This window comes from Symphodus melops (genome assembly GCF_947650265.1).
Source record: "Symphodus melops genome assembly, chromosome: 3".
Lineage (NCBI taxonomy): Eukaryota > Metazoa > Chordata > Actinopteri > Labriformes > Labridae > Symphodus > Symphodus melops.
Window position 1 is genome coordinate 18,231,770 of NC_136693.1, and position 56,671 is coordinate 18,288,440.

At 37.9% G+C, this 56,671-nt stretch overlaps 1 protein-coding gene across 1 annotated transcript; it reads right to left on the minus strand.

Annotated features, from left to right (window-relative positions):
* Positions 1-25,350: 25,350 nt before the first annotated feature.
* tspan15 (tetraspanin 15) lies at positions 25,351-54,146 on the minus strand. The gene is made up of 8 exons (XM_079338990.1): positions 53,893-54,146; positions 44,072-44,257; positions 43,220-43,294; positions 40,515-40,610; positions 32,024-32,140; positions 29,294-29,344; positions 28,730-28,846; positions 25,351-27,949 (listed from the first exon to the last, which is right to left on the minus strand). Exons 1-8 carry the CDS (start codon positions 53,980-53,982, stop codon positions 27,782-27,784), a joined length of 900 nt encoding a protein of 299 aa, XP_079195116.1. The 5' UTR covers positions 53,983-54,146; the 3' UTR covers positions 25,351-27,781.
* Between the last annotated feature and the right edge of the window lie 2,525 nt (positions 54,147-56,671).

Sequence of the window (56,671 nt, forward strand, 5' to 3'; positions counted from 1 at the left end):
TTTATAATCAAATCAACAATAGGCATATTGGCTCTTACAATAATATTACACAATGGACTGTCGGGGAAAGGTACTTGACACTTAGTGGATCCGGACCCCCTGTTACAGTCAAGACGTCTCTTGCTGGCTTTCCTAACTTTATAGTGCCGAAATGCTAAGGGCACTGGCTTGCCACGAGGATATTCTCACCCTTTGAACATCCCTGGAAAGTCCCCTGATTCTTCACTTTTATAGTGCTCGAAATCATAAGAGCACTGAGTCCCCCGGAGAAAATCCAGAGCTCCTAGCTTCATAAAGTTTGAAATACTAAGAGCACCTTGAATTTCCCACTGGGAAGTCTGATTCCTTTTATATTTTTTAGTGCTCGAAATCATAAGAACACTTAGTCTCCAAGAAAAAATCCCTGATTTCTATTCTTTATAGTGCATGTAATCAGAAGAACACTCGATTTTCCCCCTGGAAAATCTCCGGATTTTCAGATTTTATTGTGCTTGAAATCATAAGAGCACTGATTTTTCCTTGGAAAGTCCCTGATTTTCTCTCTTTATAGTGCTTGAAATCATAAAAACACCCGTCTTCCCTTTCCCAGAGAGTCCATAATTATGATTTGAATAGTATCTCACCCAGTATTCTCTCGGATCAAGTCCGTTGGATCCAGGCGGCCGTAGACGCAGGAAACGAGATTCCGGCTCCCCTGTTCAAACAGGTGGACTGAGTTTTTTTTCCCTCAGGCTGGCCAAGCACCGTTCTCCCGTTCCCCTCGTGTAGCAGCTCGCTGGATCCTGCCGACAACGCCAAATTGTTGTGGAATTTTTTCCATTACCAAAGAGTGAAAATAAGGAGTGAGAAGATCTATTCAAAAAGGAACCCCAAGATCGATCTGGTCTCAATGAACATTTATTCGAAGGCAAGATAAGCGTTCGAAGACCCCTCTCTCACACGGTGAGGAGAGAAAGAGGCCCCGAGTAAAGGCAAACATGAAAACTTATACATTTCCATCACATTACACAGATCACTCCCCATCACGCCACATAGAGCCACTGCCCACCTGGCAGGGCACCATCTATCCCCTAGTGTGAGAAAAGAGACTACATGACTATTTACCATCTCCCAAGGCTGAGAAGGAGATGGAGTCCAGTGAGAAAGAGCCTGGGTGACTCTTCCCACATGTACAGAGTGTGAGAAACAGAATAAAGGGAACAAAATGATGGGAAACAAAACACCCAATATGCTGTGCATGTAGTATTCTAAGACATTTCAGATACATTTCATATGACAGATTCTGTGAGACCTTCGTACAACACATATAGTACACATGGAGTAAAATTTTCCATAACACTCACCATCTCTCTATCACTTTGTTCCATTCTCAGTCTCTCTTTTTGTTCCTGGTCTTTGATTTTTTGCTTGTCTTTATTTTTTTGCAACATTAGTTCGTAATTATAAGTAATGAAACTCTGTTCTATTTGTTTTCGGCGCTCTTTAGTATGTTTATACTCCAGGGCTTTTCGTTCCACCGTCTCTTGTCTGGCTCTCTCCTTGGTCTGTATCTTCTCCTCAGGTTCCTCTTGACACTGAGCAGCAAGAAATGTCGAGTGGAGCTCCTTGACCTCATCGTTAGCCATCATAGGTAGAATGACTGCCCGCTCCCTCACCGTCCTGTTGCGTTGCCGGGCCTGAAGCTCCGTCTCAGAAGGTGGCATGTTTTGCCTGCGGACATTGTCTATCTCAATCATTTTATGCTTCATGGCTTCTCCTACCTTGTATTCATCCTCCCTCTGCCTCTGATAGGCATTCTTCTCAGCCTCTGCATTAAACTGAGACCTTAAGGCCATCGACTGCCACTGAGATGATGACAAGACAGCCTCTTCAGGACAATTTGCCTTTACCCGTTCGTCAAGTGCATAGGGAGGAGATACTGAGTGGTAGTGGAAAGCACCATTGTTTTTTTGCTCCTGTTTATGTTTTTGCACCATTAGTTTGTATTTATCAGTATTGACACCCTGTTCTATTTGTTTTTGGCGCTCTTTAGCATGCCGAATGGCCTCCTGGACTTTTTGGTCCTTCATCTGTTCTCTGGCTATCTCGCGGTTCTCCTCCTCGATTCTTTCCTTCTTGCCTTCGTTTTTCTTGACAATAAGGTCCGAATTAGCTGCCTGATAAGACCGTCCTATCTCTATTTGCTGTGTCCGATCCTCGATTTTCTTCTGTCTCACCATCTCTCTATCACTTTGTTCCATTCTCAGTCTCTCCTTTTGTTCCTGGTCTTTGATTTTTTGCTCATCTTTATGTTTTTCCACCATTAGTTTGTATTTATCAGTATTGACACCCTGTTCTATTTGTTGTTGGCGCTCTTTAGCATGCCGAATGGCCTCCTGGACTTTTTGGTCCATCATCTGTTTTCTGGCTATCTCGTGCTTCTCCTCCTCGATTCTTTGCTTCTTGGCTTTCTTTTTCTTTTTCTTGTATTCATCCTCCCTCTGCCTCTGGTATGCAACTGCTACTACTCACACTGCCTAATAACCCTGTTAAAGTCACTTATATGTGTGAGCACTGTTCATCAATGTGTCTGTGCTATCTGGCCGAGAGTAGCTTGTTAGCCTGTAGCTCGCGAGACGCCATCGCTCGGCAACGCAGAAGCTGTGTAGCATTAGGCTATCATTATTAGCCACTTACGGGAGTCTGATTGTTTAGAGCAATCTGCTGGTTTCTGGTGAAGGCGGTGGTTTGGTTTGGTGATTCACGGTGTAATGCCGCGTCATTGTGTTTTGTTTGTGCATGTAAATCACTTGGAAGAAGCACGGGTGGCACGGGTTCTGTGACAGCGTCCATAGTAACCAGTGACGGTAGAGTCGCTGTGCGCATGCTCCTCCGGGGCTAGGCATTCTGGGTAATGTAGTTTATATTGTTTAAGCCATTTGTTTTGTCTTTGCAGGCTTCTTTGATTTCTATATTATATTATTTGAATCATATTTTTGAAAAGTATTTGATGTTATTTGTTTTTTTATTTCAGGTTTATGACCTGTGGTCATTTAATTTGAAATAAAAAATTAAGGATAAACTAGAATTATGACATTGTGCTCTTCCTGATAAGCCTTTTCGGAGGGCTAAATTAATATGTTAAGCATGTTAAAAAAATAGTCATGTTAATCTAACTGATAAAGAATATTAGCAAACTACTTAGAATACTGTTTACATATATTCTGTCGTTTTTAAGTCACCTTGTGCATGGTGGTTTTCTCAGAGAAGGAAGAGAGGACACTCAGGGTCAAACTGAACAAACCAGAAGGTTTAATGAAGCAAGGAAATACAATGCACATACCAAGGGTTATTCTCAGCTGAGCGGTCTACCTCGCATACATCCCATACAGATCAACTAAAAACCAGAGAATGGACTACAAAGGGGCCAAAGTCGACTGCATCTGCTGAGACGACTGAGGTCCTTTGGAGTGTGCAGGACATTTTATGACTCTGTGGTGGCATCTGCACTTTTCTATGCAGTGGTCTGCTGGGGAGGAGGGAGCACAGAGAGAGACAGGAGAAGACTGAACAGACTAGTCAGGAGGGCCGGTTTGGCCCTGGACTGTGCTCTGGACTCTGTAGAGGAGGATGTTAGTGAAGCTGACATCCATCATGGACAATCCCTCTAACCCCCTGCATGACACTGTGGGGTCTCTGAGCAGCTCCTTCAGCAGCAGACTGAGACATCCACCCTGCAAGACTGAGCGCTACCGCAGGTCATTCATCCCATCTGCAGTCAGACTGTTTAACAACATCACCACATCACTGTGTTATAATCATCTTTACCGTTAATGTTACACACTGTGTGTGTTTTAATTCCTGATCTGTCTTTTCACGAGCGAATGTGTACATTGTGTTTATGCCTTGTATTATTTAAGTCTATTGTATTTTTCTTTAACCCCTTTATTTAATTAATGTAAACTGGCTCATAGCTGTTCTTTTTTTCTTTTTGCTATTTGATGCTGTTTATATTCCCTGTTTTACTGTTTTTTGGAGCTATTGTAACACCCAAATTTCCCCTATTGGGGGATCAATAAAGCTTATCCTTATCCTTATCCTTAAATGTTAGAAGTCACAAGATTATATAGTTATCAGTTAGGTACCTCCTCTAGAATATTTGTATGCTGTGTCGGCAGAAGTTTTAGCAGAAATGGCGTGATGTTCAGTTTCTGGTAAAGAAGGTGTCCTTGAAGTGTTGCAATAGGAGGACATTCAGTACACAGTCAGTTCAGTGCCACAGAGTTTAGATTTAGAACATTAGAAGCGGAGGAACATTTGCCTAAGTGAATAGTTTTAGCAGTACAGTAATTTGGTAAATGGTTATATACTTTAATAAGTGAGTTATTAGTGTGAAACTGGGATAATATTTGCTTGGTATTTGACCACTGCTTTCGGAGAGTTAAACCTCTGTTGTTTTCTTTATTTGTGCGCAGCGCACTGTGTGTGTTTCTCTGTGAACTCTAGCGTTGTAACAGAGTTATAGAATTCATGATCAAAAAGACCGGTGTAAACACCGTTTAATATCAATTCGGCCACTGGCTTCTGGTGATGAAGTAAACTATTCCTGAGTTGTGCGTGAGTTCCAGACAGAGAGATCTGTGGCTTTTCAGACGCTGCAGAGACAAAGATCAGGTAGAGACAGAGTTTTACTCGGCCTCTAGACAATAGACCATGTTGGTAAACCTCCCTGCATTTGTGACTGGAGTTTTGAGACTCTAGCATCACTCTAATCCACAAATGTGTTTTTGTAAAAGGGGGTCGTCTGCAGTCAATCAGATGTCTCTCTCCTTTACAGCCAATCATGAATGCCTCCCGGCGAGGGTTTTTTTCAACTGTCGTCATACGTCACACAAACACACACAGAGAGAGAGAGAGAGAACTCAGCTCCAATGTGTATTGAATGTATACACAGTCAGTGGACTGTCCTCAGCGCGCACACAGAGAGAGAGAGAGAGAGAGATATGGTTTTTCCTCTCTCCTCGGGACTAAGACTGCTCTCATGTGCTTGGACGGATGTTGGAAGTGCTCCGATCTCATATCAGGGATATTCAACATTTATTTACATTAAATTCTGTCTTAAAAACGCAAAATGCAGCTTAACGCTTTATTTGTGCATTTTGTGATTGACGGAAAAAACACAAACTAAGGTGGATGTGTGTTACCCCCTTGTTTTAGTTTTGGTGGTCTCGCCTAACTTTATGATGGGTCTTCTACAGAGAGGTAGCACAAGAACAGTCTCAACACTGGTTCAGTTACAAAGGGAAAATGTTTATGGAGTATTGTGGGAGTCTGTGGGGACTTTGGTGGTGAGTGGTCTGGGGTTGCTGCAGGTCACCCAAAGCTCTGTCTCCCTTTGATAGGCAATCTCTTCTAAACAGCCTTTAGATTGTGCAAATGTTTGGCTGTGCACTCTTTGAGGGACAGGTTCTTAAAGGTGGACACCAGCTCAAAGAACATTTTTAATTATGTAAATCTATCTATCAAAGGATTTTGATGATGCTTTGTAACGCTTCAATTTTCTTCAGTCTTCTGGTAGTGGCTCCTCAGAGCTGGTTCTAGCCTGTCAGAGGTAGCACCAAGTATGCAGAGTTGCTACCCACTGTAGGGTGCTGAACAAAGTGAGGCACAAGTATAAAAGAGAGGGGTCGGGTGAGTAAAAAGACTTACCAGTGTTGAGGTTAACTCGCAAACCTGCTACAAAAGCCAAACCAAAAAATAGCATGACCAAATAACATACATTGTTTTTCATAAATACTCAGAACTGGATCATAGGGCTCCACAACCTTTTTGTCTATTCATTAGGTAAATGCTGCTGCTGATTCTTCTGTATTGTCGGTCAAGTCAAATGTTTAATACAATATATTTGAATGTAAAATGTAGTGGTACTTGGGTACAACATGTACTTATTGAAAATGTTCCCCCTGCTCTTGTATGATGTTTGTCTCTCTCTTTCTGAAGCAACACGGTGCCCTCAAACACAAGCTGAAACATTTCAGGTCCAGACAGTTGATATGTGCCTCAGGCAGATGATATGCATTTATCTGAATAATTCTTATGACGATGACTCACATGTTCGGAGCTGTTTGGAACTGGAAGAGGAAGACATGGTTAAAAACAACAACATGGGTTTACTTGTGTTGAGAACATGTAACACAATGTACATGTCATTATAAGGAAGTTAATAGGAACAAGAATGGTGTCCAAGTGTTTTTTTGTCAATCTTACAGCTGACACCACAAAATAAACATCGATCAGGTGACTCAGTAAACAAGGCTGTTGCTAATAAGCTGTGAAAAACTAAGACCCTCTTTGTTTCACAAAGGTCAATATGTAAAATCTGCCGATTTTGAAAGAACCAGTGCATAGGGAAGGACTTTTTCTGTTTTCTCCTGTACAACAATACTCCATTCCATCTTCTGCACTCCTTTGATTATCAGAGTGTATAGATTCTGTACAGCCCAGCTTCTCTAACCAGGTTATTATTATTATTCATTTTACTTCAATGTTTTGTAAATGTCCCATTTTAATGCTCTTAAATTTGAGAGTTACAAGTGGCTCTCATACACATGGACTAACACACAATACAAAACAACAAACACTGGTCTATGAGGTCTGAAGGGCTTTCTGCTCTGGGGTTCTTTCATACCTAATGACCTGTGTGTGTGTGTGTGTGTGTGTGTGTGTGTGTGTGTGTGTGTGTGTGTGTGTGTGTGTGTGTGTGTGTGTGTGTGTGTGTGTGTGTGTGCGTGTTACTGTCAGCACTCTGTCAAATATTTGTCGAGTTCTTGTACCACAGCGACAGCGGTGGCTCTGTGGGCTGAATACTTCACTCCTCTCATTGACCAGTGTTCTCTTCTTACTCCTCTTCAGTGTCTCTGTAAACTCGTAATTCTTTTTAGTGTCAGACAACAAGAGAGGAAGACAGAGAGAAAGAGAGAGAGAGAGAGGACTGGTTGTTTCAGCTGACACATCAGTAAGATGCTGCAGGAAATGACACACTAGCATGACCAGCATCGCCTCCACACACACACACACACACACACACACACACACACAGACATCAGGGTACATACATCTTTATGTGATAAATACTGTAGACCCACTTACACATATCTTGCACACTTGACTCTCACTAAACTCCACTAAATTATTATCTTCTCCGTGTAAGAGATGTCAAATTCAAAAGTACTATCACAACAAACATCCAACACAAATCTTTTTTGTCCTGTTAGTGCTTTCCCCTGCAGCAGTGAGTATGTTCATGAACTTTATAAAGTCAGCTTTCATAGACAGCTTGGTTTCTCTCCCCACCCCTTCACATTGTTGCAGAATTCAAGTCTATTGTCTGAGTTTATGGAACCAGTGGCAGCATCAATTTGACTCTCAGATGACAGAAACACACAACAGGATCATTTCACCATCAGGTGTATAGCATGCAAGCCTTGACTGGACTCTCCAAAAAAGCTCAGTGAGGGGGAAGTGGAGGGGAAGTGACAGTAATCAAATTTCAAAAAGGCTCACAAGACTAAAGGTTCTTGAGCAACTACATTTGCGATTGTGTCAATCTTCTTTGAGTGGTTATCAAAATGAATTATGAAACAGCATCACAAATAGAACATAGGATCTTTACATCTAGTGTCAATATTTTCTGTTTAACTCAGGCTCAAGTACTGCAGAATAAAATGGAACAGAGAGAAAACACAACAAAAAACATCCAGCTGGTGACACAGCAGCATGTACAACCCTGAGCAACAGAAACAATGAGAAATGGTCCAAAGGAACAATAAATGAGTAAACCCATTGATGAGACGGTTACATTTTCATTAATAATAAGCTCAATTCATGGCTTTGTTCATACGTTATTGTTTTGATAGATAGATAGATAGATAGATAGATAGATAGATAGATAGATAGATAGATAGATAGATAGATAGATAGATAGATAGATAGATAGATAGATAGATAGATAGATAGATAGATAGATACTTTATTGATCCCGAGGGAAATTCAAGGCATCCAGTAGCAGTATTCAGTGCTGAAATAACTAGTAGGTGTACTGAGGCACTTTGCGATGGGGGAACTGGTGTTCACCTGCCCTCACCAGCCAAGATATAGTCCAACACATAACAAATATTGGTACATCATGCAAAAACTTCATCACAGAAGAAGTGAGGCCATTGATGGTTGTGTTTGTGTCCTGTACCCCTCTGTAGGACTCTGGAGCAGCTGACCATGGCAGTGTTTGTCGTATGGAAGGAGGGGAAAGGACTACAGGAGCCACCTGCAGACATTGGCATCGTCATTGAGGGCGTGGAAGTGTTGCTTAAACTGGCTTTGGTTGTCTCAGCGTGTGCCCTGCTTCGAGGCTTGATTTATGTACTCAACCTAACTTACCCAAAACCCCTTCGCTTCACTTTTGAAGTGTAGTAAAATAGTCATGCAGCTTGATCAGCACAAGATGTCTACCAAAGTCCACAATCTGTATAGAAAACTTCAAAACTCTCAGTAACGACCCTACGATGTATTCCTCCTCTGGAACAACAAATGGCCTAAAGCCAATTTGTGCTTTTGCATATTTTTTTTTTACAGGTTTGACAAGTTTTTTTTTCTTCAGACATGTTTCCTTCCGTTTGTAGGGAAAGTTATAGCTGGTTAAAAAGGATTCTGTATACTCTTGGCATTTTTTCATAGTTGTGAAAACACTGCGTTGAGATTGTGAGACATTTTTGTTTAATGCTTTGTTGCATGATTTTGCACTTTGCTGACAAAAGAACTTTGTGGCGCTACTAACAGTTACTGCGTATGTGTTTTAAAAAAAGACAAACATGTAAGGTGAGGCCCAAAATCTGTGTTGTTGGCAATAAAGTTCATGGGTATTTACATTTATAAACTAAAGTATAAAAACAATCAGATTGAGGTTTTTTTTTTTTTTTTTTTTGACATATTTTCAGCCAATTTAAGTTATATCAAACAAACTAAACCTTCATTGTAAGGTTACTATAAAAAGTCATGTACATGAAACCATAAAATTAGCTTAGAAATGAGCAGTGTTTTACTTTTGGGTTATGCAAATTATTGTTAGAAAAACTGACAATTTTAAATTGGATTAATCCAAAATATTGATTTGAGAACAATAAAATTATTGATATATTTGACTTAATAAATTGTGTTAATTGAATTTATTAAGTTAATTTCAAAGAACTTAATTATTTAGATGTTACCAAATGAAACAATTCAATTAAGTTGGTCCAACTATTCTATTTTTTCAACTCCTACGTGTTGAAAGTGAATGAGAAGGGAGCACACTTAACATCTCACCAACTTGTGCAAAACAGCTGGAAAAAAAAACCTGCAACAACTTTCATGTCATTAATTGCATATTTACATCAAACCAAGGTCGGTCTGTTCAGTTCAATGTTTGCTGACTTCTCGACCTCAAGCTTGTGTCCTCTGGAAACGCTCCTAGCTGTTGCTGGCATTCAGTGAGGACAAGCAGCTCACCTGACTGACACTGCAGCTTATTAGCACTGCAGATATAGGAGAGTCTAACATCACTGCCAACATAAATGATCAAGATCATATAGATATGTTTATAAAGGGTCACTCAGGGCCATTGCTTGAGCACGTTTCCATGAAGCCCAAAATAAACTGAAGATCAGTTAAAGTTAAATGAAAACTTGACCTCCTTTAGGAGGAAACAGGATTTGTGTGATTTGGTTCATGTCACGCCACCAAAGATAGGTTGCCTTAGTAAATAAATGTCAGGCAGACTATCATGTCTCTCACAGCCCCTCTTAACATCTCCTGAAAAAAGGAACACATTATTAAGCTCACTGTTGGTTTGAAGGCTACCTCAGAAACTAATTGTGCAAGTAGTTACAATTCAGCAAGCAGTACATAACAATATAATCAAAAACAGGGCTTGGGATTGATTTAAGAGAGAGATTGTCCTGAACATACCTCATAGATAAAGAGCACGTTTACAAAGGAGAAAAGTCTTTCAAAGCAATTGAGCAGAGTTTATTACAAATCAACCTATGGGGACAGAGTATTACTGGCTGGCAGTGACATACATGTTGCATTGCTCAAGTCTGATGGGACCCCAGCAGAGGGCGCTCATATTACACACAAAATATCAGTCTTTGTGGGATATTCATACTGTGAGAATACACTATCAACAGTACATATTGGGGAAATTATGGCAAATGGTGCTACTCAAGCAACATCTTTAGCAGAGATAGTAAGATCAAACTGATCTAAGTTTAAATGTTCAGTCACTAAACTCAACTTCAGCCAGCAGAAGAAACATACTGCACAACCAACAGGTAACTTTTTTTTTTTTGTGTTGAAAAACAAAAAAACACTTCCAAAGTTGTGAAATGACCCCGCTTCCTTTAACCAAAGAGAATCTTTTCTGAGTACTATAAGTCTCATCACTTCAGCACGTTTTTTTATTGGAGGAACTGAGCGGGCTACAATTGTCCACTGTTACAATTGTCCCTGGTCTCCCTTAGTAACTTTACCATGTAAACCACTCACTTTTAATTTACCACCTTAAAGTCAATGGACACTCCCAATAATAAGAGAAACTGGATGGCAGATAGACAGCTTTTCTTACTTATTTGAACTGAATAAAACCTTTTTGTTGCATTACATGCTGTGAAATATTATTAGTATGCTGGCATATACAAGTCTGACCTAAGTCTTCTGTTAGAAAGACTGCAGCAATCCAGGAGTTTCTTCAACAGTCTTTAATTGTAATCCAAAATGATACAAATATCTCTTTGCAGGTTAATGTGGTTTATTAAAGGAAATAATACAAGGAAACAAATGCACCGTCAATCAAAAGCTGTTTACAATCACGTGCACTAAAACTGAAAATCACAGGCATACATATGACCAAACAATACAGAATAATGTCCAGCAGAGGTCTCCCTAGTACACAGGTATTACCAAAGATAATGATAAATTGACATTATGATAAATAACGATTTGTTAACATAAATATAACACTGTGGCAAACGCCAACAACCTGAAGGTCACACCCTACATAACTGTAGACAACAAAGGTCTGGGTAGACCTGACGATAACAGCAACAAACCACCTGTTTGGATCGCAGCACAACTCTGAACGGACAACAGAAACTATAGTCTCTGACAGATGGAGCTTTGCTGCCTACCTCTGGCCAATAAATGAATCACTGAAAAAGAGACACGAAGAATTCACAACATCGTGAAATAACACTTAAAGGTAATTTGATCAGGTCCGAAAAAACCTGCATTGCATTTCAGATGTACTTACGATAGAATAACAAATTCAGGACTGTCATTCATGTGAAAATACCTTCACACTACACCAAAAGAGACCTAAGTTCCCGCCTCCTGCCTGCCTAGGTGAAAATAAACTCCATTTGCAGTCTGCATCTGCACCAGGAGATGACAGCAGATATCAGGGTAAATTAAAAAAAAAAATCAAACTTCCAACACACAAGCATACAAGTATATGTTGAATTCACATTTGGAGACTCTTTACTGCCCATATGATGATGACTACTGAACTTTCATTCAGAAGTTTATAATAAGTGCTTTCATCATGGATAGACTTTCCTACCTTTATTCGTTTCCTATTTTGTGAACTGACACTTTCGGGGAACATGATTCATGCTTTTATATTTTTTTAGATGTTCACCTTTCTTCTTCTACAATTTACTATTCATTCCTCAAAAGAATGACTAGAAGCCTGTCAAGCTATGGTCTTCACAAACCTGACAGTTATGGCCATCCTTTTGCTTTATGATTAAATTCTTATTACAGCTCTTTAGTCTGAAATGGTAACGCTTTCTTCCATAAATACAGTGTAAAGCCTAATTTTGATATTTTACATACAAAAATGTAAAGATCAATGTATATCTAGCATATTTTTTACCTTCACAATGCTGTCTTTTTTCTTTTACACTATTTGTGCGCACTTTAGTGTTACAAATTGTTCCTGTTCAATTAATCTAAATTCTTTATGTCTGCCAGCTGTTTGAAAAATACCAGACGTACCATTCATGGTATTGTTAGTTTAGGGGTGAGGATTAAAGTCCAGTGTTTCATTATGCTCTGACATACCAGTGAGGGGCTCATGCGTACGCACACATACACTACTTGCACATACACAAACACGCTCGGGTCAGCCATCATGTAAACTTTACATGCCGTTGTGACAGATGCTTTCATTCTGAACAGACCCACACCTCTGTGTGTCGGTTCTGTTCTCTGAGTCCTGCTGAAATTAAAATACATTTACCCCCAAGGTAATATAAAGTATGGTTGTCCGGTCTGCATCCTCACCCGTTGCACGGATGCTGAATAAGATTTAAAAAAAATAGTAAAATTAAGCTTTTAATGAGTGTGTTCACAGGTCTCACTGAAGTGAATATTTGTGTGAACATCCTGTCAGTGTGTTTATGCTCTGCTGTGAGTTGGATTAACATAAACACTTGCCAAAGAGGAGACAGGGCCCTTTAGCTGACATGTGTTATAGCAGCATCATCAGCGGTGTTGGGACAGAGATACTTTTTGTCTTTTTTCAGCTGAATCAGTTAGTGTTTTAAAACTGGAGTACTTCCACTGATTGAATCAAATACATCAGATTGCTCTGCCTCTGTAAACAGCTGCCCACAAGACACTGACGTAACTTGTAAAATACAGCAATCAGGGTTTTTTTCTTTCTTTCTGCAGGGCAGTAATATAAGGTCCGTGCTTCTCAAACACTTCACAACATTACTGTTAACATGAGAGAATATTCCAGTGACATTTATAACATTTCAAGTGTTTACTCTTCCTCACCGTTTACTTGAGGGAGTGATGAGTGATTCTCTAAACGACTGGTTTATTAGAAGTCACAACTGAGCTCCCTCAATTATTTTGCGTCTGGTAGCAGCTGATCGACTACTGAAATGTGACACAGACTTAGTTTTTTTCTTTTTAGATGTTATGTACAATGTTTTATAAGGAGCTGTAATGCAGTTATATTTAAGTCACAAACAGGATCATTGCTCTATGTGTGTATCACAAATTCTCTAGAGCTTAAAAGGTGTGCCATAAAACTGTATGATTGATTTGGAAATTCAGTTAGTGTCTGGTTGCAAACATTGTGCTGTTTTTCTCTACAACAGGCAAAAGGTTTCTCAGCTAATCTGAATTTCTGAATACTTTTAATTTCTTCAAAAGCATTTACATTCTTTTGATTTGATCAATTATTAACCTGTCCAACAGTACTTTTGTAACATTTTATTTGCATATCTTGAGACATACTGTATGACTGTGCTCTGATATGGTGACTCAGCTGACAACATTAATGATAACAATAATTATGCATTTTATTTAAAGGTGCCTTTCAAAACATTCAAGGTCACCTTACAAAGCAGAGTATTCACAGTGACTTGTTAAAAAAAACAATAGAAAGATAATGGTGGTGACATGGATGTCATACAAACAATAATGATGAATTATTTGTCCCTCTCTCTCAGAATTAGCTTAATTATTGCCAATTCATCATGATGATAAGAAATAGAAGCTTCCTGTTTGTCTCATTTACAGCTCTAATTACAGCATACACTGAAGATAATCAAATCTGTTTACTTTTTTATCATTCATTAAAGGCAGAAAATATTAATGTAGAATGGATTTCCTTTGTTACTTATCTTTTGGACTGGTTGAAGCCCTAAACTTAGTACCAAAAAGATCAAATACTTCTAAATCAAAAGCTTGAACTCGGTTTGCCTCTTTGATGAAACCTGTTAAGCACTATGAATATACCTGCATGAGTTTGATGGCAGAGCTGTAAGGTCACTGCTGCTGTAACTTTTGTTAGCTATATGGTTTTTATTGCACATTATACTTTCTAACAGTGGTGACATACATTTAACTACTGTAAACTAGAGTGTTTAAAACAGAAGGCATTATGGACCCTGTCAGTACCTTTGACCCATCAGACTTAAAGCTTGTTTGTTTGCACTTTCTGAAGTTGTTTCATCCTCTCTATAGATCCTTGCTTCGGTTCAGTTGTACTTATAGCGCTGGAAAAGTGTCATAAACAAACAGTGCATACATGTTCTGCATTCTTGTATTTTGGTTGTTTATTCTGAGCTGTATGTTGAGAACAAAGAGAACAAAGTAAAGGGTGAAAAAAAGGATTTCACTCTAAAGAAATGTGATTTAGAAGTTTATAAAACTATAACACATTCTGATCCAGGTTCTCCGCTCACACATTTGGTCATTCTTTCCCTCGGTTCCCTCTATTTTGACTGGTCTCTTTGTCTCTGACTCTGCAATGTTATCCTGCTGTCAGCACAACTTTTAACAAAGGTCAAAGCTCGAGTTATAAAAAGAGAAACAAATAGAGAAAGAGAAGAGAGAAAAAGACAGCGAGGTAGGCCTAATGGTCTTAGGCAGACTCATTATCAGTAAACACGTTACAAAGCCCCCTGGAAACCTGACTGAACTGACCTTTTGATCTCTATCTGCATTTTAATCATTGAGCTTTTTAATATGCACAGTCATGTTCAGCTAATTAAGCACTTGAAGTGGTGTATCAAAGATATGATCCATGAAAAGCCCTTCTCTAACTCCACAGGGCAACATATTGAAGTTTTTCAATTTGGCTCACAAGGAAAGCTTTTATTCCCTTTGAAGTTTACCTCAGCCTCAGTTTGCACAAAGGGTAAGGAAAGACAGGAACACCGAAAAGCACTAATTACAGAAATAGAAAATAACCATGTTTGGATTTTGTGATGTAAAATCTTTCATTTTTGAAAATTAAAAATGGAGGCTTTACTCAAGTCCATGTAAAGAAAAGAGTAAAAGTGAAAAAGAAAAATGTAATTCCTTTAGAAGTAGCTGAGCCCTTTTCTTTACAGTCAGAGAAGACATTGTTCCTCTTTAAGTCTTTGGTTTTACTACCTGATTTGCAAATGCAATACACTTTTGCAGCACACTTTGATGCAGGAGCAGGTCAATCAGGAAAGTATCTTCATTCCTTTTAGTTTTCATGAATAAATTTAAAGAGAGGTTGCTATATAAAAAAGGTGATGTCAAAGAGGTGTTGAACAGACACACAGCATGGCAGTGAGGTGGTGCTTTTAGCTGATTAGGTCTTATATAGTTATTGGCTGCTGACATTTATCCTTAGTAGACTGGCATGCAATGACAACAGAAACCATGTGTATCTGTGGAAACACCAGTTTACAGTCACTAAAAAGGACACTGACATTACTTGTTGTCTTTACTTTGTCTTTCTGGGTCATATTTTCAATATGAATTCTTTACAGTATTTTTATTATTATTATTATTATTTTAAATTTTACGTTGGCACACTTTTAAACACATCAGCTCATGGTAAAGAATACCAAATTTCATAAACATCAAAGTATTTCACTTGAGGTAATATTTTCATGACAAATCACTGATCCCATTGGTCAGTTCTCCTTTCACATTATATGACGTTGACAAGGAATGTGTCCAACAGTGTACAGTACTTGGGTATAGATCACGAGTTTTCTGGAGGTCAAACAATTCCAGCTTAACAGGTACTTAAGCCTTGATTATTTAATTGGAATAATTCCTTCCTTACTTGGTATAGTCCAAACTGACTAGTCAGCTGCAATAATGTCAGAATTAAGCTATGGAAACAATCTATACCCATGCAACAGTGTTTATCTTAAAGCCATCAGAGCGCTCTGTGTTTTATTAAGACTGACAGATTCCAGACTCAACACTGTGACCTGTATAAATCTGTTTGTGTTCCGTCATTGGATTGAAAGAGAAAGAAACATAGTATTCTGTTTATTCAGAGCATTAACTGCTACACTCCCTCTGTAGGCTACTTCCTAGTCTCCTAAGAAACATCTCAAACCTTCCAACCCCATCTCAAAAATGGGTCACTCTAAAAATACCAAGGTTTAGAACAGAAACTGCCTTTAGTATTGCTGCACCCATTATGTGAAATACATTTCAAACTAAACCCAAGCTGTCCCCCGTGTACATATGGTGTTTTTGAAAGGACTGGACTGTTAGAGAGAAATACTTGCAATTGTTTTCAATACTGAAAGTGGCTTGATTTGTAACTCTTTTTATGATGGTATTAATAATTGTTAATTATTAACAGGCTACATGTCTTTGTTCATGTAGCCTGTATTTATTTAAGCTATATCTTACTCTTTTTCCATGCACGACTGGTAAAGAGATCATGCTTTCTTTAAAAGTACAGTAAAACTTCAGGTAACACCTTTTGTCAGGTAAGTGCAGGTTGCTTGGAGTTATTTGTTGAGTTTTCTACCTGAGGATGTCTGCCACTGAAAGGAACTGACACATTATAACAGCTCACATTTAGCTGGAGACCTTTATACATGTCAGGCTCTGCTCTCTCTCTAGCCATGTTTTGTTGTGGAAAAAAAGTGATCACATAAGCCTTTTTTTTTCATTTGTTTGCAAAGGTCATTGTCACATAGCGATCACATGAATGAAAGTTAGTGAGATGTGTGAAAAGACACTTCTGGCCTCCCTGCAGCTCATTCTAAGTAATGTGCTTTCAAGAGCAACAACAGCATACTTCTCTGGAAAAAAAACCCCTCTTCATGTATTGTTTTGGTATCTTTTAAAGGTTATGTTGGATACTTTTTTCAAGAATTTTTTCCCTAGTAATCTGGAAACTACCCTGACTATGTTATCACATCAAGCCTGTGATCAACATTTACAGATTCACAGATTTAAAAACAGTTTTCAAAGATTCAGGCTTGAGTCAGGTAACCCCCCTAAATCATTTAAATACCCACATATCTGCCTTTTAATGTCAAATGTTGCTCCTGGTTTCAGTCAAGTCTTGACCTTCTGTCTTTAACACATAAAACACAGGAATCAACAAAAACAGAAGCTCTAAAAGGCATTTGATGTTTGTACGCATGTTTGTGTGTGTGTGTGTGTGTGTGTGTGTGTGTGTGTGTGTGTGTGTGTGTGTGTGTGTGTGTGTGTAGGTGTAGGTGTGTGCGTGTGTGAAGGCATTTCTGTTGTTAACATGGTAACATGAGGGAATCTGACCAATCATGACAATCTTCTGTGGATGGAGCCAAGCAAAAGATTTATAAATGTCATCCTTGAAACAGTAATGTTGTTGAGGAAAGACTGAAAGAAAAAAACGTCAGAGCACTTGAATCTTTAGTGAATCTTTAGATTGACACATTAAGAAACATTTTTCCACATCACTAATCAATTTTGTGAGATGCGAATTTTCCATTTATTTTTTTATTGTTAACTGTGAAAGTGGTTATGCTGCCATCTTACAGATCACAATGTTCACATTTCTTATAGTCCTGCTTTTTACGTTTTTCAATATTCCGTTTACATTAAGTATAATCTCTATATTTTGACATCTCTTCACAAAAACTCTCACTTTTTAGTTTATTTGAATCATGGACATTGTACAAAAAGAAGAGAAGAGATGGTTTGTACCAGATTTAGCTAACTAGCTAATTTCCATCCGTTGTCCCTTGACAGGTGATGGGTGTTGAGAATTTGCATGAATGTCTGAGCTTACTGTAAAGCTTCTTTTGTGTCCTGGGCCTAACTTGGTGAAACATTGAAGGGAGGTGCCCACTTGATATGCCCGATAATATCCTGGCTCTCGCTGCCCACTTGTCTGCACAGTTGGTTGTTAGGGGCAATAAGGGGCAATGTGATGGAGATGGTAGTGTCAGCGTTGTCACTACCTGCAAGCTCCAAGGAACAGAGCCTGGGTCTGTTGAAGGTTGCAATGCTTTCTTGGTTGTGGTAGCCACTAAGGGCCATGTGGTAGATTATGTAACTCAGCAGTAGAGCAGACTGTCACCATTAGGGAAGTTGATGTTATAAGGTGTCTTAAAAATAGTTCAATTAGCAAACAAAAGAATTGTTTAACAGTTTCCAAAGTTACTATTTTCACACTGGGACACCGAAGAGATATAGCATACAGAAACGCAGTTGCAGTTATTAAGAGTGTTTATTTAAAACTGAGTTTGTGTGACTTAAAAAATACTTTTGAAATGTGTGGTCATTTAAAGCATTTTTGTCAAAATAATCAAAAGCCAACTAAAATTTTTCAGTTCAGTATTGTATACGTTTTGTGTAAGTGCAAAAGTTACCAGTGACATAAGCAAAGGTTCCCTATTATTCAAGTGTAAACCACAGCAGTGTGAGAGTCATGCAGAGGTCATGTTACATTGACCCTGAAACCAAGGAGGCTAAAGGGAATACAGCTTTACTTTATGTAGTATGTATGTACTTTCAATATAAGAATACATGGGGAGCTGGCAGATGACTTTCAGCTCGCAATAAGAACAAATTTAATGAACCTTTATACTTCAAAATGTATTTGAATACATCATACAGTCTGCTATCTAAGTTTAACAAGTCGGAATTTAAGTGAAGGAATGAGAGCAGGCTCAGTGTAGACCAGCATCAGGACGACCTCCTGCACACCGACACGTGTGTGGCACAGGTTGTATTATTAATTATAATTACAGAGTTTAGAATTTCATTACTTTTATTATAATAAAGTGAACTCTCAATGGCTCTCATGGCTGTTTTCCAATAATAAAAATGTATCTTGTAATTTCTAATTATTGTTGGACAGAAGGGGATTCAGATTTCTACTATGCAGTTCTCTGTTATTACCTTCTTAGTTTTTATCAATAATATATTGGTTTGTTATCTATCATTATGAATCACACAGTCATTAATATATCCATATTCATATCTTTACATTCCTCCTAGAATGTCTTAAATGGTATCAGATACACAAAAGATGTGCATATGGTTTGCCTATACCTATTTCAATGAGCACAATAACCGCTAACAAGGTTGTTAACCAACTTGTTCACTCTTTATTTTAGGAGTGGTGAAGAAGTGGGTTAAATGTCCATGTCTTAACCATCTCCGTTGTCATTTCAGTATTATGTTCCCTCTTCCTTTTGCTGCAGTCATCTTTATGTCCTTCCACTGGGCGTTGTAATCTTTGTCACATCACTTGATAAGTGGTCTGAGTTGCACTGCATGATAATACTATCTTGTTTTCCAGATTGTGAATCGAAAGTGGATGTTAAGATCTTGTAAATCAATGCTTGATCTAAGACTGTGTGCCTTGTGCATTAGAATTATTAACTAGCTGCTATTTAAAAAAAAATCAAAAACATTACTTGTTCACTGTTATTCATCTGCACATAGCTTTGAGCATATATTACAGCATGGATTTATTTATTTTTTTATTGTATATACTTTATTAATCCCTTCTCACACACACAGGCCTAAATCACACACATGCACACACAGTACATTAATGGAGAGATGTAAAAGTGGACTGGAAGCGCCCCCTGAGCTTGTGGGGTTTCGGTGCCTTGTTCAATAGCAACTCTCCAGCCTTTCCATTATTTAGTATATTTTCTGTCATGTAATCTATCACACATTTAACTTATCTTTTGTAGTCAAAATGCATAGTAACACAAAACGTGTTTACTAAGGTTTTAAAGTTGTACAGGTTGGTTTTTATGAGGGGCTCTATTAAAAAACAGTTCTTTACCTTTTAGCTCTAAAACAGTACATCCTTTACATTGCATTGTTGCCGTTGTGCAGCTGTCCAGAGCAGGTGGAAGGTGGCTTCATTTTCCAAGGACATCCAGACAGAAGTTATTAAAAAGAGTGAGGGGTTTTTTAGTCTATTCATCAAATTGTAATCAGTCTTTAACTTTAGCCAGTGCATCAAGGTCACAAGCCTGCCCTTTGTCTTCACCCCTACTATGTCCACCACAGCAGCATTACTTTTCAGTATTCATAAACTACTGATCCTTAAGATTTTTACCTCACGTAATCTCTACACTGTTTCACAGTCACTGCACAGGGCAATGTGTAGCTGAAAATTGGATTCCATTTATCAAACATATTATGTGACAACCGCCTGTGATAAAAACCTTAATGGAATTCTACAATGTGCAATCTTACAAACCTGTACCACTATCACCTCTTCCTTCACCTCAGGCAGAATAACATAAACCAATGAAATGAACTTCAATGAGAGTTTGTGTTGTTTTCATAAAACCTAAACTGTTAGCAATCATAGCAAGGCACAATTTCAGAATACAATGACGATGCCATACAACCACATTAAGTATATGACACCAATTATAACAGCTACTGAGCAAATGACACATACTAAAGTCTAGCTTATATGGCAAACTGCTCAAGGGAATTTGTGCCTTCAGAGTTTTGAAGTTGTCAAAAAAAATGCTTTCAATGGCTTCGATAGAGCTTAAAAAGAGAGAGAGAGTCACTGAACTGTAAAATGTAAAATCTATTGGAAGTGGTTGTCAAAGCATTTTAGAGCACTACAAGAGAAGACATTTACTGTAATTATATAGTGGCCCCGATTGTGGAAACCATTGACAGTACTTTACCACATCATTCACTCTATCAAAGTACACACTCACAAAACCATAGCACAGCCATCAATTAAGGGTACAGTGTCCTGCCCAGACTTTGTATAGCGGACTGGAAAAACTGATCTTTCGATAAGTGGACAACCATTGTATACTATGAACTATAACTGTCCCTTTGCACAGAGGTAAAATTGTACAATAAAGCAAAATGTCAATACAAATGAAAAACAAAACTATATATTGCTGCTGTAATTAGAAACTGAGTGCTACACAGACAAGCAGCATGATAGCAACATGGCAGTCAGTCTGTGGCTTGATCAACCACATTGGTCCAGAGATAGACTGAAAAATCTAAACAACCATAGGATGGAATATAATACAATTTTGTATAACCATTCATATATCCAATGGATTACACTATATGACTTTAACAAAATATCTGGTTTATCCTATAGTGCTACCAAAGCAAACTTTACTTCTATTGGTGGCCACTTGAGGCTGGTTAAAAAGCAAGAGACTGGAACACATAACACACAATTTACACTTTGAGATCCTTTATAGGAAACTCCACATGCATAGATAAACTACTAATTCTAGTTAGCTATAAGTTGTAACCCCCGGTGTTGTAGATGCAGCCGAAGCAGAAGTGCAACAAACTGCAGTTCCTTGAGTGTCTGCTTGAGGTTGGCTCAAAGAGACCAGAAAGTCCCATACACACCCTCCTCAGAACTCTGCACCCGCTCTTAGTCTGTTGTTAAGTTAAACAAGAAAGCAATTCCAGCATGGTGATCACCACTAATAGGCTCCCAAAGCCCCCTACAGTAACGGATAGGTGGCCTAAACTCAGGCTTCATGCATTAATATTTTCCGTCTATGGTTAGCTTCTAAAATTTAAAAACATCTAGCAAAGTGTTTCACAAAACAGCTTCTGAGGCTCACTTAGAGTTCTAGTGTTTTATCTGAAGGTACACAAAGTGCCCTAATATAACATACATACAATCTGGCTTTTAAATATTAAATATATATTTGCTATTATAAATTTCCTCCAATATTTAATATCCCCAAGTGACCCTTTAGTTTCCTAGCTCATTGGTTAAAGATCGTTCATCTTAGAGAGGACGCATTAAGTCAGTCACCTCAACTTCAGTTACATTTCAAGTAAAACTATTGTCATTTAGAAATTCACAAGAAACTACCTGAAAACAGATGCATTAAACTGTTTACTTTCACTTTCCTGTTCAATATAAGAGACCGTTGGTACAAAAGAGAAAAAGAGACAGAAAGATTGCAGACAAGTGTTGACTGAGTTTCACCTCTTATAATGAAAACAGCTGTTTTCAACCGTTTTCAATTATCCAGTTATTACAGTTTTGATTACATCTGTATTATGCTTGTTGCTGCTTTTCAATTTATCCCTGTTGTTAAATTATTGAGTCTTGTTGTCAGTGGTTAAATACCTGACTCACAGAGATCTCATTACCAGACTAATAAATGAGTGTCTCTTTGCATTGGATATCATTGTTTGGTCATTTGGTTGATTTATGTAAAAACAGAATCCCTTGGTCTCCCTACTTTTTTACTGTTCTTTATTTAATGTTGTACATGAAAGCATGTGTAAAACATAGTTGGCTGATGAAATGACTTATGACCAATCCCACAACAATAATTTAGACATTTCTTCTTGTGGTTTTGCTGTTATTCTAATTTCTACCCAGAATAGTAAGAGGAGACTGCACGTTACTGATGTAGCTGATCATCAATCAGTTATGGCCAACTGTGTAAATAAACCATGTGGCTCTAAAGACTCACCTCAACCTCGGTGTCGTCTATATAACTAATTGGGTCAATTTGTTTTGTGTGCAGGGCTAAATGTCAGCATCAGACCAGACACTGGGACAGCTACTAGACTAATAATAAATGACCAGCACCCTCCCACACAGTATTGAACACTTCAGGTGAGTCATGAGATGACTTGCTTGGATTTGTGTTGCTTGTGAGCAGGCAGCTGAAAATACATTGTTATGGTAAAAGTTATATTAAACATACGTTTTGAAATTAACTTGTTTTACCATTAATTTTGCTGTGACTTAAAGTGTTGGGGAGTCATTAGTTACTGGTGCAAGAGTTTCATAACAAAGAGGGATGAGCATCTTTGGTGCGACCTGCAGCAAGTAAGCTTGAAATCGAAACATGCAAAGTGGCAAATCACTCCCCCAAACACATAAACAATCGCCCCCTCTTCACGGCTGGTGCAAGACAAGAACAAGAGAGAGTTTCATGGAGAACATGCAGTATTTCATCAAACTACCTCACTCTTTTGCAACAGTGAGCAGATAAGCCTTGGTATGTATGTACAGTCAGGTAAGGAGGCAAATAATTTGATTCAGTCCAGAAATTGGAAAGACATACAGTAGATCAGGCTTATGACAGCCAGAGATATAGCATTTATTGTTTTCTTCCTTTTTTGAGTTATTGATTGCTGATGAGGTGCAACACATTCTCTTTGTGTATACATAACTGTCATTAGTTACAGATGCTGGCAAAAAATTACATGATTAAATTAAAGCTTGTTGTGAAGCAGATGGGAATTAAAACTGATGCTTCTGTATGACCAATCACAGCAAAGGAGACCATCAGGTACAAGATTGATAGTTTCTATATAGGTATTTCTAATGACTTTGTCAACTGCCATGGGTAGGTGTCAGATAAGCAAATAACAGCATACTGAAGAAACAGCCATATCTAGCATTTTGCACAGCAAATATTCACAGGGAACAATACGTTTAAATGTTAAAGGAAGATATAGATGTGTGACATTTAAACATAATTATAGCAGAAATCAAGTTTATCTTCTGTAAATGTCTCTCTGAGTCATGAGTGCCTGAAGCGTGTGTCCCGCCAGCTTTATTGTTGTTGGAGCCGTGTTATATATCATGGACCTCATACAGCTATATTAACACTTCTTACAGTGGTAGAAAGCAGCGAACAGATGTGATTTCCCAGAAGCAGAATAGTTCTGGGAGAAATTTGAACCAAACATCAGACTGGGTGGCTGACAGAGCAGCACATCCCTCTGCTTCCTGTACATCTGTCTGCTCATGTAGGTCACAGTGAACAGCTGAAGAGTTGAGCTGGAAGGGTGAGACAGATTGAGAGGGAAACAGCAGAGAGGACCAAAAAAATCTGTCAAGGTTAGTGACGGCACGTATGAAAGAAACAGGGACAGAATCTTGTCACAAATCTGTGCTAATGATCAGTCAGTGAAAAGGAGTTGTTTGTTAGTGGACTATGAATATACATAGAACATTAAAACATGCTCTTTCCACCCTACTAAAAGCAGTTAATTCTTGGTAAGACTGCAAATCTCATGTCGATGATCATTTCATACAACAATATCAAAAACTGCATTATAAAAGAAATTGTTAAGCTGACTCTTTTGGCCTGGTTATGTTTATTACCCTTAAAAGGCAAAGTTTGCAACGAAACTGTGACAGCTACAAAATTACAAAATTACAGCTACAAAATTAAGCAACTTTTTTTTTAACCCTAATAAAGCTTTAATATATATACAAAATATTGGTCAAAACTGACAGGGAAAACAGACAAATATGTCATAAAATAAAATCTAACATTAACCTCCCTGCATGAAGCAGAGAGTCCTTAAATGAAGAATGTGCAACATTTTACACATGAACAGACATCAAGGAGAGCCCCTTTAACCAATCTTTGTCTAACCTGTATCTTACTCTTATTGGCAATGCACAGAAACAACAAGTCCATTAAAATGTGTGGGACTGAATAACCCTGGATCTCTAGACTTGTCAAGCATCATCAATCTTGTCATCTTGACTTTGGGCTTTTTGGAGGAAGAATGTGGTAGTTCTCATGCTCACGTTTTTCTCAAGGGCTTCAATATGTGATCGGAACTGTTACTGGTGAGTCTCCACATCGTCACTGCCTGGACATGACACTCTGTGTGTTATTTTGCAAATGTATTTTTCAACATACAAAGCTGCAACTTTCTTGTTGAAACAACACAATCAAATACAGTTGCAGCTTATAATACTATGAACTTGTAATGTTGACTGTGTATCCACATAGCACAAAGCAAACGTGAAGCCTGACCTTGAAGAGAATGAGAGCAGAAAATCAAACAGGTTATTTTAAGCTGTGTGCTGGTGGAGCAAAGCAACAGGAGCTCTCCTTCCAAACCATTCACAACAGCATTTTGCCTTCATGTTGTATATGTAGGAAAATAGGTTTCTACTCAATGATGGTGGTAGGAATAAAATATTAAAATGTGCCAAGCTGTGGGAAGTCCTGCAAGTAGCAGGAGAAAGAAAAAGAAAGATAAACATCCAAACTCCCATCAACAAAGAGCACTCTTCTTTGCACACTTTCCACACAGGCTCCTCTGATGTGTAAAGGGGGTGAAGATAACAGGACCAAGTAATGCTGAGGTGACCCGGAAAGGATGCTTGTGTTAGAGAAGCTGTATTGCATGGTAATGTGTTCATATCAAACATAATACTGCCCTTGGTCAGCAACTCATTTAGTATTTTTAGAAATTGAAATGTTAAATCTCCCCTTTAAAGAGACATGCTGATGTTTGGTATAAATATTGCTGTCTCAGTTTATGACATATAGTTTGATAGTTTACTCTGTAAAACTACACCATACCAGACATGTTACATAGAATTTCTAAGGTGACATTACTCCTCCCATGTCGAGTCCACAGCTTCTTATTATGAGACAGAAATAGATTTTAAATACGATTTGTAAAGTCTTTATCCTTTCACAAACACATCTGCGTATTTCTTCATGAAAAATGCACACAGACTCAGGGTGAAGCCTGCTCCAGAAAACACACAGTACGACACCGTAACAGTCATCATTTATTTAATAGCCCCTTACCCCCCAATACCCCTTTATATGAGGATTCATTCAGGCAACAATCAAGTCAAAGAGGAACTAAAGCTTATTGTACACCCTCGCCAGGCAAACATTCTCAACTAATGTGTGATTTTCAATTAAATGACCTGAAGATGATACTAAACTTTAAAGTCAGAGGGTTCTGTCTCCAGTAGAGTTCTCCTACATAGAAATCAGTGTATTTGAAACATTAAGGTGATGAACTAAATTTCCTCACAATCAAAACCATTAATGTGGAAGCCAATCTTTCTATCAAAATTCCTCTAAAAGACTTGTAATGTAATGTGTAGACATGTTGAAGGCAGGTTAGGTAAATTTCCCTAAAAACTTGTCAAGGTTTTGATTGAAATTGTCCTTATTTGGTCTGAACAAGAAACTAAAAAAAAAAAAAAATCTGTCATCTGTAGAAGTTGTAAACTCATAGACATTTTGACCAATGTCGGCACATGTTTTATAAACCAACCCATCCGTGTCCCTGCTCGTTCTCTATCCCATGCATGCACGAGCCCACACTCAAAGCATGAGCTGAAATCCGCTTCTGGATCAATGGCGCTAGTGCAATAGGGTGAGGGGCGTGGCTTTAGAGGGAGCGCAGAGGGGAGGGGGTGAGTGAACATGGAGCACGGAGAGGATGCTATTTTCAAAATCATGCTAGTTTTCAAAAATTACCCTGCCTTTAAACTATGGTGATAATATTAACATAAATATCATCATGTAGGTCATTATGTTGTTAACCACATCCATGTTGTCACACATCTATGCTGTACACTGCAAAAATGGCAAGTTCAGACTTTCTTTGGTACAACAGTTTTATACAGTACGGTATATCTACACAAAATGTAACTCTACTCTTAAGGACATATAAATATTCCAAATTTGATCAGAGCAGGGTCAGAAAATAAAAACCAAGGTGCAAATAGTTTTACAATGAAAAGTTTTACTTTAAGCTGGTCTAAAGCAAGGCAGCTGAATGTGGTATTGTATGTCCTCATAATTTGCCACAGTGATCGGCTCGTCCTCAATAATGACGTGTTTCAAACCAATAATGTGGCCCGAGTGGGAAAAAATTCTGGGAGTTTTCAGTAAGCAAGTACAAAATAAACTAATAGGACTTAGTCTAAAGTTACATAAAGACAAAAAGGCAGGAAGAGTTGAATAAGACGAAATTCACTTCAACAAAGGCTGTTTTGTTTCAGGTTTAAAACTTCACATCAAAACAGAGTTTACTAGATCATGAATTATCATATACCTGTGATTATAACAAATGCATATATGCCACCATTAAAACACACTAGATTTTATAGAGCAAATTTAAAATGTGTTGTGAGGACAATGTAACTACTACAATGGTTATACTCAGTGGCAAAAGAAATGCAGTTGTAGTGAGAAAGTCGTGAAGTTGTTGTAAGGCCACTGGAAGATCGGAGGCCACAGATGCTGTTTACAAACTTAAGACACATTTTTTAAAAACAACATTTCAACTTAGCAGATTTGTAACTCTCTGTCCTATTGATTACAATCTAAATCATTAACACACCCTCACAGATGTATCACAGCTATTTTCTGCTGCTAATTAAAGAAATAAACACAACTTTGGAGGAGACAGGGCTGCTGTCATGAACAATAACAATGACATACATCAGCTTGTTGCTGCATTAAAAGTCATTGATTAAATCATCACAAAGCTTTAAATCTGTCTGATAAGCGGACTCTTTCACTCCACGCAGCTGGGCCTGCTTTGCATTTTCTAATTTCTACAGTAAGAACACTCTTGACAAACAGATGAATGGTTTATTTGGGTTTAAATTAACCTTTAATGGAGGAAATGTCTGTAAGAAGTCTCAGATTTAGATACAACACTTGTATGAGCTGGACTCCTCTTGGAGATTTAGGGAGACAGGCACGATTGTGAAAATATTGATTCTACTGGCATAAATGTCAAAAAAAAAAAAAAAAAGGTCAGTTAAGGAGATAATTTTTTTTGTGATGTGACGCTGAAAAACCATAACTTTAATTAAACCTAATAATAAAGCGGTGGTGTTTATGTTTGTGTTCATCCCTGAGACAGTTGGAGGCACATTGCAGCTTAAAGCTCACATCAAAATGAGCTTCTCTTTCCTTCTCCTGCACATGTTATGTTAACACAATAATTAATTATTGATTACACAGGGGACCTTGCAACATTTCGGGCACAGTATTTAAAACCATAAATAAGAACACTTCAACATCAACTTCTATTTGATTTGGCTGCAAAATAAAATATTATTCCCACAAAAACAATAAAAAAAGACTTCAATTGGTGGATTGAATGATTATAATAAACCAGATTAGAGGCAGGCACCTACAGCGTCCATTTGCTGTGGGGTGTGTGTGTGTGTCCATCAGTCCATCTCTGGCATACACTTAAACCATTTCGCCATGTGACCCTGGCTCTTGGATCGTCTATCTTCTAAATTTGAGTTCAGTAGTCCGTCAGTGTAGTGACTGCACTGACTGATGGCGTCTTCAACACGAGTGATGTACAGCCAGCTGATTATCACACCAAAAAACTGGGGGGGAGAGAGAGAGAGAGAGAGAGAGAGAGAAAGACAGAAGGAAAAGAAAGAGAGAGACAGGCAGAAAGGTTGGCTAATTTGAACAATGATGCAGAGCATTTTCTGAAAATTGCTGCTCATTTTATCACTGCAGATGCAGTTGAGTTTTCAGGTGTACCTGAGAGGAAGACATTTACATCTCCCTCTTAGTCACCTCGGTCTTGGCTAATGGTTTTATTTTTTCACAGGCCTCTTACATTCACAGACATACTGATTCTGAGGCTGTATTTGTTTTAATTGCTGCCAGCTGTGAGAGTTTAAGCAAAGCAGGTTCACAAATACAAACTCTAGACTTAGAGTAGCGCAAAAACTAACGTTAACATATTTGCACAAAACATGAGCTTTTCATCACACATGCGGTGCAATGACATCAAAACGTTTGGAACATATTTTGAGGACATGTTGAGTTTAAAACAGTATTGGTTTGTAAAAAGATCCTTTCTTTAGAAGTGATCAGATCTCATTTGAGTGCCCAAACATTACCAACCAATCTGCAATTGTTGATGTAACAATTAATGTTCCCCCTTGCAGGATTAATAAATGACATGTTCTTATAAATAAGGTTTGCCTCTTCTTCCCCCCAGACAAACTAACCACTGGATGAGTTCATGCTGAAGAGACTCGGATCAAATCTGTCAGTCTGGATTCGATGTTGGAGTGTTGGGAGTGACACCGAAGGCACTTTGAAATCTGATTTGAGTAGCAATGTGTGTTTGTGTGTGTGCATTTGCGTACCTGTGGCAGTAGGATTCCTAGTAGCACTCCAGCCATAATCTTATAATTATCTATCAGCCAGATGAAGAACGCATCAGTGCAGCCTCTGATATAGATGGTGTCAATCAAATCCAAACGCTACAAGATAAAAATTAGTTGTTATACAAAGATGTTACTATAATATAGAAAATATTCTCAATGTCAGGGGTATGTGAGACCTTTGCTGACTATTATCAAAATATACGGTGACCAAAAACAATGCTGGTTTGGTATCAAGTCATTTGAGTTTGAGAGTTTCTTCCATACTTAATTACAGTATAACTGCATAGTACTAAAATCTCTTTAGGCTTTACTCTAAAGAATGAATGAAAAGAAGAAACTTCATGTTAGACCTGTAGTAAACAGTATTGCAGACGGTGTTAAAACTGGAAGACACTTTGCTCCAGGTAAGTAAAAAAAAAAAAGAAAGAAAAGAAAACCACTAGCACTTGATCTATTACCTGATATTTAAAAGAAGGCACAGCGAATGAGGTTACATCAGTGCTTTCATATTTCAAACCTGTAGGTGAGTCTCAGAGGTCTTACCTCTTTCATTAACACCTGGTACCCACACATAGTGTTGGCAACTTCATTTGGCTGCAGAGAGAGAGAGAGAGAGAGAGAGTGAGTGTGTGAAAGAATAAGAAGGAATACAAGATACACATTCAGTGAAAGAAAAGGCTTCATCAAATACTAACCTTCTAGTTGTCACATGTCAGGTTACCATTTAGCTTTCTGTCACTTGTAACTCTTTCCTTTAATTTTCCCTGTAAAAACTAAGTACATTACTAATAATCTTTTCTTCGGAAACTGGTTGCCTGACAAATCCTGCATAAAAGATTCCCAATCGTGTCGTGTCTGTATGCACCGGATCATAAGTGGATTTTATTGCTGGGACCGAAATTAGATTAGAAACTGAGGACAGAGATCTCAAGCAAGACAACAAGAGAAGAAAAGGACTATGAGGAGGGTTAGGAGGCAGTCATTACAGGTGAGATAGACGGTGAGAAGACAGAAACACAGACAAATGGTAAAGAAGGTTTCATCAGCGTGTTGAATACATCCTGTCTGCTGTTTGAATACACAAGTTGAGATAATACAGTGCCAGTGCATGGAAGAAAAAACATTTTTATAGTGGTGCAGCCTGGTCTGCCATCATCCTGTTCTCCCTTAACAAACATGCCAAAGTGTAATACTGTGCAGTTAGCCACACCTCATTCATTTAGAATACCTAAATAATTTACACTTGTTTGTTAAGTTAGAAGACACATGCAGTGAATCTGTGAGAGAGAGAGAGAGAGAGAGAGAGAGAGAGAGAGACACAGAGAGAGAGAGAGAGAGAGAGACACAGAGAGAGAGAGAGAGAGAGAGCGAGCGAGCGCTAAGAAAAACCCAAACCCTATAATGTGTATTCATTATTCAAATAATGTAACTTAAACTGACAGTGTGTTGTGGCGCTCTGGCATTAGAAAGATATTACTACTATGTAATGTATTCACAACATATTGATTAGTAGGGACTCATGTTTACACGCTTACACTATGTTTAATAGATTGATAGGAAAATAATTAACGACCTTGTCATCACAAGTCACTCACAACAATGTCATTGAGAAAATTGATAGATAGATAGATAGATAGATAGATAGATAGATAGATAGATAGATAGATAGATAGATAGATAGATAGATAGATAGATAGATAGATAGATAGATAGATAGATAGATAGATAGATAGATAGATAGATAGATAGATAGATAGATAGATAGATAGATAGATAGATAGATAGATAGATAGATAGATAGATAGATAGATAGATAGATAGATAGATAGATAGATAGATAGATAGATAGATAGATAGATAGATAGATAGATAGATAGATAGATAGATAGATAGATAGATAGATAGATAGATAGATAGATAGATAGATAGATAGATAGATAGATAGATAGATAGATAGATAGATAGATAGATAGATAGATAGATAGATAGATAGATAGATAGATACTTTATTGATCCCGAGGGAAATTCAAGGCATCCAGTAGCAGTATACAGACAGGCAGGACACCAGACATTGGTTACAATACACACCCGCTGTCCCCCCTCCCCTCTGTATACAATACAATAATCCCCCAAACAAGATTTAGCAACCCCTATGTGACTAAGAGTAAAGGTTGAACCTGTTAGCATTGGCATTAAAACTTATATAGTGTGTAAATAACCTGTGAGGAGAGACGCAGGAGCAGCAGTGTTTCACGAGTCCTGCTATAAGCAAAGTTGGCATGTTCATCAAACTATTTTATGTCCAAGTAAAAACTTGTGTTTGTTCTGGCTTCCCTCGTAAGCTCTGCAGAGTGTAGGTGTATAAATAAAAGGAAGTGCATGTGCTGCTTGGTGTGGGAGAAAATTGCCTTTGTGTGTTTCTCACATGGCAAAGGCTTAATCACCATTAAAAGGACGCTGAGATGCATTTTAAACCGAACTCCCCATTATTACAGCTATTACAATAATGACATACAAACTGAGTATTCAAGGATTCAAGGAGGCGTCATAAATATAGAAATAGAGAGCTTGGAATTATGTAACATGTGCTTTATCCAAGCTCTTTGGGTAATGTTTCATAAGCTAATGTGTAACAATGATCTTCAAACCACTAACATAAAAGATATAATAACCACAATACAGCTATAGAATACATTTTTTCATTGGTATGTGGCTTTGGAAAATGTAGCAACCGTGCAGTTAGCAGGTGCATTGAAATTCAAATTAGTTTCAGAAATAGAGTACATCATTTATAAAAATCGCACAAGTCTTAAAAGTGCTGCATCATTTAGGCATACAGCGTTGTCACTTGTGATGCCATCAGTTTAAACCGAGCGTCAGGTGTGTTAAGCTCGTTGTGGTTACTCTGACTACAAAGTTCAGTGCCTTTTGTTCAATGGATAAGTGATTCTGGCAATGTGTAAGACATTTATCAACATGTATTTTATTCAGGTAAAAATAAATGATAACCTCAATCCACCTTTATGGAAAAAAAATGAGCAGCAGAGCTCGATAAAACATGACAGAAAGTTACGCAATTAGTTACGATGCCAACAGTGACATGATACTTGCAAAAATAAAGAATATTAGGACAAAATAAGTGAATAAAATCTACAATTATTTTTAACATAATGCACTGATGTTGCACCGCTTGTATTAACAGCAACAGCAGTAACATTAGTGGGTAATAGTAGGGATATCACGATCAGTAATGGTAGCATTAGTGATACCTACCTCAGTAGTAATGCAGCAGGTATGAGGGACACCACAGGCTAGTGGACCAGGCGCTGTACAGTTGTGGTACATGTTGACCCCCCAATCTTTATACTCTTGACCTCCACAACACTGAAACTGCCAGAAGAGAATAAGGTGGTAGAGTAAAAAGGAGGTAAAGAACTTGTTAACTAAAATGTTGCAGATTTACTTGATAGTTAGTTAAGGTGTATTTTGGGATACAAGAAACTTTGAATAAAAGAAATGTTCAGGTGATGCTATATAATCTACCGTATTTTCCGCACTATAAGGCGCACCTAAAAGCCTTCAATTTTTTCAAAAGCTGGCCTTATAATCCAGTGCGCCTTATATATGGATCAATATTGAGCCGCAACAGGTCTCGCAACTACGGTAAGCAGCCGCCGACTCAATTTTCCCCCGTAGAAGAAGTAGTGCGCGATGCATGCTGGGATATATAAAACGGCGTTTCATTTCCATTTGTGTGTTTGTGTAAAGACCCTGAAATGGCTCCTATTAAGAGACACGCTTACAACGCAGAGTTTAAACTCAAGGCGATCAGTCACGCAGTAGAACACGGGAATATTTTGGGAGTGAATGGAGTTGTCAGAAAGCTGATTTGTAATCTGTTAATAAAGTTTGATCTGACTGTTTTGTTAACATTTCCCTTTAGCGCAGCACCGTCCAATGGATGCATAACGTAACCCAAGCCTCTACTGTAGCGCCTTATAATGCGGTGCGCCTTATATATGGAAAAAGTTTTAAAATATGTCATTCATTGAAGGTGCGCCTTATAATACGGTGCGCTTTATAGTGCGGAAAATACGGTAAGTGTCTCTCTCCATTTGACCTTTACCACACTTAAGTAAGGACTGGAAAATATGTTTGAAATCAATATTATGATATTACTAAGAACTGCAAACCTCTTGTTTTCGGTTCACAGGTGCAAAATAAAGCAACACCATCCCATTATCTTTTATTGCTCTCTAGAAACACTATTACTTCACAGGGAAAGTAAATGAGTTTTGATTATTTTATTATTATTATTATTGTTGTTTGCTTAGTAGTTTGAAGTTGCACTGACTTTCATTTGAACTTGGTGCTTCTTAGACACATTGTAAGAGGACTGTATGAGAAAGCCCCCTGCTGGGCAAACAGAAGTGAGGAAATTTATTGAATGTTCTAGAAAACATAAACGAAATAAAAAATAAAAAACCTGATATGGTTATCAAAACCTAAATAACAAAAGAGAACTGTTCTAAGTTATCCAGCTGTATTTAAAATGTGTTCCACATTTGAAAGCAAGAGAAAGTCCAATAGAAAAGATATCTCAACCATGGACACCACATGTTTTGACTTTTGAAAATAAAAAAAGATTTAATTTAAAAATTAAATCAAAAAGTTCATTTCATTCAAACAGTCGGGAATATATTGACTGCACAACTGCTTAAAAGAAGGAACGGTAGCCAATAAAGACAAACAAGAAATGTTATTTGCAGTCATTTATTGACAAAAAAAATAAGAAAGAGAATTTTTAGAAAGAACAGCACAAAGGGTCAGACACCAGGAGACAGAAAGAAGGGGGAGAGAGATGAAGACTCAAGATTAATAAATGAATAAATATGAGGATGATCTTTCAGAGGCAGTCTGATCAGTATGTTGGCATTGTGCCAGCGTGGTTAAAGGTTACTCCTCACACTCTCTGGCTTTACTCCACCAAGTGCGTTTTCCAGCTCTGTGTCACAACTCAAACAGGAAGGCAGAGTCATTATGATGTGATAAGTGTCTACAAATGGAAGGTAAGTTCAGCACCAGTACAATTTATGAACCTTTTTATGGGTGAAGCTGGGAAGTGAAATACTTGAGTAGAGGCAATTTTAAAATCACAATAAATTAATCACTTAACCTATATAGATACAATACTGTTTATTTCTATATAATACCAATTACTGTATTTAAAATTATATTATTATGATTTGATATGGATGTGAGATCACTTTCATCGTAGTTTGGTCTGGCTCAGTAAACTGAAGGTATTACAGCCTTAAACTAGTGTAGCTACAGACAAGCACAAGAAAAACGAGCCAAGAGACAGATACAGCCTTAGGGACCAGTCACACAGAGACAAGACGTGTCACCAGCGAAATTATTGTTTTCCTATGCTAAAAACACAATTGTTGACGTTATGCTAATTTTGAACCATTGAACTCTCAGCTAGCACTGATAGTAGGAGACTGTGGGGAGGCTAATAAATGATGAGGCTTTTATGCATCTACGTTGGTGATCCTGCTGGTACCTGTGATATATCAGAATCATTGATCTTTCAAAAAGTGAGCGTGTGTGAGTGAGTGGTCCTCTGAAGAACTCTACTTTTAGTCAAATAAAACATTGAAAGATTTAACTAAATGATTTTCTGTCAAATCGTAACACTAAGGAAAACAACAAAATGGTAAATTTCACAAATCATTTAGTGGCTTTAAATAAAACAGTAATAAGCATAATTTTCCTCATGAGGCAACTGTAATCATTTTCAAAGGCTTGTTATAAAGCTTTGATATTTGAGGACCTGGGAGGATTGATTCTGCCACTAGTCCCCCCTGTGATGTAAACATTGCTAAGACACCTGTGTACCTCTGAAAAGACCAACTGGGGCTTTGTTTCCCTGGAAGCGCTTACATCCATTATCCATCAACCCACTAAATGACCTGCTCATATTGTTCACCATTGCACTGCAGAATAGAAAAGAATGTCTGTAGAAAGACAGCCTCAGAGGAAGCCAGGGACACGTCAAAAACATATGGGTTACTACTCTACAAAATGATTTTGTAACCAACACATGTTGATCAAGTTAAAGGCAGGGTTGGTTTCAAAAACTAGCATGATTTTAAAAATAGCATTCCCCCTGTGCTGTGTTTTCATCCACCCCCTGCCCTCTGTGCTCCCTTCACTTAAATGAACTAGTGCCATTGGTCCAGAAGCAGGTTTCAGGTCATGCATTCAGTGTGGACTGATGCATGCATGGGGTATAGAACAAGGAAGACAGGAAGGCATGATTGGTTCTTAAAACTCTAACCGAGTGCCGACATTGGTCGAAATTTTTACGCGCTTACAGCTGCTACAGATAAAAGACTTGTTTTTGTTTTGTTTGTTTTTCAGAGCACATGAATTATTAATTGTGTCAAAATCTTAAAGAGTGTATCTGGAGAAAATTACCAACCCTGCCTTGAAAGGGGGAAACTATGCATGGAATAGCAGGTTACAGATTACTTTTAACATAGCATGTTCAAAAACTAAAATCAACATCTGCCTAAGACAGTTTTTCAAAAAGTCCAGAGTGTGAAGCGATAACCAGCATTTACTTAAGCAAGCTGCTAAGGTAAGTGATGCTGTTTCACTGGTAAAAAGATTTGTTTGGCAGACCAAAGACCAAAATGTGTTTTAGCAAAAAAAGGACTTGCAGCATACACAGACCTTCATGATTTTCTTCATCGATCTGAAGACACTCCATCTTTTCCTGCAGACATTTCCTCCTAAGTTCCATCTTCTGCCCTTCAACAGCCTATTCCCTTTATGTTTCCCCTGAGGAGAGTTGCTTCTTACAGATTCACAAATTCAGGATCTGAAAACCACAGCAGGAAAACTGTGCTTTCTCACACACCTTCTCTGCTTTGTACATTTTAATTTGTGTAATCTCTTTTGGGCCAGCAATGCCGGACCCACCCCAGCTCATAAGCTGTGTAAACCATACTTTGAACACCTACACACAGCCTTTTTGTCATGTTAGGGTACTGACAGGTATTTAAGAGATATCTACTGTGTGGTAATGGATGACATGGACTGCAGGTGGCAAAGTTCAGTTTGAAGCAGATTCTTTTTTTCTCTGGAGCTATGGTTAATCTGATGATGGACTTAACCCCCCAAATGAAACTTCTTTAACAGTTTAATACTATTTTTTTTGATAGCCCATGATCTCGCAAAACAAAGAAATTATGTTTTTCTGTACGCTTGTCTTCTATGATCATACTGGAGTATATTTGGTAGAGGTATACTTTAACATAACTAAATGTCAATCAACTAAATGTTTTTCAGCTACCTTCCTTCGAGAGCATACTTTAAATAATAGAAATGTATTGAATTAAATTATATATTAAATCACTTTGTATTTCATAAGAACTATGTGAATCTTGATTTATTTTGCCATTAATATACTTAAATTTAAAGAGTTTTAAAAAGAGGGACAACTTATTTGAGTACTCATACTTTGGTCCTATTTAAACAGAGATGTGTCAAAAACAACAGGTTAGCTTTTTCCAATACTTTCTAGTTTATCATGCTAATGATCAGGAAGAATATTTATGCAGTTCAACAGTTACAGCATGTTTTTCTTTACAGTGACTCCAATGAAATATTATTGTTGTAAAACAAATGTCCCCTTCAGTAGATACCTCAGCTTGTCAAAGCTTGCTGCTTCCCAGCATTGGAGATGCTTAAATAGCAAAATACAGTGGACATAAAATAAATACAAATATTAACTTAAAAAAAAAAAAAAAAACTTAAGGCCAATCAAAACATAGACCAACTACTTAATGCCACAGCATTAGGATCATTTTCACCTTACAATGATGTGCTGCTGGAGGATAATAGTCTATAGTTAAAAAAGGAGCTCTTCTCATGAGAAAGAGGACAAAACAAAATATCAAAAGGAACCGGAGAAAACCATAGTGCGACATGAATGATGGACTGTTCCCTCCAATGGCAGTGCAGCTCACAGCATCTGATGGATGGACACACTTTGAATACCAAAGTGATCAATAATTGCTCCTACTGCTGTAATATCTGAAGACAAGTGCCAATAACAGACAAGGGGAGTGACTGATTTCTTCTGAGAGGGCAGATTTATATTTCAAACATTTCCAATAAAAAAAATTAATTCTGAAGTTTAACTTTGGTGATATAATTAGCCCAACACCATTGTTAGGGTTCCCTCTAGGAATCAGATAATTAACAAGTCCACAGAGGATTGATGTTCATGATGTAAACAAAAAGAAAGAAGCCAAAGCAGGTTGTCACCAAGAAATCTCCCCAAAATAAAATAAAAACGTATTTCCTTCAAAAATCTCAAATGAAATGTGTGAGGTTTATCTATGTGTTCTGTTTGTTTATATTCTTCATCTTGTTTTTATATACCCACCCAACTTGTTGCTGTATGCCTTTTAATGAGAAGCACATTTAGTGACTCTCTGCTACACGTCTCTGTAAAATATTAGCTGCGTTTCCTGGCGTTACCTTTAATGGTTGTTGTGATGAATCCAAAATGAACCTATAAATATGTATGATCACATCTTTATCAGAAGACCAAACAGCACTGAGGAAATGAAGCCGTGTTCAGATAACTCAGTGGATTGTGTTGTGCATTTAGACTTCTTATGAACACTAAAATCTTGATGCAGTCATTGGATTGCATTTTTTGTTGCTTTTATGAGTGTGTGACAAAACTTCCTCTGATGATTGAAATAAAAAGGTTCAGCTTTTTGTAATGAGACTGAGCAGCAGGAAACACTAGGATTATTTCTTGATTAACCATGCAATGTAAATTTAAGAAAAACAATCCCTGTCTTCTCCTGAACCAGGCAATCATTTCAGATTAATAAATGTCACATTTCCATTACAAAGTACCAGGGCATCCTGATGGGAAAGGTCGGCTTGAAATTACCTGAATATAGGATGTGCTATAACCTCCCTCTTGTTAATTAATTTTTGTTGTAGCTCCTGTATGAGATTGTTCTAATTTCCTGCTGATGCTAATATAAACAATTAAAGCTGCAATTTTTCACAACCAGGACAAAGAGCCAGATGGGGCTGGAATAGGACATCCTGAATGCTTGCCTAATGTCGAAGTGTTTTTCATTGTCAATTTATAAGAGATATCTGTCACAGGTTCACGTTTGTGCTCTGATCGGCACAAATTATGATCAAAAATGATGCTGTCAAGAGGGCAGGTCCTTGGCATCCCAACAACGAAAATAAAACGTAATATGTGGGGTACTTTGGATGTTTGTTTGTTTTATTTGTTCGGTGTTCACAAATTAAGCTATGTGCAGAGTTTGGTAATAAGGAAAGGTGAGAGACTGGCATAAACAGGCTGGTGCAAGGAGCCCTAAGGGCCCAAAATATCAATTATTGTGTAGGAGAATGTTTCAGGATCTAATAAACAAACTCTACCAGTGTTAGATAATATTATTTCTAGGCCTGGAACCGAATGTTTGGCTATTCATTCGACGGGTAGGCTATCGTTTCTTCATTTTGGGATTCGGATATTCATTTTGTTTTTTGGTAGCTGATATCCCTATTCTCGCAGCGGTCAGTAAACGCAACACTTAACTGCAGCCAGGGAAGACAAAATGCCAAAGACTTCAGCTGTGTGGGAACACTTCAAGTTAATTAAGTGAAGACAACACAAAGGCAGTGTGCCAAATATGCAATTTGATACTAGCCAACCATGGTGGCACAACAAGCTTGAAAAGTCACCTGATTGCTGTAAGTCGTAACGTTATAGAGACTTATGGCTGTACTAAAATGACTCAATATAAGCTACAAAGTAGCTGTCAATAATAATCTTGAGTTTGTCTGTTTGTAAACTGAGCACACTTCATAATACGATAAAGCATGCATTTGTTGTATTAAAGTTATGTACAAAAAAGCATGATTAGTCCTTGTGCAGTGTGATTGCGGGCTGTGCCGGCCAGTGTAACCGCGACCTTATTGAGCCGCGTCCTCTCCCCCATCGGATATTTGACTATTCGTTGTTGATAACTACGGACTATCCAGAGCCCAAAAAATGGAATTCGGGACAGTGTTATGTTCGTTGTTTGGTTTAGTTTTGAATTTCTGAGTTTGGACATTTTGGATTTTTTATTTGAGTTAGTTTGTTTTGCCTTCTGCATTTTTAGTTTAAATAAATGTATAAATACATTTTTGTGTTTCTGCACTTGGGTCCTCCTCCCTGTCCTTTTGTCAGACCTTGAAAGACAGCCCTACTTATTACTAGGTCGATGTAAAATTCAAGTATTCAAATCACCAAGAACTCTGAGAGGACTTCGCTATTGTACACAGAGCAATATAGGAGCATAAATGTAGATGACTGAAATTGTGACATTTAAAGTTTTTACCTGAAGTGGAATTATCAGCAGAGGTTTCCTTTATTAAAAAAAAAAAAAAAAAGACCTGGCCATTTAAACAGACATGAGTTAGCAGGCAGCCACCAACCCTCTCTCTCTCTCTCTCTCTCTCTCTCTGCACATGTCAGTGATTTATTCGATACAAACACATGACACACGCCAATTCATGGGCTCGAAAACACATAAATCTAAAAACAGCCTAAATCCCCTCTCAGGTTGTCTTATGGTGTAACAGATTAATAGGATATGAGAAGAAATACACTGTAAGAGCTTCACACAGCTGCACTGTATGTTGAGATTACAGCTGGGATATTGCAAGAAAAAACATTAGAAATCTGTGACGATAAAATGCTTTTAAAAGTAAGGAATGTATAAATTGTGCTCTATTTTTTCTATGTGGATGCTAAATGCTATAAGTCAAAATAAAAAAAGCTGCTCTAAGTGAGAAAAAAATAATCACAAAATATGCTTTGCTACATCCTGATTGTTGCACAAATGTACAAAATCAATCAGGCAAAGGTAGAGAGTGAAAACAAAAGAACATAAATGTTTACTGGGTATGTTTACATACCTAGATTTGTTTTAGCTTAGATGGAAGATCATGTGTCTGGACAGTATAGGCTTCACTGTTTGAAATAAGAAATAAATATGACAGGACCCTGATAATGAGTATTTAATAACGGGCTAGTTTCATAGAACAGGAATCAACCCGAGGCTTGTTTTTCAAGCTTCATCTGCTAAATTTCCTAACTAGCTCCGTCTAAACCAGCCAAGCATCAACTCATGGGCCTTCAAATGTCCAAAAAAATCAACAAGTAAAGAACAATCCTGCTGCACTGGTGTTGGTCACTCTGCACACGCCTCCATAGTTAATCAATGGAGTTAATTGCAGGGTGCTTCTTAATTTCACCGTGTGAACAGTCTGCAGCTCATAGACCCTGTTCCCTCATGTGCTGGATAGACGTTAGTAATGAGATCTCCAGCTTGCGGCTGTGTGGCAGCATGATGAATTCTGGGAGCAGGTGCACAGAGATGCTGTGCACAGCTCTCTGATTATATTGGACACAACTCAGTTCACTTTAGATGCCTTTTCCCCAAAATAAATCCACGCTCGTCTCGGCTTCACAGATTGTTGTGTGCCCCGCATTAAAGATACTATTTGTAGTGGTTTTACTTGAAAATATCTAAATTAATGAAAAATTTGACTAAACCAATGATATATTTTGTTTGAGTTGTCAGGTTTTCATCCTGTAGTGGCTGAATTGACATACTGTGTGTTTAAAGTAACACAGGTACAATAGTTCATTCAACCTTACCTTCCTTTGTACAAAGTCCATGATGTTTTTGAAGTCCAGGTCATCATAGTAGTTCACTATGCCTCGTCTAATGTTCTTGTTCAGTAACTCCAAAGTCTGTGGCAGACAGTAAATAAAAAAAAAAAAGAGAAACAGTTTGTAAGTGTTAATGGGATGAAAGAGGTCACGTAAATACATTTATTTGGTTTGCAAGACACAGCTGCTATAGAGTCAATGTGTCAGAGATGAAGCTCAGGAGAGGATAAGCTCTCATTAGTCAAGGTGACCAGTCTAGTGACCTGGAATGTAAAGATATGACAGTTGGACAGCTCACATCTGTCAGTCACAATCTGGTGCAGCAGGGTCACATTAGGTTATCACTATCATGAGGCTAAGGTGGAATACATGCAACAGAAAACTTCACATTCATGGAGATCTTTTATTGAATGTTCTCTTTAAGGGGGCTGCTGTGCAGTCTTATTATCTAAGTGTGCTTGCTGTTAGTGCTGGGTTTTGTCCATTTGTGGACAAGATAACATGACATTTTGAAAATTGATGAAAGGATTTAGCATGGGTCAATAGAAAATATTACATAACAATTCAGATCCACTACAGAAGACCTATGTAACACCAGTGCATGATCCATAAAGGTTCTCAATAACTGATGTCATTTTTCTTGTCAACACAGCTATTTCAAAATGAATATGAATAATTTAAAAAAATAGTCCTGTTACTTTAACTTTGGTATTTGTACAGATGTGAATAATAATCAAGTCTTCTGAGGAGTTAGTACTGGCTATGAAGCAGACTGAATACTGAATGCTCTATATGGCCAACAAAACTAAACCAGTCCATCAGAAGTATGACTGATTAGTTCCATATAATTATATGCAATGCCTGGCAGCCACCACGTCACTTTCAAATAAGTGGAGTAAGAGAGACTGTAATCCTTGTTGCAGCGGCTGTTAGTTTGAATCTCACTTCACCCTTTTGCTGGATGTCCTCCCCGACCCTCTCCTCCCAAAATAATCAAAACTATTCAAAAAGGAGATATTTTTTGTTATAGAATAAAACATATAATGTACGTATAATGTATGAATACTTGCCTTCACACAGATTCACACAGATTGAAATAGCTCAACCTTTCTTTTCATTTCTTTTCTTAATCCCCTGAAGGTACGAGGTCTTCATATTTAATCAATAGGGACGGAGCAACCATATTAACCACAACAGGCTGATGCAGAGTCAGTCTGCTGAGGCGCTCCTCTTCAAGACAGGAACATTAAACCTTTATTAGGAAACCCTGTATGAGCTTATGCTGCCAAATCAACTTCAACATGGCGTTCATGGAAATGAGAACACAACTGGAAACTCAATCTTTACTAAAAAACAAATAAAAAATAAAAAATCTACCATTACAATAATAGATCTATAACACATTAATATGAACACATGCATGAATCTGTTCTATTTAATCTCAGTGTAAATGAGACTTTTAAATTAAGTTATGACATACTAAAAGCTGAGTCTTTATTGTATTTAAAAATAAAACTGCCATTTAAAACCTGAACTGTACAATCATTATGTTGGTAATTTAGCTTCCTTGGCAAAAAGATACCTCATGAAAAAACCCCTCAGTGCAAATAAAAATGTTATTCAGAGACAGTTAAAAAAGAAAAAAAGGAACAGTTAACAAAATGGCAATTCAGATAATTTTAAAGGAGCCCTAATATCCAAGAAAATAATGAACACTTACGGGTTGGATATCTATAAAGAAGATTTATAGTTATAGAAGTTGGGCTTTATTGTTATGAATTACAACAAAATTAGCAGTAATCCTCAGCACCTCTTAAATAAAAAAGTCCTTATATTCACAGAGATTTTCTTCTTACTTTTAACAACAATGAAGTGAAAAATGTGTGTGTGTGTGTGTGTGTATGTGAGTGAGAGAGAGAGAAAATTTAGTATACAAGAGTAAAGCTAAACATTCAGTGAAAGAAAAGGCTTCATCAAATACTAACCTTCTAGTTGTGACATGTCAGGTTACCATTTAGCTTTCTGTCACTTGTAACTCTTTCCTTTAATTTTCCCTGTAAAAACTAAGTACATTACTAATAATCTTTTCTTCGGAAACTGGTTGCCTGACAAATCCTGCATAAAATATTCCCAATCGTGTCGTGTCTGTATGCACCAGATCATAAGTGGATTTTATTGCTGGGACCGAAATTAGATTAGAAACTGAGGACAGAGATCTCAAGCAAGACAACAAGAGAAGAAAAGGACTATGAGGAGGGTTAGGAGGCAGTCATTACAGGTGAGATAGACGGTGAGAAGACAGAAACACAGACAAATGGTAAAGAAGGTTTCATCAGCGTGTTGAATACATCCTGTCTGCTGTTTGAATACACAAGTTGAGATAATACAGTGCCAGTGCATGGAAGAAAAAACATTTTTATAGTGGTGCAGCCTGGTCTGCCATCATCCTGTTCTCCCTTAACAAACATGCCAAAGTGTAATACTGTGCAGTTAGCCACACCTCATTCATTTAGAATACCTAAATAATTTACACTTATGTTGAACTATGTTGGACTGTGCCATGAAGCTTTCAATACATCATGTTTCCCCAATATTACAGGAGGTAATGTGATTCTAAAACGCTCTAATTATCCAGCTGCAGCTGAAAGGTCCCAAATGGTCAGACAATCGAAAACAGAGAGACAGCTCACCTGGTTGCGAAACACCAGCGCCAATATTCCTCCCAGCAGCTCCAGGATCAGACACACAGACAGCGTGTACATGAACTGTGAACAACCAGAAAAAAGAGAAGGAGTTTTAAAACAAAGTTTTAGCATTAATTTTTTTTTCTACTGTTTCACAACTTCACATCTATACATCTGGATTCACATGGCAAAGTCATAGCGTTTAGAGACCATCATATACATTGTATTTCTAACGTATTACTGGCATGTTGCACGTTTGAGCATTCCTCATCTTGGCACATGCTCTTTTTGAATTCCTTATTTTGAAGCACAAAGGAAATGATATGCTCACATATCCTAAATAAACCACTTTATACCTTTTAAAAAGTCTGTCCTTGAGAAATCCACATCATAGAGCATTTCTGTTGCACTTAAAGGTCCCTCCATATGGAGGGGTAGCTAAAGGTTTTTTTTAATTTTTTTTATCATAACCACCATGGTATGCAGCTTGAACGATTTAATTCAATTAACTAATTAGTCAATTAACATTGAACTGATCCTCACAGATGAGTCCAGGAATCAGCCAAATACTGCATCCATCTTTTTGAGTATCATATTCCATATCAGATTGTGATTGCTGTACTGTGATACGTTGTATCTTTAAGTTTACATATGGACCTTTCATTTTTATTCTGTTGTGGTGTTTAATCACCATGGCTACTTTTTAGACAAGATAATAAAAACAGTAAATGTACAACATGTTCGGAATGAATAGGATTATAAAAAAACTAGTTTGATGAAACATTCACCATATCCTAAGCATCATAGCAGCTAGTGTTTAGTCAAGATACTTTAGTTAACTTGAAGCACACCACTCACCACTTTCAGCAGGGTTAGATTGTCCCTTAGTGAAGCCAAGACCCCGATAAATGAAACTATAAACATGGTAATTCCCAGAAGGATGAGGATCAAAGCCGGGGCCAGAAATATGCCTTCCAGAGTCTTGTAGCGTTGTCTCTCCACCTCTGCATAGATGCCAATGGCCAAGATAAAGCCCCCTATCAGCTGGAGACACAACAAGAAGCAGTTAGGACTGGTTAGTGAGAACTGTATAACACATAATTACAATTCAGCTGTCTTAGATATGACCAAAAGAGGGAAGCATTCAGTGGACCATTGCCCCTTGTGCTTTCTTTTTAATCATATGCAAGGCTGCTGGGTTAACTATAAATATTATACATTTTTTTTAACTACAACAAATCATGTATTCAGACAGAAACAAGCAGATCATGGCCAGTGTCACATCTCTTAATCGTATAAAAATTGTATAAAAGCACTCGAGTAATTTAAAATGAAGTAAAAGACACTTAATGTTAAGTAATTGAACTCTAAAAATAGCCCGAAGCTCAGGTTTTTTCCAAGCAGATAACACATTGTTCAGGTAAGGATGAATTTGAAGTTACTGTCCTTCACAAAACATCTCGTCTTTATCAGAGGAAGCTTCTTCGATGAAAGTCAGGTAATAATAGTATCATTCAGTAGAATAATAAATGTTGATTATGACTGAGAGGTTTCATATAAAACATGTTTATCTTGTGGCCTTACTGGAATTTATTTAAGTGTTCATGTAAACAATCCTGTATGGATGAGCTGTCCTCTATAGACTTAAGGATGTTAACACTGCGGGACAGTCAACAACATTTTACAGATACTATTTGGTTTATTTGAGATTGGAAATGCCTGTTATCTGACAACTTGTCCAGACTGCACATGTCAAAATACTCACGTTTTCATACTTATTGTGGACATAATAGCACGCTACTTTTAGTGTCCAGCTGGAAGCACCGCTGTGCATAATTATAGTCTCACAGAGCTGTCAATGTCGCTGAAAAGTCTCATTCTGGTTAAAGCCACACAAACTGACCTCCCTTAGCATTTCACAAGTTGTGAATTATCTGCTACTGAAACCAAACAGTCTAAACTTTAAACAGTTGCTTATTACATTCTGTAACTTTATCTTACCAGTGGAGAGGACTTCAGCAAGAGATAATTCAAAGTCATTAATGACAGCTTTCTGTAATTGGCTCCACTGAAGCACAAAAGTTTAAGATATGGTTATGTACATTTAGCAATCAGTGCGGTCTAAAATAAATGAACATATACACAAGAACACAAACACTTAAATCAACCTTATCTCTTCAGATCAATCTCACTTGGCAACTCTAAAATAATTACATAATAAATTCAAGTCAGACTTTCAGGATTTGAAGACCCATCAGTGTTATTAAGCAAAAAAAAACAACAACAAAAAACAAAACTATTTAGCAGGCATGAGGAACATGTGTTTGTGTAGGTCATTCCAGATGTGTTTGTTCACCACCTTATTTGCCTCTATAAAGGTTTATTCTCTGACGGGCTCACTGCCCACCAGAACTGTAGTATTGCTTAATATGTACATCATCTAATCTGAAACTTGTTTTGTTATCCGCATTTATAGGAATACAACCTAAAAATATCAAAAAAAAAACTGAAGCTTTATCACAGGCTTATAAGGGAGTTTATTAAAAGGTCAAACTTTTTAAAGCCTTTATTTTACTGGAATATAACACATTAGCCCTAAGAGACCAGTTTAACAAATAAGTCATGATGTGCTCAAAGTCAAAAATGTAAGCTGTTGCATCAGTGACAAGATGATGATGTATGACTGAACTGCAGATCTCAAATCATATCATGTCGAGTCTAAAAAAGTGAGAAAGCATGGGATTGTTTCCATGGCAGGGCCTTAAGTGTACATGAACACAGCTTAGTAACATGATGTAATGGTTGTGGAAACCTGATCTTATTAGGTGGCTATCATACTTTTCCTGTTGAGTCTAATCTGTGCTTTGGAGAATTTCCTGAAAGACAAAAGCAGCCGGACCTCAACCAATGGAGGTCCGACTGGCAAGAGGCGATTAAGTGCCACAGGGATTTAAAGCTCTGCTCCGTATGTTCAGAAGGGCACAAAGACAGTTATGAAACAGTCAAAGTAAGGGGTGCAATAATGTTGAAGTTTCTTGACGGCACTGTTTCAGAATTGCAAGGGCTTTAGACTATTAACACACCTCTGTTTTCAGTTTGAAAAAAAGAATGATCTCAAAATATTTTATAACAATACAGTCCTGTACTTCTTGGCTCAAGCACGGCTTTTACTTCTAAATTTTTGAAGCTTGCTGGCCTGTTTTAAAAGTCGCATATTATACTCCTTTTCAACCATTTTAAATAAATCTTAGGGCTCCCCAAACATATCTGGGCAGTTTATTGCCAAAAATCCACAGCGATCCTGTTTAGCACAGGCTGTTACTGTGAATATAACTTTAAAGTGGACATATTATACCCCTCAAAATATAACATGAATCAAGCGCCAGAGGAGGTTTGTGAGCCAGTATAAATCAGCTCTCTCAGAACGCTCAGTTTGTTGTGTCTCTTTACATGCATTGATTTTCACAGTAGACATCACTTCTCTGTAGCGAGAATAAAAATGACGGACGTTTGCAAAAGTTTTCCTCTAGGTTCGGGATGTAGTTAATGGGTGGCGAAAACAGGGGAGGGGAGGATATTTTTCTACCACGATACAATTTGTGATGTCACAAGTTGAGAAAATTTTAAACGGCGCAATTTTCTCCGACCACCAACAAAGGACTGGATTTATTTCAAATGTGGTTCGATAGACACTCAAGTCACCCAAATAAATGTTTAAAAACACTGTAAAAGTGGAATTATCATAATATGAGCACTTTAAATGTACGTGAGCTGTGTATGACCACGACTCTTTAGAAGGGCTTGGGTGGCTCTGGCTTTCTTGCACCATGCCAAGCGTACGATGAGAGGACAGACTCAGACAACATCAGCTAGACAAATCACCTAGCTGTGGGTGTGTCACCCAGAACTTCCAACAGACGTGTGCATTGCATATCAACTCCACCTTGTGCTCCCGCGCTCACACCCACAGGCTGCAATCTCAGAGCGAAGTACTGAGTAGCACCACCGGAACCTCAACCGTCAAAACCAGTGTTTTTTTTTTCTGAAAATAAACCTGATGTTTTATTGTTATTTCAGTGTCTGACTTCCAATCCCACTTGATCTGCTCAGTGGTACATTTACACAACGAGCCCTCGCATCCGGCAAAAGTAGAAGCCTTGCATATATTCTGCAGAGGGCTCCGGAAAGAGCTGGGACGGAGACAAGATGCAGAGTAGCTGGGCCAGTGGAAGCACACATAGTGAATAAAGCTGCCATAGTGGAGTGGAGTGGCATCTGGAAAAATTTATCAGAGGACATGTTACTGCCCTTTGTGATGTCACAAAGGTAAAAACTCGAAACCGTCTGCTCACGCACACATTTATGAGAAGTGGTATAGGCAAAAGACGGACGGGGTGGACTTTTTCTCATAATTGGGGGGGTTTGTAGCCAGTCTACAGGGGCACATCGTATAGGGTTCATAAAACATGTTTTAAGTACATTATTGCATAATATGTGACCTTTAAAATGAGCACGCTGAGATGTTAATTTCAGCAACACAAAACCTACAGCTCCACATTATGCGCTATTAACTCAAGGATACGTCTCATCAAATCTTAATTATAAAAATGAATTTTCTTCCTGAAAAGGTCAACTTCGATTATAAGACATTTTCTATTCAGAAACACCACCTGAAAAATTAACTGCTATGCATTGACAAGTGTTTATACAGACCTGACCTCACCACACAACCGCACAATGACAGAAGAAGCACTAACTGAGACAAGAGTTAATCCTGAATTCAACAATAATGTGTAGGGCAGGCTATCCACTCCAGTGTTTAAGGTCTTATTAACAATGTCATACAATATCATTTCATAGTAAAATTGACATGCATTAAAGTTACATTAACATACGTCAAAGCTTCAACTTCATCTAATTGGTGTCTGAAGCAAGTTAATCAGCTATTGCAAACTGGTCACATTATAAAAGTTCCCAGAATAATAATGAAAAAAAGCTCTGATCTGTCATGCAGATGTTTATTGTAAATGTGTATTATTAAATTTTATTATCATTAAATATTATGTGTATTATTATTAGATGTTTATTATACATACTGCAGAACCAAAATAACAAATTCATGCTGTTCTCAGTGAAGTTCAGTCATCCTAAAAGCAAGGACTCATTGTAGAACTCTGAGTCTGATGTGAAGAAAGCCATCAACAGACCTGGAACACGTTCTCCAGTCGTGGTTGAACATGTTTGCGTCGATCTTACCCTTTTCATAGTCTGTTGAAAAAAGGCCCAAGGGATAAATGATGACTTTCTGGTAACTCAAGTTTTTCCTTGTATATGTTTACCATACTTAAGCACGTTCCAAAACATGCAATTCATTTTAATTGATCAGATCAGTCTGTGCAATGACCTGCACGCAAATCTGAAATAAAAAAGACCACTACCAGAAATATTAAAGCCAAACAGCATTTAATGTTACCAGGAAGGTTAAATTAGGCCTATAGCTACTTCTGATCCCTTATGCGTCCAGGGGGTTTAAGTGAGTTGGTTTACTGGGAACATCTGTCTTACAAGTACAATAATACAATAGTTAACATGAGGCTGCCACAGCAGCTACTGGCTTATGCTCACTGCACACACGAGACAAATAATATCAACTTTTAAAATGTAAACTGTGGTTCATTACCACTTGTTTTTGTGCAAGGCACTCATTAAAATGTGTTGTGACAGCGGTGTACAATGAAAACTGTTGTGCTCTGGGAGCATATAGACAATGCTACAAATTGACAGGCTAAAAACAACCTCACAGTTGGGAATGGGAATCATATGTGTGAACGCAGTCTACCTGACACTTGCAGCTCTGTGTTAGATATGAGAAATGAGGGCAAAGCTGCGTTTAATACTAGTGAAACTGTGCTTACACAGAGAGGATGGGCACGACCAATTTCACCAAATTCTCCCCCCCCCCCCCCCCAATCATTCATTATATTATTTCAGAGTATTTCAGATTCTCTCGATACCAAACATGAGAGTTTATTCCATGGTGGGATGAGTACAGAATACAGGCGACAGAATGTGGGATAAAGAGTAATTATGTGGGAAACACTGACAATGTTCTCAAGGATTCATGACCATGTAATCAAGGATTCAGTGGAAAAAGTAAGATAAATGAAGCCTGTCCTGTGATAAAACATATCTTTCCTTTAAGTAAGGCCTGACAATTATGCAATACACAAGTTACAATAACACACATTGACTCATCCTTCCACATATTTGCTCTTTGCTGACTGCCACTCAATCGTTCTTCAGCCTTTCAAAAATGAAGACCAAGTCTGGGAAAGGAGGAGCAAGGAGAAATGATTTTCTTCACATTAGTTCACATCTGTGAGCTGTGATGTTCAAGCCGACCATGGTGCGTTTTCTTTCAAGTCCCTGCTTGCTCTCTGTTATGCTGTCTCTGACCTGACCACACCTACTCAAGGGCACTGAAGCAATACACTTCAAGAGGAATCACTCTGGTTCTTACAAAAAAATAAAAATAAAATTGCTGTGATGATAAAGTAACTCCGGCAGCTATGTGCTATGTAATGCACTAAGCTGCAGATGGCCCAGTGGCAATTTTAGGGTTTTAGGCCAAGGACAAGTTGTATTATACAACCTTTTACCCAGAATATTAAAACAACTTCACAGTGCTTTTAGTGTGTCTTGACCAACTGTTGTGAGGGCAAACAGTGCAGAGCTGACGCGCAAATTAAGCCCTGAAACCAGCTTTAAAACTGCACTTAACCAAATGACTACAGAGTAAGACTCCTTGTAAGACTGTGACTTAAGTTAGGTAGAAGAAATGTTATTTTGTCCTGTACTTTTTTAATATTACATTTCTCAAGTCACCAGCCAATTTACCACCAACGCACATGAAATGGGTATACGCTTCTGTTACATTTAATCTGGTTGGCCATTATTGAATCTAAATGAGACAAATCAAGTACTGTCATACTTGATTAAGAGTCTAAAACGTCCACACCTTTTAAAACAATTTCAAAGAAGTAATTTGAAAAAGATGCTCCGTCCTTACATGAAGAAATCCACAGCTGACTATTAATATCCCAATAGTGTATCCTTAACTGTATGTCCCTCATTACAGTCTAAATCTCATATGCCAGAATATTCAAGTACCTGCAGACAGAAAGTAGACCCTTAGCATGCAGTAACTTTCTAACTGGCTACACTAAGAAGGTTAACATGGTTGACTTGATATGTTAGAGTATTTGAGACAGTACGTGGACTTTTGATTTTAAAACAAAAACCTCATGATATTTATATGATACCATAAAGGCATTCAAGGTTAGAAGTACAGGGGGAAATTTTGCCAAGACACCCTGACAAAACTTCTGTCAAAGTCCAAAATTATAGAGCAATTACAACTGCTCGATGGGCAAAAACATTTTTAACTGAGCTTTAAACCAATGATATCACTATTCTAAACATTACAAAGTCATTATCTAGATGACTTTCAAAGATGGTAAAACATGATCACTTTGGAATATTCATCTTAAAAATACTCTTTTATGATTCAGTTTTGCTTTCGGTCTGTGTATCTACCTGCAATACACTAAAGGACATTAGCTCATAAAGTATGAAGCCAGATTAGATAATGTTACTGCCCTTGTAAGGCCTGAGTAGTTTTCCATTGGGAACAGGAAAAAAAAACAATTCTTCTACTGTACATTGTTCTTCCAACATGTGCTATTTCACTTGGCTGTTTGCAGCCTCAGCTGCTGTTTATAAGCACACAGACATCCTGTTGTGCAGGACACTGAATCAGTGTGAAGAACAGAGAGATTATTAAATAGATGATACAAGAATTAACAATAAGATGAGTGAACTTTTATAGGTAGTTACAACTTTGTTGTAATGAGTCTTTCCTGGTTATAAAGATGCACCACTGATGCCTATTGAACCAACTGTTGTATCGTCAGTTTGTTTCAGAAATGAGGGGATTTCTAATTACAACATGCAGATTGCTGCTGTGGATGTTTCCTGTGTGGGATGTCACAATATGATCTAAACTGCTCTGCATGTGGGGAACATATGTCTTTAGTATGACTGAATCAACAAGCTGCAGGAGCCAAGTAAACATGACTTTTTAATCTGTTTCACCTCCCCTATCACGGAAGCATTTATCTTTCATTTTCAGACCTATTAATGACTCCTCTGCTGCGCTTTGCCGCACCCTCGCAATCCCTCCTGCTCCATGGAGGAAAGTTTCACAAGTGTTTCTCTGGAGAAACAAATAAGCGTTTGTTAAAATGTGCCAATCAACCATCTGTCTAGCTGCACAAGTATCTAATCTGTCTGTGAAAGGATGCAGCTGCTGAGTTTGGCTCCTGTATGTTGCATTAAAAAAAAAAAAAAAACAGCCTATGAAAGCCATCAGAGTATATTGTTTCAGTTATGTGAATATCTTTTCAGGATATTTGTTGAAACTACTGTCATCTGGATAAGTCATTTATTTGGCATTAAGTGACCACCTTTGAGAAACAGTAACAAGTAATAACCATTAAGGCGTTTGAATAAATTTATGCCACGCAATAAATGATAAGGTAGGTTTGTCTTCATACAATGTTTATTTCATCTGACTTCTCCGGAAACAAACATTCAATAACTGAGAGCAGTAAGACAAACATTACTCTGTTGTTGTCACCACTGAGGGAGGGAAATGCTTGGCTATTTAGCCCCTTAATATGTTATTTTCAACAGCTAGTCATTACATGGGTTGGGCTGCTGATTGGTGGTGAGCAAGTAGTGTAAAGACAATATTATGAGAGCATTCACCATCCTGGTGAGCTACTAAATAGGCTACTGTCTTACTGCTACATGCTACGTACAGGTAACTTTAGAGTATGATAAACATGGTGGTCAAGTAACAAATTGTCTTCATTTAATTACTTTTCGCTTTAAGAAATTTACAATATTATTAAAATGCATTTATTTCAAATGACTTTGAAACTGATACCGCTGACGGATTCTTACCTCGCACAAATGTCAGCTTGTTAAAAGAAATGTTAACGATGTTTCAAAATGAAATTATCTTTAAAGGGACTCTTTTTAATCTCCATAACAAGCTGAAAAAGTGTGTGCTTTAAGCAGGCTAAATGAATCCATTTAGGGTTATTAAATGTAGTTTCTCAATTCTGTACACCCATCATGGGACTACAAGGAAGTGAGAAATCTGGACTACTGCTTTTGAGGTCGATTCTGGATGGGAAGAATGTGCAACATTTTTTTTATTCTTCAGCCTTATAATTTATTCTTTCCTGTATTTACTTTACTGTGCTTATTGTTTTTCAATTCCTACTCCCTTTAAACTTCAGTCCTCTATTCATCTTACATCTTTTGTTTATACCTTCTTTATATCCTCATTCTACTTACAGCCCGTGATGTGATGTCGTCCCACTCTCCCTCAAATGTTATTTTTTATTTAGGTCTCTCCTGTTACCCTAAGTGTTGATGCATGTGTTTTTATCTTTAAAGCACGTTTTAAACATTTGTTTTTAAAGGTGCTATGTAATAAATTGTTATTTTACATATACTGTACAGCAGGCATCAAAAACCTCCTCTGAATGTCTCTCTGAGTCATGACTGTATACAATGAGTGAGAAGCGTGAGTCCCGTCACATCATATTGTTGAAGGAATCATGTTTACATCATGTTTCATGACAGCCTTGTGTATAAAGCTGCTAAAGGGCTAAAAGACGAATAACACAGCCTACTCACTACTTATAAGGATGCCACGTAAGTGTCTTTAGATCTCATTCTCAGTCAGTTCATCTCAATTCATGAACAATATTAAGCTATGGACACAACAACATAAAAAACTAACTCTTGAATGTTCTTTGGTGGGGCTTTGTGACTATGGCCGAACTTGTGGTATTCATGGTTCAAACATTAGGCTAACCCCTGCTTATAAAACACGTTTTCTGAATGAATATATGAGAATTAAAAGATTAAGGCTATAGGGGTCAGACCATATTCCACTGACACAAGTAGGCTCAAAAATTAAGAAAAAGGCACATTTCTGAAAAGCTTAGGGTTACTGAAAAAAGTTCAGAGAAGGAGACTGCCATGGAGATCTTACAATATTGTTTTTCAGTTTCACTGTAGGCGTACACAACAATTGCTGGACCAAGTCGGTCATTTTGAGTAATTTAATGCTGTCTAAACACATGTTGCTGTCTGTCATGTGGTGTCCTACTCATGACTAAGGATGTGGAGAAGTCTGACCACAACAGGACACACTGAGTATTGTTTCTTTTTCTTTTCCACTCATCTTTCATTATGTTTACCTGGAGTAGCCGATCAGGCAGGTATGAGTAGGGTAAAGGTGGATAGAGAGGGTGTGGCATCATTATAGCAGAAGGTCTGCAGAATACTCAGCACACAGGTATAACACCTGCCGCTACAGATCACCGCGTTTAACTAGCAGCTGCAATTCAAAAAGCGAATGGATTCAGGTTTCTTCACGTTTTTCTCTGAATAACAAGAACAGTGCTTTTTTTAAATGGTGTCGATCGGCAGCTCCAGCTGAAAAAAAAAAAAAACAGAAACAGAAACACACCCTGTCTGCCCCCCTCGAGTACACAACGCGTGCGGCTCTTTCACAAACGAATGTTGACGTTACTCACCCACCAGATGATGGCATAGGCAAACAGCGTGAATTTGAGGACCAAGTAGGAGAATCTGTGACAGTATCTGATGCCGTCGTTGTTGGCCATCGTGTCTGACTGAGGACAGTTGGTTTCAGCGGATCCCTGCGTTACTGTTGACAACACACTTCCGCGTTGTTAGCGTCACCACACCTGGGAGCGCACGTGAGCGGGATAAATGGATGGATGGATGGACTGCCGATTGAGACGTTTTTAAAAGCTCAAAACGATAACGAAACGAAGTTTAATCCTGCCTAATGTTTTTTTTTTTGTCCACCGATCTCCACAAGTCATTTATGCCTCAAAGCTCTTCTACCAGTTGGCTCATTTATCTTAAACGAGGTATCTTTCTTTACATAATCAGAGATAACGTTATAAACCTGCGTTTCAATGTGTATGATCGGAAAGACATTCAAATTGTTTTATACGTTTTGATTTCTCTTTCCCTGTAGCCAATCAATAAACGACTTATACCATGTGCTGTTATTTATTTATTTAGCTTTTGACTATAGGCTACTATTTCCCATTGCCATCCGACTCAGTAGGCCTACATTAGGAAATTATTCTTACAGGAAAGTCAATGCATGTGGTTTATTTAATCAAATACAATTATGTCTCCACTTTCTTAAAGACTACTTTCTTCATCCCACATTATTCTTTACATTCTCAAGCCATGTAACTTTGCCCCCTATAAGACCCTTTCATATCAGGGACTTTATCATTGATAAGAACCATGAATCCATCTAAGAAGGAGCCGAGAAGTGAACTTTTGGGATTCCTGAATTGTGACTTATTGATTAATTTCTGCTTTTGTTGTAGGCTAAAGTGCATCGCCTATGCTGACTGCCTACACAACTTATTGTAAATCAATAAATTGATGACTGAAACATCTTACAAAATATCCATAACAAAGAAACACAAAGCATGCTTCAATCATTTGTTGTCAAGAAAAAAAAATCAAATATTGGGTTATTATGAAGCTCCAGCTTCAGTTCAGCAAGAAAGACTGAAAGTGATCAGCGATCAGGTCTTTCTCATTCACCTTGTCTCTTTTAGCTGTCATACTCAAGCTTTCAGTTTTGGGCTGTCGTTGAGTAAATCAGCTGTCCTGTCAGCGGACCTCATCTAACCTCATTTTCAGCCTATCATCATACTGCCCCCCTTTTAAAAATGATTCTTTCTCTGCCCTATAATTCGTCCATGCTGCTGTTCGTGTGCCCCTCCACCTCTCCATCACCACCATCTTCATCAGCAGAATCATCCATCAATTCTTCATCCCACTCGGTCTCATCAAGTCATCAGCTTCACCACCACCAGGGTCTGGACTCCATGGGGGGATCTATCCTAATGACGCACTTTCATTCTCCAAACTCATCATCCATCCCATAGAGTCCAAGCGCAAATGTTCTGTCAAGTCACATTTTCATTTTATTCATTGTAATAAATAGTTTCCTTAATATCACTTGTCTCTCCTGAATGAAATAGGGTTGTCAATAAAAAAAACAGACATGCTAACCCACTAATTACAAAATCAAAAGAGTATAAAAGAAAGAAAACAGTCGACCATCTTTGTTAGCTGGTCAACACTCACACTCAGCCATCCAATCTATTCTCATGAGTGACTGCTCAAGAACCCAAGAACTAGTGTGATCTATTAGTAATCGCCTATCATCAGGGCCGCCCTTGGCCAAGTGAGGGCCCTAAGCAGGATTTTATTTTGGGGGCCCCCTTCCAATAACATAATAATAATAATAATAATAATTATAATAATAATAATAATAATAAATTACAATTACCAACGAATCAAATGAACAGCATCTATCAACAGTGGAACAAGAACTTTACAGATCAACAGTGGAACAATAAAAACATAGATTGATAGGCTATAAACCTGAGCCAACATATGACCACCAACTGGTCAATTAAAAACTCGTTTTTTTCAATAAAGCTGAATATATTCAGTTAACGAGACATTAAATAAATGGTCATCAGGGAAAATTTAATCTCCAGTCCAGATCTCAACACATATATCATCTCTTCTGTCTCATGATTTGCACAAGCAGACATGCCAGCAGTTTATGTTTATATGCCACAAAGTTTTTTATTTTTTATTTTAACAACATACAAACTTCTTGTTTGGACTTTTTCTTTCTTTTGCTAGCTCCCGAATCGTATTGACGTTTGGAAGCCATCTCTCTCTCTCTACTCTCTACCTGCAAACAACTGCCTGCCGGCCCATCTGGCCACTGATTGGTCAGATGGTGATGCTTCGTGCTTTCAATCATTGCGTCTCTTTTTTTCCCCTCCTGCCTTGGGCTGACTTGGTGGCGGTGCTCTACGCGCGCCTCTCGGCAAAATGCACGCGCATCCTTTGCGCATTTGCAGAGCATGATAATACTTTATTGATCCCAATGGAAATTCAATTCACTTGCGCAAAATGGGCCCCCCCATGCCCATGCGTTTAGGGAGGGGCGAGCCTGCCTATCATTATCTTAGTCAGCAAGTCGAAGATGGCTGACAACAGCAATGCAAAGGATCGTATTTGATTGAGCTTATAAATAGATAAATCAATCACTTTGGCATGAAGATAGTTGATTTTGTGTTTGTTTTTTAAGCAGTGGTTTACTGACTACTGACTGGTAAGTGTACTGACCAGTCAATGTACAATCAATGTATTGATTTACATAAAAGAGGATACACTTTTCTAACTTGTGAAGGCGTCAGCATAGGCATGCACTTGGACTGCAACTTCTAAGAT

What these genes read in the sequence shown, in the direction of transcription:
- tspan15 (XM_079338990.1), bottom strand. Translation starts at nt 53,982, where the DNA reads ATGGCCAACAACGACGGCATCAGATACTGTCACAGATTCTCCTACTTG. An exon ending in CCTATGCCATCATCTGGTGG is followed by an intron (nt 44,258 to 53,892) that starts GTGAGTAACGTC and finishes TTGTGTCTCCAG; the next exon opens with CTGATAGGGGGCTTTATCTT. An exon ending in CGCTGGTGTTTCGCAACCAG is followed by an intron (nt 40,611 to 43,219) that starts GTGAGCTGTCTC and finishes TGTCTGCCACAG; the next exon opens with ACTTTGGAGTTACTGAACAA.